Source organism: Zingiber officinale, chromosome 3A (genome assembly GCF_018446385.1).
Source record: "Zingiber officinale cultivar Zhangliang chromosome 3A, Zo_v1.1, whole genome shotgun sequence".
In the NCBI taxonomy this organism is placed as follows: domain Eukaryota; kingdom Viridiplantae; phylum Streptophyta; class Magnoliopsida; order Zingiberales; family Zingiberaceae; genus Zingiber; species Zingiber officinale.
The window spans coordinates 38,456,182-38,517,129 of NC_055990.1; the positions used below are offsets into that span (position 1 = coordinate 38,456,182).

Below are 60,948 nucleotides of genomic sequence, written 5' to 3' on the forward strand. Positions count from 1 at the left end.
CTGCACTGGACGTCATACAAGTAATGTAGCCAGAGTTTTAGTGCAAAGACCACAGCTGCCAGCTCAAGATCATGAGTGGGGTAGTTCTTTTCATAATCTTTGAGTTGTCTGGAAGCATAAGCTATCACTTTTCCTTCCTGCATGAGTACAGCTCCTAAGCCCACTTGGAAGCATCACTGTAGATGTCAAAACTCCTGTCACTTTCTGGAACTGTCAGGATAGGAGCACTGGTTAGTCTCTTCTTGAGCTCTTGGAAACTCTGCTCACATTTATCTGACCATTCAAACTTCTTGTTCTTCCTAGTGAGGGCTGTTAGTGGAGAGGCTATCCTGGAAAAGTCCTCCACGAATTTCCTGTAGTACCCAGCTAAACCAAAGAAGCTTCTGATCTCCCTGGCATTCTTGGGTCTACTCCAGTCGTTGACCGCTTCTATTTTGGCTGGATCTACTTGAATACCTTCTTTAGAAATTATGTGACCTAGAAACGGCACCTGATCTAACCCGAACTCGCACTTTGAGAATTTAGTATACAGCTACTTTTGCTGAAGGGTCTGCAATACTATCCTCAAGTGCGTGTCATACTCCTCTGGGTTCTAGAATAGACTAGAATGTCGTCGATGATTACGATGACAAATTTGTCAAGGTATTCTCTGAACACTCTGTTCATTAAGTCCATGAAGACTGCAGGTGCATTAGTCACTCCAAAAGACATGACTACAAATTTGTAGTGTCCAGATCTGGTCCTAGAAACTGTTCTGGGTGTATCACTTTCTTTCACTTCTAACTGATGATACCCAGAGCGCAGGTCTATTTTAGAGAACACTATTGCCCCTCCTTAGCTGATCATATAGATCATCTATTCTAGAATGATGGTACTTGTCCTTAACTGCTACTTTGCTCAGCGCTCTAAAATTTATGCACATTAGCATGGATCCGTCTTTCTTCTTAACAAACAACTCTGGAGCTCCCCGGGGTAAATGACTAGGGCGGATGAAACCCTTGTCAAGTAGCTCCTGAAATTATTTTTGTAACTCTTTTAGCTCTGTTAGAGAATTTTGGTACAGAGCTTTTGAAATTGGGCTGGCGTCAGGAACCACTTCAATTTCAAACTCCGCTTCTCTGTTGGGAGATAGTCCAGGTAGTTCTTCTGGAAATACCTTTGGATACTCACAGACTACCCGAATATCTTCCTGCTTGGGTCTTTCTTGTTATCTTTGTCCTTCCAGTTCTGATTACTTGACTGGGGTCTCTGTTTCCCCACTGTCTTGTATTCGATCTTGACTGACTTGTGTTGCGTTTGTTGTGCTTTGATGCTGTTCAGATAGTGCTCACTAATACCCTGCTGACCAGCTCTTCACCAATTTGTGGTCGATGAGTTTCATTACTCACATTAAGTGCTATTTCTGGTCTCAGCCTTCGGAGCATCTGTCTGACTCGTTCTTTCACTGTACTTACTAACTCTAGGCAAAGGTGAGCTAGCCTGTTGAATCTTTTGACCGCTTCTTCCACGGCAGGTCACCTTGCTTGAACTCAATAAACTCCTCATAGTGCTTGTTGGTGATCTGCAGGTGGAAGAACTCTTTATAAAACTCTGACTGAAAATCAGCCCAGCTTATCTGATCGGCTGCTCTCTTGGTCTTTATCCTCTCCCACCACATACGAGCATCTCCTGACAGGAAGAAAGAGGCGCACTTGACCTTCTCGACTTCTGGCCAGTCAAGAAGATCCATTGTGTTCTCCAGTGTCTTGAACCAAGCCTGGGCATCCCAGGGCTCAGTCGTGCCTGAGAAGCTCTCTGGTTTCAATTTCAGCCACTGTATGAGGTAAGCTTCTTGCCTCTGAGGCGCTGTGGCGACTCCCTGGGCAGTTGGTGGAACCTCAGTTACCGCTGGAGTCTCCGTAGTGACTGCTGGGGGAGGGGGAGGAACTGATTGCTGATTTGCCATCAGATTGGCAATTACTTGCTGCTGCTCCGCTACTTGTTTCTGGAGTTGAGCCACAACTTCAGAAAGATTGGGCTCAGTTGCTCTGGGAACTTCGTTCTCTTGAGCTTGGTCCTCAGCACGAACGGTACGGGGACGCTCTCTTCTTGCCATCTAGTTATGCAAGGAAAAAGACTTGATATTTTCTCTATCCCTTCTAACATACACATTTGTACAGGAATAAAGAAAACAGCAAACATTCTTATCTGACTTAAGCACTTATAAGCAATTACTTTATACTGCAAATAGTAATAAAGGAAAGCAATAAAGAAAGAAATTAAATACTTTCTTACTTGAAGACGGCAAGGATGATGCTGATGTGTGTGATGCTGGAGAATGAGACCTGCTCTGATACCAACTGTAGCGACCACCCTCCTTACTACTACTCTCTAAGGTTGACCGTTACCTAACTACTACTCTAATACTAGTGTCACTTATGCTATTATTAGCGACACTTAGATTTATCACGGCCCTAGAGGAATTTCTACTGAAAAATTTCGACAGAGTCTCCCCTGTACCGGTGACCAAATTAACAATACAAACACTATATACACAGCCACAGGCGGCTAGAACATATTTTTCCACACCCACGCAGTAATAATAACACAGTAAGTAAAAGAAAACTATTCTAGCAATAGTAAACAAACATCTAACTCCAACAATAGGACATATCAAGCTACAAGTACGGAATAAACTCAACTACAATCCCAACTTCATAATAGTATTTAAACTAAAAGAACTCTAAATAGAAAAGTCTTGATAATTCCTTAACAAACTCTTGATCTCCCCATAGTCCAGCCATCACACACCTTCATCACCACCACATTGTCGCCTTCCTTTCATACTTTAGCTTTTCCTTTATCTACAGTAGGAGGAAAAAGAAATCTATAAGCGAAACGCTTAGTAAGTACTAAATTATCTCACAAAAACTCGAAGTGCATAAAAATGCAAACGATACTGAAGCTGAAATGCTAAAAGAAAACCTACATATATTAATCTAATAGCAAAGTACTCGAATAAACTACATACTCATAATATACCAGAATAAAGCTGAATACTGGAAATAAAACTAAACATGCTCACTAAACTAATAAAAAAGTAATGAAACTCATGTTGTATGCTTAGAATTAAAGGAACTAAACTTCTGTTGATTCTAAACATAGGTGATACTTGTTTCATTTACTTATAGCTTTATACTTGAAATTAATCTTTTAATTTCTTTTTACTTTTACTTTTCTTTCTTCTTCTTTTTCTTTTTCTTTCTTCTTCTTTTTCTTTGGGCCTAGGCTTAGTACCATTTTATGCGCGCTCTCTAATAGTGACTGAGGTAGCGAGCCTCTAGTCCTATGAGGTAAAGACCTTGGTCTTACCAGGGCCAAGACCTTGGAATTGGTCACCTTGATTTGTTTAACGACAACCTTGGAAGTCGGGTACTAGCCTCTTACTTTAAATGATCTACTGGTTAGCTCTTCTTAATTAGACTTTGGTCTTTTTCTTACTTATAGCTGCTTATTACAGTAAAGAAGGTCTAAACTAAATGCTATGTGCATATATGTATATGCTAAAATCTGTTCATGCACATTTTAAAGCAAGAGAAATAAAAATTAACATACTACTACATGCTAAAATCTGTTCATGCATACCCTAAAGCAGAGGGAAGCAAAAATCAGCATACATGACTAATAAAAATCTGCACATATGACTAATAAAAATCTGCACATATAACTAATAAAAATCTACACTTAAGCTCAATAAAATGCTTAAACCATTCTAACTAAATGAAGGGTTATTCTTGCCCTTTGAGTAGCAAGGAAAGCTGACTGCATGCTTCAAATTAAAAATCTGCTGAACTAAAACCCCTTGCAAACATATTCACAGCATAAGGCAACAGAAATATTCAATTCCTTGTTTAAACCCTGACACACATCAACAATCATCTTAAAACAACAAGATGGGTATATGGCCACAACAAGATCTACACTGGATTACTAAGGTCACAGGCACACTGGAAATAAACCCTAGCATGTAACTCTACTTGGCACTGTGGAATCCGGAGCAAGGGAAGAAAACCTAAAGCTTGTCTCTGCCACCTGGGAAGTTAGCTACAAGATCCAACCGAAACTTAGAATACATGGCAAAATGTTTAAGCAGCAACTGAAGGCAAGAAGGAAAACAAAATCCGGTTCTGCATTTATTTTCTTTGCATAAGATCAGATTCAACTTACTGTAAAGCTAAAACAAGCATAAATATCATTTCACAGCTTAACTCTTCTTGTAAGGCAACCCTAAATCCCCTATTCTGTTTCATCCGATTGGCACAGAACAAGAAGTGTTATGCACCTATTCTAAGATCCCTAACATCATCCTCTCCTACAACCCAAAGTCTGCAGCCATCCAAAACAGATTCCTCTCGGAACTGAGGCACAGCAAAAAAAACCGAACAAGCAATTCACGGCAACAACCCTAATTCCACTATCTTCACAGAAAATTCGGAACCAAAAAGAATAGGAAATCCGAAACAATCCTACAGCAAGTGAGTAGTACTGACCTACTGTTCTTAGACTTACAACCAAAGGAAGGGCTGCTAGGGTTCGGAGGAATGAAGATCTCGGCCCCTTCTTGTGCCCGTGCGCTCACCTTGCCGAGAGGAGCTCGGATATGTGAAGAACCCTCGGAGGAGGGAGCTCGCCGGCCGCCGGAGTGAAGCCCTAAGCCCGCTTCTTTGTTTCCGCCGCGAGAGGAGAAGGATCGCGCGGCGTCGCGTGTGAGAAAGAGGAGAAAAGGGTTTTGGGATTTCCCGTTCGGGGAAAAAACACTTAAGCTTCTTTTAAATCTAGGGTTTTTCATTATACTATACCTTAAATCTATTTATTCTCATATTCGATTAACAATACCCGCGTAGCTCAGCTAGTTGGCTACGTCCGGTTAGGTCGGGTTCGTCCGGAGGTCATGGGTTCGAGTCTTACTTTCAACGTTTTTTGGTCAAAACTTCTTTCTTTTTGTAAACATACTAAATGACCTCCAAAAATTACATAAAAATACTCTAAAAATTCCTAAAAATCTCTAGAATATTTTAAAAGTATTTCCAAATATTTTTATGGACTTTTAGAACTTGAAATAGGGAAAAATTGGGTCGTTACATATCAGGAGAAGGCTCGGCCGATTAGAGCCTTCGGATCTAGGTCACGGGAACCAAGATGCAGATCCATCCGTTGAATTCAAATCGCCAAACATCACATCAACAGTTGTCACTTCAGCCGTGCAGCGACTACGACGATGACATGTGGCATACTCCTACAGGACAGCATTTAATGGGCGCCATTATTAAGCGTGGGTGTGTGCTCGGCCTTAATGAAGAGGATTTGCACAAAATTCGAGGAGATTCGGGGCGACGTCAGCATTTGACTGCGCGGTCCGTGCCCATCCAAAGACGTCGAAGGAGCAACCTCCGAAGTGTTGGAACCCCAAGGTTGTTTTGGTGTAATCAACAAGTTAAGTTAGGTCCTGCGTTGTTTTAACCTTGTGTCTAAGTGTGCAGGAGCTTAGGAGCACAGGTACTCGAGCAGAAGACGTAGCTAGCGAGAAGGACGGCACGCTGTGCGTCCGAGGGACGAGGCGCTGCGGAAGAGTACACCGGCGGACGAGAAGGAAGCGCGCGGTGGTTCCGAGGGACGAAAGCCGGAGCGGAAGATTGCTCGAGGAGCAAGAGACGCAGCTAGCGAGAAGGTTGACGACCGAGGGACGAAGACTACGGATGAGTACGCTGGCGGACGAGAAGGAAACATGCGGCAATTCCGAGGGACGAGAAGCCGGAGGGAAGCACGCTCGAGAAGACCGGAAGTTGGGTTCGGGTGAGCCCTATTCCGGATGGCAGAGATCACCCAAGCGAGCGGATCCGGAGGAGAAGAATCGGATCGAGGCGGGACTGAACCAGAGAAGAAGTCCCGGACGAAAAAGTCAACAACTGTTGACTTTGGGCTCCGGGGCGCCCGGAGCAGTCCGGGACGCCCGGAGCCCTCCAGGGCACCCGGAACCCTCCGGGGCGCCCTGAACAGTAAAATTGACCAGATCGAGTTTTGACTCGATCTGAACGTTGGGGGATAAGTTTTATCCCCCCCCCCTCCCCCAAGGTGCCCGGAACCCTTCCAAGCGCCCCGACCAAGGCTATAAATATAGCCTTGGTCCAGAAACTTAAAAATGAACTCACCGATTGTAAATCCAGTGCTTGCACGCTCTCTTTTAGTCTAAGCTTCTATTTTCTGCGCTTCAACATTGTAAGAGGCTTCTCCGCCTGAAGGAGTTTTATTAAGCTTAATCTTCCTTGGATTAACAACCACATCGGTTGTAACCAAGTAAATACTTTTGCCTCGCTTTTTCTTTATGCTTTTAATTTATCAGCTTACTTTATATATGCAAGTGTTAGTTTAAAGAGTTCGAGGAGGGTTTGTCTTTTTGTGTTTGCAGGATATCCAACAACCCTCTCCTAGCCGGCCGCAACGGTCCTACAAGTGGTATCAGAGCCGAGACGCCTTAGAAGGACTAACCGCCGTCTGAAGCAACAAAACGATGGCCGGAGCTAGCGAATATCCACCAGCATTCGAGGGAGAGTTTTCTTCATGGAAGAAACAAATGGAGGTATACCTTAACTCAGACCTTGGTATTTCTTTAATTTTAAAATCTGGTTATGAAGAACCGAAGAACACGAACGGAGAAAGACTCGATCTACGTCTCTGGAACAAAAAGCAACGTAACGAATCGATGGCAAACGGACGGGCAGAATTTCATCTCCTAACCGTGATACCAAATGAAGATCTCAAAAGAATCGGCGAATACAACAACTCAAAAGAACTTTGGGAAAAGTTCTTAAAACTCTACGAAAAATCGATTGAAGCCGTCCCCTCAATAGACATTGAGCCATCATCAGAATCCGAGATGGAAGAAATTACCGAGACAACCCCAACAGCCGAAGTACATCCCGAGATTGATGAAGGGGGAGAATCTTCGGAAGAAATTAATTCAACAGGGGGAGAACCAACGACCAACAAGGTAAGTAAGGTATGGTCTCTACCTTCTGAACAACCGGTTAATTCAATAGAAAAATTGCCTGAAGATTTTTGCAATTTAAAAATTGAATTACCGAAAAAGTTTTTTGAATTAGCAAATCAATTGTCGAATTTGTCTTGCAAATTAGAAATATTATCAAAAGAAATTTACAAATTTAAAAATATTTTGACAAAAGAATTATGCAAATTAGAAGAATTTTTCGAATTACAAATTACTCTCTCGAAAGAATTTTGCGATTTAGAAATTGAGTCACCGAAAAGGTATTTCGGATTAAGAAATCTATTGTTAATAGATTCCTGTAAATTAGAATTTTTGTTGTTAAAAAATTCTTGCAAATTACAAAATATTCTTTCGAACGAATTTTGCACATTGCCGAAAGAATTTTTTATATTGTCGAAAAATTTTATCAAGTTAGAATCTATGCTATTTGAATATTTTTGTGAAGTTGCAATTCAAAAAATAATAGAAATTAACATGATACAAATTATTGCATGTTTAATATTTGTGGCTTTAAATTTGAAAAAGTGTAAATTGAGAAGTTATGAAAAATTGAAATGGAAATTTAAAACTTGCTGATATAAGTATCAGTATAAAATAAATAAATAAATGCATAGAAAATTTTTTTTAATGCTATCAATTTTCTTAAATTTTCTTGCATAAATTTTTAGGCTTAGAAAGATTTATTTTTGGTGAAAACTTAGAAATTTTTCAAAAGTCATTCTTTGACTTAGAAATTTTTTTAACTTGGAAATATTTTTTCTCCGAAAAACATTGAAATAGATTTCTATAATTTTTTTTGTGTCAAACCCTTAGATTGTTTTTCTTGAAACCCCATTTTTATTGTGATCAAAGGGGAAGAACGGAAAGTATAAGTCTAGGGGGAGGTAGAAAATTGAAAATTAAAATTTGAAATTTTTGAAATTCAATTTTTTCTATCATGTTGCATGTTATTGCAATAAATTGTTTTTATTCTATGTCTATTTGTAACCCTAGCTTAACTTGGGTTGATCACACCAAAAAGGGAGAGATTGTTGGAACCCCAAGGTTGTTTTGGTGTGATCAACAAGTTAAGTTAGGTCATGCGTTGTTTTAACCTTGTGTCTAAGTGTGCAGGAGCTTAGGAGCACAGGTACTCGAGCGGAAGACGCAGCTAGCGAGAAGGACGGCACGCTGTGCGTCCGAGGGACGAGGCGCTGCGGAAGAGTACACCGGCGGACGAGAAGGAAGCGCGCGGTGGTTCCGAGGGACGAAAGCCGGAGCGGAAGATTGCTCGGGGAGCAAGAGATGCGACCGAGGGACGAAGACTGCAGATGAGTACGCTGGCGGACGAGAAGGAAACACGCGGCAATTCCGAGGGACGAGAAGCCGGAGGGAAGCACGCTCGAGAAGACCGGAAGTTGGGTTCGGGTGAGCCCTATTCCGGATGGCAGAGATCACCCAAGCGAGCGGATCCGGAGGAGAAGAACCGGACCGAGGCGGGACTGAACCAGAGAAGAAGTCCCGGACGAAAAAGTCAACAACTGTTGACTTTGGGCTCCGGGGCGCCCTGAGCAGTAAAATTGACCAGATCGAGTTTTGACTCGATCTGAACGTTGGGGGATAAGTTTTATCCTCCTTAGGGCGCCCGGAACCCTTCCAGGCGCCCCGACCAAGGCTATAAATATAGCCCTGGTCCAGAAGCTTAAAAATGAACTCACCGATTGTAAATCCAGTGCTTGCACGCTCTCTTTTAGTCTAAGCTTCTATTTTCTGCGCTTCAACATTGTAAGAGGCTTCTCCGCCTGAAGGAGTTTTATTGAGCTTAATCTTCCTTGGATTAACAACCACATCGGTTGTCACCAAGTAAATACTTTTGCCTCGCTTTTTCTTTATGCTTTTAATTTATCAGCTTACTTTATATATGCAAGTGTTAGTTTATAGAGTTCGAGGAGGGTTTATCTTTTTGTGTTTGCAGGATATCCAACAACCCTCTCCTAGCCGGCCGCAACGGTCCTACACGAAGTGCAAACCATCGGATCGTCGAGCGTCCCAGAAGATCAGTCCTGCACGAACTGGTCGGGGTCCAACTAGCATCATGGCCGATCGACCAACCAATCTCCAGACTGCTTGTCCAGTCAGTCGGACTTGCAGCCTCCTTCGACTAAACTTGAGGGGGAGACACGTGATCTGGTGGTAAGGTGGGGCCCCGCTCCGCAGGAGGTCAGTGCTACATGGAAGGTCAAAGTCAAGGCGGTCAACGCCCCCAGGCTAGCGTCCGACCGGGCGACTCCATCAGCCGATCAGACTAAGGAATGACCGGTCCGATGTTATCATAGCTCGGTCTCGCACTGAGCTTCTGACGCTCAAAGACCCAGTATCACCAAAGCAGGCGCCGACCGACAGGTCACATGTCGAGCGACTGTGCATGTGCCAGGCGGACATCCTGATCGGCCAAAGATCAGATCACAGCCAGCGAAGCGGAAACACGACCCAACAAGCCTAGACAGTGGAAGTAGCCGAGCGACCGCCCTACTCATCCCAGACAGCGGAAGTAGCCGAGCGGTCATCTGCTCGACCCACTAGTAGACAAAAGCTGGCCGAGCAGCCCACCCGCTCGGCCCATTAGCAGACAAAAGCAAGATCGACTGATATCCTCCTCGAGACCCGTGTCGTCGACAGACAACATGGTCGGCGACATGATCAAGTAGAGATCAGGCAGAGAATCATACGAAGGAAGCTTCCACTGTTTTGTCAGGATATACTCGGGTTATTGAGGTATGACGTCAGAGGTATTTTTTCTGATATGTCCTTTCAGGGAATGCTTTGAGAAGCGTGCACGCATCAAGAAGTGTACACACACGCTCCCGAGGTCCTATATAAGGAGCCCCAAGTTTCATCGGAGGTATGGAGAATCTCCACTATAGCTACAGTTACTCTGTCATTTCATTTCCTCGTTATTTTTACATCGTCAGTGTTTGACTTAAGCGTCGGAGGGCCATCGCCGAGGAACCCCTCCCTAGCTCAGCACTGACGTCTTGTGGTTGTAGGTCCACGTCCTTCGGAGATCCACGCGGAGTCAGCAGAAACACCACGTCCCCAGTGTCCATCGTCTCGACTCTCGATCAGGATCAGGTTCATTTCAGTCAATTTCACTTCACCCTTTTTAACTCTAAAATACCCTAACTATTAAATCTGACTGATTTTGTTAACCACACAGAGTTCTTTTAAAATCTTTACGTACGGGCATACGACAATCGCCGGCGAGCTCCCCCCATTGTCCTCCTCCCAAGCGTTGGCATGGGTTACCTCCTACTCCTCACCATCCAGCTCTCTGGCAGACACTGTTCCGTCTTCCTCTTCACCACCCATCCCACCTTCCTCTTCACCACCCATCCCACGGTCTCCACCGTCGAGTGTCTATGCCACCTTCGCTGTCTTCCCTAGCGTTCGGGCCCTCCGCCTCCCCCTACTCGGCCCCTCCGAATCCAGCTCCACTGAGCCCATCAGCCGCTCAGCCTGGTTTCTCCCTCGCATTCTCACCGGCGTCTTGCCGGCTGTTTCCGCCATGACCATCTCCCAAACGTGGATGACATTTTGGAGACAGTTTTATTTAATTGATCCTTTAGATCAAACACGACTTTATGCATTAATGAAATGGAATGGGAATGATCATGCAGTATTAATTAATTGTTGAGCACAATTAAAAAATTAATCCTATCAGACTGACAGAAGAAGAGCAGCTCTAAAGATCCATTTTCATTAAAAAAACACATAGGATGATAAAAATAGATTAATGACAGAGGATTCGAACCACTTAGCAGATGCTTCTTTATAGGGAATTTTGATTTTGGATTTGAGTGGTATAAGAATTTAGCTTTACTAATGAATGGAAGGGATAAATTAAAGAACTTCATCATGAAGACCACTTGGAAGAACCACTTCTCAGATCTTAACATAGAAATAAGAACAGAACAATCTTGAAATCTATTGGATCCATTTCTTACTTTCTTTCCTGATCGAGCTCTGACTCAACCCCCACTAAGTTGGCCAGAAGGTTCTCTACCTGCTTGATCTGCCCCTGCTCCACCGGACCAAGCTTTGACTCAATTTGAGGAGCTCGAGTTGGGAAGCTTGTGGCGAGTATTAGTTACTTGTTTTAACGTCGCCAGCGATACGAGTAACTTCAGGATCTTCAATCAGAAAAACTTGCACCAGTAACTAGCGCCCAAACTGTACATTACATGGCTTAGAAAACTCTGTAGGCTAAGCATCGCGCAGCTGCTGCTCTAGAGACTCGTTTTCCTTTTTGATGGAATCAAGATCTGCTTGGAGTTTGTCAAAGTCGAGAGTCCTAGAGGAAATAGCTGCAAGTTTCTTCTCATGCTCAGCAGCTTCCCTTCTAGCTCTGTCAGTTGCAAGAATTTTCTCTCTGATTTGTTCGAAAACATCATGTATGCTAGTCAGAAGCCGGTATAACTGGCGCCCTGCTGGATCATCTTTAGTGTTCCTATGGGCAAAAGAAAGTGCTTAAGCAAAGATGCCTGCAACTACCAGATGCTTATGCTTTGCATATCAGTTTCACTTACAAGCAAGCGCAAGCTTAAATCTAAAGTAGAAACATATAGAACCAAATCTAGAAGAATGCCTAGAAAGAAATGAGACCTCAAATGGCATAGTGGTAAAGTGTAGAAGTGAGCCACATTCAACAGAACGATTGCAGAAGAAATTAAAGAGAAATATAAGTAGTCTAATAGAAAATGATCACTATGTCCTAGGTCTCCTGCCTCTGGAAGTTTGTGTATTGACTATAGAGTGATAAGACAGGAGAATCTATGAAACATACAAGAATGCCAGATAAGAATTCTCTGTTATGATCAAGGAGGATCAAAGAACCAAGCAACATATATGAGGAGAGTTGTACCACTCTTTTGCTATAAAAAAAAGAGTTTGTCGACTTGATTGTACAAACTAAACCATATACCATTGAAACTGGAAAGTACTTTAAGGACAAGGACAAAGTCAATACCAGATTCAGAAATCAATAATACCTGAAAACAGTCTCTTCGACCACAGCATATGTCCTGTGCAGTCGTTCCTGTGCAGAATTACTATCTAGTTGAACTTCTCGAATGTCTTTCGATATCTGGAGAATGTCAGTGTTCTGTTTGCGGTTAGTCTTTGTCAATTCAGTCACTCGATCAATGTAATACTTCCTAGGAAAATTGCTGGGTAATTTATCCAACTCTGCCAGAAGCTCAGCATGTTCAATCTCTCTGAGGAAGCCAGAAATAAAAAGAACGTGATGACGTACATACACAGCAATGAACTTACAACTGCCAGTCATTTTATGTTTAACAAAAAACTGATCAGTCCATTGGAGTATACTTTGGACCAAACTAAGGTACGAAGAACAAAGGTATCAAACACTTTCTAAGTGAAAGACAATGTTCTTACTAACAAATCTAACCTTCTATGAATTTCTAACAAAGTATCTTCTGTTTCCTGCTCAATTTCCTTTAATTTCAGAAGCCTATATTGTGCTGCAGGTTGTTCTGCAAGCTCCTGCTCAATGCTGTGTGTCTTTTCTGTTGTTGCTTCTAGTGTGTTCCTGGAACAAGTAATAGTCTGAACGTGAACACACCATTGTATGTTGACAACATAATTTATATGTAAATGTGCAGTTTTAAGCCTCCAAAGAAGAAACACCATCAGGTATTTAGTAGAGCTTCTTTAGTCAATCAGGGTATACTTGCCATATTAAGCTAAATTATTCCAAGACACTCAAGAATGACTGAATGTGTTTAGATTAAACAAGTGTAACGACAATATAGAATAACGAGCAATCAAATGGCTGATTTACAAGGTGTGTGAGACAGTGAAATAGTTATTTAGAAAACAATCAAAAGGTAAGCAAGCCAACTATGATTTTTGAAAGAAATTGTGTAAAAATTATCTTCTTCAGAACTGTGTTTATAGTTACCTCATTGTCAAATTTCGCCACAATCCACATTTGCATCTCAACTAATATTAAGATAAGATCAACCTCTTTCTTACCTGATTATGTTTCCCAATGATTGTTTGTCTTATAGGATTGTATACGTGAGGTACATGGCATTTGACAATTTTTCGTCTTATAGTCTTATACTAATGAGGCACATGGTAATCAACAAAATGCAAAATTTATGTAGATCCATGTTCCAATCATGTAGTATGTTTTAACATAAAAATATACCATGAGTTCCTACCGTCGCATTTTCAAATCCTCAAGGGTGCCACTTCTTGTTTCAGCTTGCTCATTATGCTCTTTTGAACAGGATCGAACAGAATGTTGATCATCAAATGATATCTTCGTAGCTTCCTTAAGGAGTTCATGTTGAGCTCCTAAATTATGAACTTCAAAGGATTTTGACTGTGTTCCCACCTGCAATCATCTCTCTTGATATTTCAAACTCTCAATTTCATGCCTTCGTTGTAAAAGATGGTCAAGGCAACTAACATTACTGAGATGATGTTTTTTGAATGTTATCAACTAAGAAAGTATCTATCTAGTAACACAAATGAGTTGGAACATATCTATAAAACAGAGAGAAAATACCAAAGCAAGAAGACTAATGTATTGAATTCTCCAAAATATACAATGGACCATGCCTAAAACTTCATTTACAAGTCAAGCATTTCACATGCATAATAATTCAAGTTCCCATGGAAAATTTGTTAAACCATTCACGTTTGACAAAATTAAAATCTGAAATCATTTTAATGCATGGTTCAGTCTACAACATGTATGACACATAAAAGTTTAGAAGCCATTAAATTTTTGTGTCAACTTAAACTATTAATCTGCTGTTCTTGTGAACAAATTACAAAGCAAGTTATATATCATTGGAAAGCTACGGATGTCTACTTTCTAACAAAAAAAAAAAAATAGTTCCCGAAAATAATACTTCTACAGGATGTTATGACCATTTTGGTTGAAGTGTGTTAGTGATGCAGGAGCATCCATCAACACATCAATTTATATCCTCCGATACGACTATGTTCCCCTTCGAACTATGACGATAAAAAAATAAGGCTACCAACTTCCCTTTTGGGTTTTGAAGAAGGACGATCGAGGCTACTTACAAGGAAGATGATTAGCTCGTGGTCTCCTAACATGGTTGCACTCTATTCAGAGTCCAGACGAGATGGAATCGGTTAACTAAGTCATTAAAACTCTAGATTTGGTCTTTGAACGTTTTCTTTTATTTGTTTGAAATTTTTAGAATTAATTTTCTTTTCTAAAAGTTAGTTTAGATTTTACCGCTATTTTTTTAGGATGAGTTTTCTTGTACTTTTTCTTGTTTCTATTGCAACTTTTTCTTATTTCTTAGGCTATTTAAATAAGGGTTAGGGCTCTTGTAAAAACATGTTGATATTGAGTTTGGTTTTGATTTGAATAAAAAAATTATCTTCCTAAGTCTTTCTCTGTAAACCTCTGATTCGAACGTCGCGCTCGGAGTTTCTTCTCCTGCGTCAGTTAGTATCAAAGTCTTAGATCCATGGATGATCATCGTGGACGTGGTCGTGGTCGTGAAAGACAGGTTCCGGCTAAAGAAGTCTCACACTAGGATCGAAGCGTACCCTACAAGTTTATCGAAGATCTAGAGACAAGTCACGAAGTTATCCCAGTACAAAGTTCTAAAATTCGCTAAACGCTAGTCGGACACTAGACCAGCGCCTAGGCCGCCTAGACGAAGACTAGGCGTCACTAGGCGGATTCCACAGTATCAATATAAATTATATAATAAATCACATTCTATAACTATAATACAATAACATCAAATTTAAAATGAGTTCAAAATTACACAACTAATAAAATATCACAAATTTATTCTACTTCTTGTTCTCCATAATTTTCAACAACTTATTCTTTATCGGACACACTCAATATTATCATCGGACACAAACTCAAGGTTACATTTCAATTTTTTTTAATTGGGTTTTAAATTTAAAAGCCCAAATTAAAACAGATCATGAAAACCGTGCACTATTTCCGCGGCCCCTAAACGATTTGATTGATGAGTTGATGCCTAAGGTTGCCTAATCTCGCCTAGGTTAGTCGACTAGCATATTTTCGGTGCGGCTAGCTAGCGCCTAGCACCTAAGTGGCTGACTGCCTAGGCCGATTTTTAGAACACTGTCAGCGTCTAGTGGTGCAAGATCTTGAAGATCGTGAGGTATGTGGTTGAGATCATGACAAACAGGTTCCCGCTTTGGAAGTCTCACACTGTGATCATAATACCCGAGATCTTAAAGGTCGTAAGTTATTTTATTTTAATTTAAATAAAAATTTTCTTGAGAAAGATATGGACGACAAGATCAAAATTGTCGGTGATCCAATTTACGACGAAGATGAGACCGAGTCAACTAGCGAGCTAGTATATGTCGAGCACTCGAGGACTTTTGATCTTGAACACAATACCATGAACTCGAGGATGAGTTCTTTTGAACCTGGGGCGTCTGATGTAGGAGGCAGCACGACCAGTTTATGTCCTCCGATACGACTATGTTTCCCATCGAGCTATGGCGATAAAAAAACAAGGCTGCCAACTTCCCTTTTGGGTCTTGAAGAAGGACGATCGAGGCTATTTACAAGGAAGATTATTAGCTCGTGGTCTCCTGACATGGTTGCACTCTATTCAAAGTCAACAAGACGAGATCGGTTAATTGGGTCATCAAAATTCTAGATTTGGTCTTTTAACTTTTTCTTTTATTTGTTTGAAATTTTTAGGATTAATTTTCTTTTCTAAAAGTTAGTTTAGATTTTATCTCTATTTTTTTAGGATGAGTTTTCTTTTACTTTTTCTTTTTTTTTTCTGCTGTAACTTTTTCTTATTTCTTAGGCTATTTAAAGAAGGGTTAGGGCTTTTGTAAAAACATGTTGAGTTTGGTTTTGATTTGAATAAACAAATTATTTTCGTTTAAACCTAGAGACGACTCCTCTTTGTTTACGAATTATCTTCCTATGTCTTTCTCTACAAACCTCTAATTCGAACGTTGCACTCGGAGTTTCTTCCCCTACGCTAGTGTTGGAAATATTGCTTGGGAAAGATGCTACTTGGTAAAGACATTGCTCAGGAAAAGCTAGAAATCTACTCGGGAATTCAAAGATTAACATGCTACTCAGGAATTGGAAAGGATCAACTAGTTTTTGGTATTCTTGAATGTTTTCTTGGTACTTACAAGATAAAATGTTTTTAATGTCTTGCATGTTTAGTTTCATTATTAAATGCACTTTTCATCTTTGAGGCTCTAGGAAATATAAATCGCATTTAATACATTTTGACTCATCTTGGAGGGTTGTTCCAAGTCTCGCCTATAAAAGCTCTACTTTGTATTTTTTTTGAGATTAAGATATATTTGAGCTTTTAAGCTTGTTAGAAGATTTATCTTCTTGGTTATTTCTCTCAACTCTTTGGTCGATTCCCTAGAGTGGTGAGGATTGAGTGTGCCTTATGTTACCTCGTATTTCTCCTACACTTTCCGGTGTCAATGTACTATGGCAAAAAGAAACAAATTGAATTTGAAATCATTTCATGCAAAGCAACCACTATCAACATCTGTACTATGAAGTTATGTACCTCATATTTAAGTAAATTTAGCATGGCTAGGTAGTACTTGAAGAAAACCTTTCTGACGAAGGCATGATTGTAGAAGTTCCACAAATAAAATATGACCATGCAAATGTATGCTTTGACAAAAGGAAGAACCATAAAATGATTAAAAAAAATCATTAAAGCATACAATGACTAAGAATACCTATATCTTACCTTTGTCTTTTCCAACTGCAACGAACTCAGTGCCTGTTCAAGTTCCAAATTGAATTTTACATCTTTCCATCTAGACTCTGCATCACTGTCACATACTTCTTCAGGTTTCCTTGATTCTTTTGAATCATCTTTAACCTCTTCATCCTTGCAATAATTCTCTACTTTATCACATTTCAAATGCCCATTTATTAATTCATTATCAGCCAATTCATGTGATTTTACTTCGTTATCCGAAATTCCAATTGTTTCCGTTAATCCTTGGTTTGATCTTCTGAAAGTTCATAAAACAAAAAATTATCATCTACAGAGAACTACGCCCCAGTAATAATGTCGATAGAAGAATACCTTGTTGCTATATCATCTAATGCATCTCTATTCTGAGATGATTCAGGTAGCCTTTCCACCAGAAATCTGAGCAACTTATGGGACTCATCCTTGGACGGATACAGAAACTGGAAATAGAAACAAACTATTTCCATTTTTTTACCATAGATATTCATCGACTCTTAATCATGAAAAAAAAACTCCAAGTAAAGCTAACAAATTCTTATTCTAGGTTGATAAATTTTCACAGATTCTCGTCTGTAATAATAGTTCAACGTCAACTTGTACTTATTATCTTGAATTCCTCGAATTAAGACAAAATGACTTCGTTTTCAACAAATGAACAATAGCATCGCCGACTGGCTACGAAGAATACAAAGCCATAAAAGAGTATTACCTGACGGAAGCTGATTTCATCTATGTATCCGGCCGACTTGATGGCTGCGGAGATGTCTTCGCATACCTTGAATCGCTCGGCGGCGGAGTCCGGGAGCGAGGTCGGGAGAGACGAAGCCGTGGCGCCGATGATGAGTTGGAGAGACTGAACACATATCGAGACGAGAGCGTCAGGTGAGAGATCCTGCAAGGCGGAGGAAGTAGAGAAGTCCGGCGGGAGCAAGACGGCGGAGCTGCGCAGCGAACTCAGCAGGATCGCCTCCGCCTCGTCCATGGCGGCGTCTCTTCCGCTATCCAACTGGGCTGTGTTATTTGGGCCTCTCTGTTTTGTGGATATCGATTTGAATGAACCACCGGTTCGAACCAAGCATTTCGAAACCGAACCGTTTGGTCGACGGTCCACCCTTCCCGAAGCATTTGTGCCTCGGCAACGCGATCACGACAAGGTGGATCTGTTTCTTCGACTCTCCCCCTTGTCAAGCACAGATATCTCAATCGAGAAACCTTTGGATCCGGTTACATGATGCAGACGGCGCAGTCTTGGTTCCAGGGGGGACCAAGCGGGAGCGGCGGAGAGCTGCAGAAAACCTCATCCTCCCTCCTCTCCGATTGGAACTCTTACGCTGCGTCCAGGTCGGCTGAGGATGGTGGCACCTCTGTATTAGGGTTTGATATCGAGTCCGCCGTCCGGACCGCCAACGACAAGTTCACCGGAACTTTCAACGTGTAAGGATCACTCTATAGATTGTAGTCTTTAATTGCTCTCTCCCCCTATTGTTTTTATCCCTATTAATTGTACAATTTTCGATCTTTAATTGCGGATCTAATTAGTTCTGGATGGGAAATTGTGATGGAGATATAGTTTCGTCTAGTTTTATAGGTTCCTCATGTTTGAAATCTAGAGTTTTTCTCCAATTGATGCTGGCGGCCGAATATGGTTATTTTAGATGCATGAGGATTGGTCTTTATTTTGCAAGATCTAGCTTTATTTTGCTAAGTCTGAAAATAAAAACTAATGTTTGGTTGGACAACGTTGAGGGCTTATAAGGGCTTTGGTTTTCTAAAAACTTGATTATTTTGGTGTGAATCTAAGATTGTTCAAAGGCCAGATGCATGATATGTCCATTTTTTAGTCTAGATTGTGGCTTTAATGTAGCTCAAGATTTGTGTTTTCGACTCCTTTAATTTGTTTTTTCCTGTAGTATGTGCGCCTTCCTCAGAAAGGTCAAAACGTATGAAAGTTTTTACTTGTGGTTCCATTCTATGAGAATGTTTTTGAACAATGCAAATCTTATTTAAATTATATTTAACAAATGTGGTTCCACATGCTATAATGATTATTAGTGGCCTTCGCTTGAAACTCGTTCACATTGTCTTACTTCCCCATATTCTAAACCCTTCCTGTCTCTAATATAATTTTAAAGATTGTCTTCCTAGTTTTTGTAAGTCTCACATCAAGTGTTTAGGTTACTTGTGAGTCCTTTTAGCGGGTTTTTGATGCTAGGCTGATAGAGGTTAGGAAAATATCCAGTTATTATCTGAAGTCTTAAATTAAGTGATGGGAAAATACTTTCTTGAATTTATTATTTATTATATCGGTTAAGTTGGGCCTCAATGAATGGTTTAATATCTAATATATACTGTAAAGGAAATCATGGATAATTATCACATGTTCGACATGGTTCTTTGTATAAAAGAACTTTTTGGTTTTGTATCTCAACTTTGCTAGTTCAATTTCATTGTATTGGATACATATATTTTCAAAAGTATACTCACTTGTATGGAATTGACTTATGTAGCTTCTCTATTTTTGCACAACAGGGTTACTAAAGGTGTCAAGGAGTTGCCTGGAAGTTTCCAGAATGCTACTAGTAATGTACCTTCTGGAAAATCTCTTGTGTACTTCGGTGTGCTCCTTGCTAGCGGCGTGTTCTTTGTATTCATTGCTTTTACCATGTTCCTTCCAGTGATGGTTCTGGTCCCTCAAAAATTTGCTCTTTGTTTCACTTTCGGCTGTGCATTGATCATTGGGTCATTCTTTGCACTGAGGGGTCCTAAGAATCAGCTTTCTCACATGTTTTCCAAGGAGGTAATTTCATAGGACCTTATTGCTCTTTAATATGTGTCTATTTACCAGAAGCCCATGATTTACGTGTGGAAACTAACTCAAAATGCAGAGCAGAATTCACTTTTTAAGTCGTTGCAATAAAATCACTGTAGGGAGCCATTATGATGGTATAGATGAACTTGTTTATGATCGAGTTTATGTATTTGGAGTTCAGTCTGTATAAGCCAAAACAACAAAGCACACTGAAACAGTTGATTCCTATAGCTATTGATATTCCTTGTCACCTAGACTAATCTGGATTGTTAACAATTATAACTGTCTTATTTTATTCTTTTTGATGAGCAAGCCATCTCGCAAATTGCTATGAGACCATTAATGGTTGTGATTGTCTTGATTGCTTATATGATATCAAGAAACTAGTCTTACAAGTGACTCTCAGCAGCTGTTGAGTGCAGATGGATTTCTGAAAGCTTAACTATCAATGAAAACTACAGTAAATTGGTGTCAGCCAACCCCATTAAAAAATTTATTTCCTTTATGCTTCAGTGATTTTCATGTTTGATACATTGAATATTTGATGACAACTTTTTTGTACATGTGCTTATCTTAATTCTTTTTGCTCATGCTGCAGAGGTTGCCCTTTACAGTGCTGTTCATTGCTAGTATGGTTGGCACAATTTACGTTTCCATGGTGCTTCATAGCTACATTCTTTCTGTTCTCTTCTCTGTGATTCAGGTACGTGATTAATTGTAGTAAATCACCAATGCCGTGGTTGCCTACTAATTTGTTGTTTCTTTTTTTTCCCCTAGGTTCTTTCACTCACGTATTATTCGATATCCTACTTTCCTGGAGGATCTACTGGTTTAAAATTCCTGTCTTCAGCTTTAACTTCCTCCGTTCTAAAATGCTTTGGCAGATGATGTTGATATGTAAACTAAGTCATGTTTTTGTGTTCTAGAAACTAAACGGATATGTGTAGAATATTGTGGGTGATTCTGTGATTGAATTCTCCGAACAAAACAATGGAACCTATTGTAAAAAGTACTCCGAGGGTATGTTTGCAAACTAAAGGCCCTTTAAGGGCTTTCTGAGAATGAAAATATGTTCTTGATTAATCTTGAATTGGTTAACACGTGGGAAATATAATTGTAATATAGAAATTCGGTGGACAACAAAAAAATCAATAATCTAACTTGCCTTATAAAATTATAGTCGTCAATTCTATATTTGTAGTTATTTACCCTTTTTGGAAAAAAAGAACGATAACGACTATAAAGAAAATTATAGTCCGAATTATATCTCTGGTCGGTGCCGATGGCGGGTGCAGATGAAGGGTTCTCACGTTGCCAACTGACAAACGTATGCTGCTTATGCCAATTGCAAGCGAGGTAGATAAAAGGTACAACTTGTACGTAATCCGACATACTCATTCTCGCGTCAACGATTCCTTTTCTTCTCTAGTTCTCTTCGAGTTCTGAACAAGGGCATCCTTTCTTCCCCTCTCTCCTTCCATTATCGATCTTCTCTACTACTCTGCTCGTTGATTCCGAAGTATCGATTGAGTTTATCTTTTAGGGTTTGATCAAGGAGAAGCTCGGATTGTCCGTCGGCGGATTCGTGGAGGATGTCATACGCTTACCTGTTCAAGTACATCGTCATCGGCGATACGGGTATGTTTCTTCTTCTTGCTTTCAGTGTTTTGGAGTTTCATTCTCTACCAGTTCCTTTTTGTACGATTTTGTTGTTCATTCTCTGTTTGCAGGAGTGGGGAAATCATGTCTTCTTTTACAGTTTACTGACAAGCGTTTCCAACCTGTTCATGACTTGACAATTGGTGTTGAATTTGGGGCTAGAATGATTACTATTGACAACAAGCCTATAAGATTGCAGATATGGGATACGGTTAGTGAAATTTTGAATTTTATTTTCTATACTGAACCGGTACTAACAATGAAGTTTGAGATTAATGTTTTTGAGTCTGAGAATGCTACCTTAAAGGATACAATGATATTCGAGAGTTTTTTATTTATGAAGTAGAGTTTGGTGGGATAGCCAAATTTCCCTTCTTGGTCATTTGTATATGCCTTGATTTTGTCTCATTAGGGCGTTGTGTCTTTAGGTGGACCATGAAGAGAAGGATGATGGTTAATATGATTATTGCATGTATGGGCTACAGAATTATGGATTGGGTCCTATCTATTTAAAGAAACTTAAAATTTGGGTCTAATATGATACCTCTTTGAATGAAATGAATCTCTACAAGTGGTGAAATGCATGTTTGGAGAGGAATACTAAGCTTGGATTTGCATCTTAGACTTCGGGCTATCATTTAGTATCACATCGACAAGTATATGCCTACCCTATCTATTTGGTGTAGTTATAACATGATACAAGTGTCAATAATGTAAAAAATAATATAAAATTATCAAACACAGCCAAATGTTAATAGAAAAATGTTTTTTTTTTGTTTCTTGATCATGGTGTTTGCTAGTTCAATGCTAATAAATTTACATTTTTGCAATAACTTCAATTTGCAGATTTCTGCATGAACTAGAACTCTTGTTTTGGTGGTTATTCAGATGAGTAATACATCTGTTTTGACCAGATTTAAAATGATTTTAGTACTTAATTGTATAGTTTGACATATCTATATCTATTTAGATGGAAGCAGGCACTTTTATCAGATAACTTTTGCTTGCAAGGAGAGTAAGACATTGAGTAGGAGATAACTGAATTTTTCATCTAATAAGTTTATATGGAATTTGTCTCATTGACTAGCTGATTCATCTGAATTACACTCTGAAAATTATGCAGGCGGGTCAGGAATCTTTTCGATCAATTACAAGATCTTATTACAGAGGTGCTGCTGGCGCACTGCTGGTATATGACATAACTAGGTATATGTTCATAGAGATCTTTAATTTGAGGGCTACAAATGCCTTACTATGTTTGTTCTTTAACTTGTCATCAGGAGGGAAACGTTCAATCATCTTGCTAGCTGGCTGGAAGATGCCAGGCAACATGCCAATGCTAATATGACAATTATGCTGATTGGTAACAAATGTGACTTGGCTCACAGAAGAGCTGTGAGCACTGAAGAAGGAGAACAGTTTGCAAAAGAGCATGGATTAATCTTTATTGAGGCTTCAGCTAAAACAGCACAAAATGTTGAGGAGGTGAACTGAATCCAAAGAATTTTCTTTTTGTATTATGTTTTCCTTGTTAGCGTTGAGGTTTCAAGTTTGGTCTGTTTTACATGATTATGTATCCAGGTCTTCATTAAGACTGCGGCAAGTATATATAAGAAAATTCAGGATGGTGTCTTCGATGTGTCAAATGAGGTAAGATCATAGCATTATCTTGTCAGATACAAATCAAAATATTTATATGAAGGGGCTATTCTGAAGTTACCGAGCCCTGCTGTTTTGTTTCTTCTTTTGATTTCTCTTTTATACCCATCCTCGTACTTGCCTATAGAAAAAGAAAATTCTTATTTGCTTTTTTGACCTTTCTAGACTCAAGATTTTTATGTATGTCTTATTTGTTTGAACAAAGTCAATTTCTAGAACAGCTGTTTGTTCTCATCGTTTTCTTTTATTTCTACTTGTCAGGATCTGTTATAAATATTGTTAAACAAGTTGTTCTAAATTTAGCAGATAAACTAAAAAACGATGCAAGATTTACCTCAATTGGCAACTTCTTTCTTCTGCAAGATAACCTTATCTAGTAAACATGTTGTGGTTCAATCACGATGTTGAATCAAGGTATCGCAAAGGAACTATACCAGGCAAGAGCAAGTCTATACATCTCAAGTGTAAACTAGAGTTTGTATGGCAGGTTCAATTGTTAGTTGATATAAAATGGGTACAACAATTGCTTCTTTCAACTGACAATAGGAACTTGGAGAACTACTTGTCATCGTGAAGTAGGGGCTTTGAGCTACTCTTATTGAGGTTTACAATATTAATCTGCCAATATTGGCAAAGGAACTGGAATTGTTTGGCATAGTGTTGCCATTATCCTAGAAACATCAGATATACCAACAACGCAATGGATGCATGTATTTCTATATTAACATGTTCTTTACTTTCCACTCATCATCTTGGTTTGTATGATATCAGTTAGAGTAGGCATAGGGGGAGATAGAATAATTTGATTGATTTTAGCATTACTAATCAATCAACTTCGTGTAGAGCTTAATGTAATAGAGTTTAATGGAGATACAAAATTGATGTAGTTCACCTAGGAAAAACACAGGGTGATAATATTACAACAGTTATTTTTTTATTGACTCGACTACTGGTTTAACCCTATGAGTTTATATTGTTAACCAGTTACATCGGCAATAACATATATTTTATGGATTTGGGGTTGCAAGTTGTCTTTCTGTTTCAAATTCTATTCAAATGAACTTTCCTAGATTGTGTCTTGAATTCTTGTTCGTGATGTTTGTCTTAATTCCATCTTTACAGTCGTTTGGGATTAAAGTTGGATACGGAGGAATTCCTGGGCAATCAGGTGGAAGGGATGGCTCATCTTCTCAAGCTAGTGGTTGTTGCAGTTGATCTTTTTGCCTTGTGTTCCTTTCTATTATTCTGTTTAGTCCAAGTGAAAGGTGCGTGGTGCATTAATTTGCTGATCCAGAGTTAAAAATCTGGTTCTTCCTCCCTGCTGCATGCATTCTGGTACATATTGTATAATTCTTCTGTACATGAATTAATTTTGCCTCAGGTATGTTTACATGTTTGATACTTCCATATTTCCTAGTAATAAGTGCTTTGTTCTTTTAATTGTATAGTTGCATATTTGTTATTTAATTTTAGAAATTAAATATATATCAGTTAACTGTTGCCTCTTGAATTTCAACTTTTAATATCTAACCTATAAATTACTCAAATTAATTTAGATTTTCTATTTTAGTGATTAGAGGACAAATGTTGACTGTTTAGCATTAATAAATTACAACATTTACTGAACCGTGGGAGAAAATTTCTATTCAACTTTCGGAATTCGAAGAACATGTCTGTTCCGTTATGCCCTGTTTTTTCTTATTTGTTTTCATATTTAAATTTTTTCCTTTACCCATTAAAAATTTTACGATTCTCAATTTACTTCGAATTCAGATTTGACATAATATATTAAAGATACTTTTAAAAGTTGATATATTAAGGAGATTTTAAGAGTGTATTAGTTTTAATTTGAAATGATTTTAATTTTCTAGATGTATCAATTAATTTTCAAATTGATTGATGGATGCATACTATTTAAAAATTTATTGTTTTTTAAACTAAGGGAATCCTAGAATTTTATTGGTCAGTAAATATCATTATCCTAGTCATTTTATCCTAAATGGACTGATAAACTTATAAAATTCTGAATTATTTAAAATTAAAATTAATGTACATGATCCTGTCCGAACCAGAAGTCAACAGACGCTGGGCACGTGACGCTCCAAGGCTCGCTGATGTAGGTCTCCAACTAGTGTCGAGATGCTCCGGCTATCCTGCACAGAAGTCGAGCCGGGAAGGGGATTCCCAGCGACGACCCTCCGACGCTCAAGTCAGGTAAATCACGATGAACAAGGTGGCTCCAGAAGTCTCAGAGTACATACCAGAATCCTTTGTCGATGAAACCTGAGGTTCTTTATATAGAGCTGTGAAAGGTTTGGGCACGCGTACCAAGGTGCATAAGTGTCCCCTGTCCTATCCTAGGTATGCGGCTGTCAGAAAGCTTACCTGTCCTTTCCTAGGTACGCGGCTGTCAGAAAGTTTACCTGACCCATATCGCTACAGTCAGAGCATGCCCTCGATGGGACAGCAGAATCCCCTGTCACAAGATTTGGAGCATGACACACACGTGAAACCTACAGGTTGTCAGAGAAAGAAATCCTCTGGCCCTTTCCTTTGCTCCAAACTTGTAGTCCGAGCGGAAAGATACCTAAACATCCGACCGGACATCCGCAGTGGTTTACTTGTGCTTTGTGGAGACTAACAAACAGGGGTGCTTTATGACTGTGATCGGTCAAAAGGTCAGCTCGGTCTATGACCTTTTTAACTGAGCGTCGGAACCCCGATTTGACAGGGTGCCTACCAAATCGGCCGGCCGGCAGTCCAATCGGACCGACCATCTATGGCCGTCCGTCCGGTCGGACCACACTCTCCTCTGGGTGGGCGGCTGTTCCGGTGACTTCCACTTGGCGTTGACTTTGCAAGAAAAGGGGGGGCTCACTCTTACTACCGGATCACTTGCCTTCCCTTCAAGTCTAGTCGAAGGAGGCGCATAGTCCGACTGACTGGACTGTGAGTCTAGCCGAACGGCTCTTCCATGCTAATCTCCTCCGCCCGGTCAGCGGCAGAGGTATCCTTGAATGAATCAATGATGGCTTTCGCCGGATCTCCTTGCGTTCTGCGCCAATCTTCGACATCAATGTCGATCATACCTTCATTAAATGCTCCGAATGATTGACTGCCACGTGGAGCAATGCCATCAGAGTACGGAGGCGGTTGCATGATATTTTGATGTGACCGAAGCAATTCGAAATAAACGGCTAGATGTATGCATTGATTCCCGTGACCTGGATCCGACGGTGGAGGCCGACCGGCCCTCACCCTATAAATTCTTCGTTTCCTTCTCGCCTTCACACGCCTCCGTTACCTCTACTGTTGCTCTCTGCGCTGTGGAGCTCCGGCGATCTTGTTGCTGCCTTCTGACGCTCTCCGGCGCCTTTCCTCGATTCATCTCCCCTCAGTAAGGTTTTAGATCTATCCTCCTTCCTTTCCGGTATCTAATCCGTATTTCTTCCCCTAGCTCGAGTCTTTGAAATTCCATTCCTTCGTCTTTGGAACTTCCTTTTTGATTTCTTCTGCCCTGATCATGGCCAGTTCTTCTCATCCCGAAGAACAATCCTTAGGCCCATGGTATACTACCATGCGATCTCGCTTCGAACAACGGGATTTTGATATTTTGGCTGACAATTTCGAAATCCCCGAGGATATCGAAGTTCGCCTAGCTGGTCCTGCCGCTCGGCCACACAGACCGCCGCGCGGTGGTTTCTGTGTCTTTCGCGACCAATTTACCGCCGGTCTGCGGTTCCCCGTCCATCCTTTTATAGCAGACGTCTGCAATTATTTTGGCGTGCCGCTCGGAAGTTTAGTACCAAACACCTTCCGTCTCCTCTGCGGCGTTGTCGTTTTGTTCAAGATTCACAACATTCCCCTCCGACCGGAGGTCTTCTTTTATTTCTATTATCCTAAGCAAGCCGAGCCGGGCACCTTTATGTTCCAAGCTCGGCCCGGTTTGGTCTTCTTCAATAAACTACCCACTTCCAATAAACATTGGAAGGACTATTATTTCTACCTCCGCATGCCCAGTCAGCCAAACTTTCCGACCCAGTGGCAAGTCAGTCTACCTCCCCCTCCCGAACTGAAGAAATTCAAGACCCGACCGGACTATCTTCACGCCGCAAATGTACTAGCCGGTCTACGACTTGACATCAACAAGCTTCTTCACGAGGGAGTGATGTACATTTTTGGGCTGAGTCCTATACGGACCCCACTTCCGACCGGCTTCGGTAAGAACTTTGCTTTGGCACTTGCTTTAATTGCTAACTGATTTCTTTTTCTCTTCATGCAGCTGACATCGTCATGGACTCGGTGATGGCCGGCGTTCTAAAGAGAAAGGCAGCAGCGCTGGAGGCTGTGGCAGCCAAAGAAATGAAGGCGCTGGGTATTCAGCCGGTCGGTTCTCGACAGCGGCGCTACCCCCTCCAGGGAACCAACGGCCCCCGAGGAAGGGTCCGTTCGGGAGGAGGATCAGCCGCTGCAAAAGAGACGCCGAGTGGAGACCCCGCTACGCTCGGCTACCTCCGCGGTCCAACCCTCTGACCGGGCCGCCTCGACTGCGAAAGGGAAGGCACCGGTGCCTGAGACCATTTCATCTGACCGGACGCCTTCTGACTGGGACGAGCTGACTGCTCCGGTCGAGGCCACTCCGGTCGACACTCTCCCCCCAGCTCGCCGTTCAGTCCAACGTTCGACCATCCATTCGCGGTCTTCTGCGCCAGCTTCTGATCCCGGTCGGGCGATCCCTGGTCACGACCGCACCTGACCGGACGACCGTGCCCGAGCACACGGTTACTTTGAAAGGGCCCCTCGCCGAGATGTGGGCCGACGCTCGGGCGCGCGTAGCACTGATCCCTCTCCAGAACTTAGCCAACAGCCACATGCAAGCTGCTACGGGGGTAAGTTCTTCGTTGTTTTTTGTTTTTTGTTTTACCTAAAATATTTCCGCTCGGCTTCTAACAACTGCGCCTTCTCGTTTCAGAGGTGGGTGGAAGAGATAGCAGTTTCCAACCGTCTGGCTATGGCGGACGAGGAGATAAGGCAACTGCGGGCGGCAGGTGGTCCGAGCGGCTCCCAAGGACCTTCCTACTCCGAATGCAAAAGAGTCAAGAAAACTCAAACTCGCTAGCTGGCGAAAGAAGAAAACAGTGATCGGGCCCACGCCTAGCCGAGTCCGAGCGACAGGTCAAGTCGCTGCAAAGATAACTCGCCACCACTCGGAAGAACACAGCCATCTCCGATCCGGAGAAGAAACGTGGAGGCCCGGGGCCGGAGTTGAAGATAAAGGAGCCGACGAGCTCGATCGGGAGAAGGCAGGCCGCTCGGCCGATGCGGAGGAGATTGAGCGTCTGAATGAGGCCCTGACAAGCTCCCAGGCAACCTTCAAGGAATACCGGGATGCCGAGCCGAGCCGAGTCGCCGCTCTCCGACAAAGTTACATCCGATCGCCCGAGTTCTCGGAGAAAATTTGCGAGCGGATGTACTCGGCTTTCGACCTGGCAATTACGGCCACTATGACCTATCTGAAGTCGAAGGGCCTTCTTCCGGAGTCCACCAATATTCCAGCCGGCGATCAAGTGGAGCTCTGAGCAACATTCCGAGGGACCTCTACGATTACATCGAGTAATTTTGTAATTTCGCGCTCGGCTGAACATGAACCTTTTGTACTTAGGCCACTCGACCTAAGGTCCTAATTTTAATGAAATGCTTTCCTTTCGTGTACTCTATCTTTTTGCACTGTTCCCTGGCTAACACTTGTACGGTCCGCTCGTCTTCTATCACATCATACCTTGGGCATTCGAGGTGCATTCTTCCAGAATGAAGTGTTTTCCCCAGCTCTTCCGTCCGGCCGAATATCAATCTGGGCTGCTAGCCAGAATCGCTCGCTATAAGCCGATCCGAACCTTTTATACCTCGAGTCCGATCGGAAAATAGCTTCGGTCTGACAATCGGCGGGGAATACGGATAATCGCAATGTCGACGATATTCCGCTCGGATTATTTATAGACGCCGGCTCGTCTCTTGATTTGTAACGACGGAGCTCGTCGGCGCGGATATTTATAGCCGGTCGGCGCGGCTCTCGATCTTTAACGACGGAGCTCGTCGGCGCGGATACTTATAGCCGGTCGGCGCGGCTCTCGATCTTTGACGGAGCTCGTCGGTATTCCGCTCGGAGGGTTTATAGACGCCGGCTCGTCTCTTGATCTTTAACGACGGTGCTCGTCGGTCTTCCGCTCGGAGGGTTTATAGACGCCGGCTCGTCTCTTGATCTTTAACGACGGTGCTCGTCGGCGCGGATATTTATAGCCGGTCGGCGCGGCTCTCGATCTTTAACGACGGAGCTCGTCGGTCTTCCGCTCGGAGGGTTTATAGACGCCGGCTCGTCTCTTGATCTTTAACGACGGTGCTCGTCGGTCTTCCGCTCGGAGGGTTTATAGACGCCGGCTCGTCTCTTGATCTTTAACGACGGTGCTCGTCGGCGCGGATATTTATAGCCGGTCGGCGCGGCTCTGCGGTTTAACGTCTGGGCTAGACGGCCGTCAAGGCTAATTTTGACACTTCCGTTCGGAGTTGCTTTTCGCCTTTCCCCCAGCTTGGATAATGCCCTCCTGGCCGCACGGCTCAGGATCTACTTCATCGAGTATTTTGGCTCGGATAATATACCTCCGTTCGAAGGGTACGGGGCCTTCGATCTTCGAGCGTTCGGCTTGACCAATTTAATTCCGGCCGAACGGCACGGGTTATTTGCTTACGAGTCTAACCACATAAACCTCCCGGCCGATCGGCCTGGAGGCCTTCGCGCTACGATGATAATGCCTTATATTCGCTCCTTTGACTTTTCATCTCTGCATTTCAAGTATTTAGTTGAAAAATGAAATACACAGGGTGATTTATGCTACACCTTTCACCCCGCCTTGAAGTGGAGGTGGTTCGCTCCACGGTCTATCTAGTCATCGTCCTCATCCTCCGGATAATACGCGCCGGCGGAGCTTCTCGATGATTTTGAAAGGGCTGCCCATGGCGCTTCAAGCTTGCCGACGTCGCCGGCTTGACTTTCTTCCGCAGAGATCGCCGACTTGGAACGACACAGGAATTACGCTACGGTTGTAGTTTTGCTTCATCCGTGACGGTACGCCATCAACCGAACGGACGCCTTTGCCCTCTCCTCTTCTACCAAGTCCACTCTATGTTTCTTCGTTCGGTGTTGTCATCATCATAGTTCTGGATCTGGCCGACTCAACGCCTACTTCGACCGGTATGACGACCTCACCGCCATATACCAAATGGAACGGTGTGACTCCGTCCCTTCTTTTGGCGTCGTTCGGATAGCCCACAAGACGCTCGACACTTCATGCCAACTCCTCCCAAATGGTCGAGCCGAGCGCGAAGAATACGAATTTCGGTTGGCGACCTCGGCTTGACCGTTGCTCGAGGATAGGCCACGGACGTGAAATGTTGCTCGATCCGTAGCTTTGGCACCAATCCTCCAACATCTTCCCTGTGAATTGCCGCCTATACCAACCGGCGAGGGATGCCGAACCGACAAATGATGTGTTGCGATGAATTTTTAACCATTTGCTCGATGATCTTTGCGCGACTCGGCCTCCACCCACTTGGAGAAATAATCTACCGCCACTAGTAAAAATTTCCTGCCGCCATCGGAAATGGACCCACAATATCCATTCCCCACTGATCGAACGGACATGAGATGGTTGATGCCTTCATCTCCTCTGCCGGTCGGTGGGAGAAGTTGTGATACTTCTGGCATGAAAGGCATGTAGATACTGTCCGAGCGGCATCTGCTTGTAAAGTTGGCCAAAAGTATCCGGCCAAGAGGATCTTCTTGGCTAACGAGCGTCCGCCCGGATGACCTCCACATGATCCTTGATGTACTTCCTGGAGGATGTAAGCTGAGTCCTCCGAGCTCACACATTTTAGCAGAGGACGCGAGAAAGCTTTCTTGTAAAGCTGATCTCCGATGAGTGTAAACCGACCGGCTCTTCTTCTGAGGAGCCGGGCTGCATATTCATCGGATGGTGTGGTGCCCGAACGGAGGAATTCTATAATAGGTGTCCTCCAGTCACTTGGAAACGCGAGGCCTTGCATCCGGTCGACATGCGCCACCATCAGCGTTTTTTCAATTGGCTGCTGAATGGCGACCGGCGTTATTGAGCTCGCGAGTTTGGCCAACTCATCGGCCGCCTGGTTCTCCGTTCGGGGAATCTTCTGGATAAGCACTTCTCGGAAAGTAGCTTTGAGTTTTTCAAAGGCCTCAGCGTAGAGTTTAAGCCGAACACAGTTGATTTCAAAGGTGCCGGAAAGTTGCTGAGCGGCCAACTGTGAATCCGAATGGAGAGTTACCCGACCGGCCCCCACATGTCGTGCCGCCTGTAATCCGGCTATAAGGGCCTCATACTCTGCCTCATTGTTGGTGGCCTTGTAGTCCAGCCGGACGGATAGGTGCATCTTTTCTTCTTGCGGTGAGATAAGTAATATCCCAATTCCGCCTCCGAGTCGAGTGGAAGACCCATCCACATATATCTTCCACAGAGCTTCCGGCTCGGGCCTCTGCACTTCGGTCACAAAATCAGCCAAGGATTGGGCTTTAATCGCCGAGCGGGGCTGGTACTGGATGTCGAACTCGCTTAATTCTGTCGTCCACTTGATAAGCCGTCCGGACGCTTCTGGATTCAACAGGACTCTTCCGAGTGGACTGTTCGTCCGGACAATGATTGTGTGGGCCAAGAAATACGGTCGAAGTCGCCGAGCGGCTAGAACCAATGCCAAGGCCAACTTCTCGAGCCCGGTGTAGCGAGATTCAGCATCTTTCAAAATATGGCTCAGAAAATACACCGGCTGCTCTCACAAGTGCTGAGCCTACAGCATGCTCAGTTGACGACAAATACATATACAGTGACTCACCTCCGATCGGCTTGGCCAGTACAGGCAGGGAATTCAGATATGTTTTCAACTCTTCAAATGCTCGGTCACACTCTTCGTTCCACTGGAACTTAGTAGCTCTGCGTAGGATCTTGAAGAATGGCAGGCTCCGGTCGGCAGTTTTGGAGATGAATCTGGACAAAGCAGTTATCCGACCGGTCAACCGTTGCACTTCCCTTGTGTTTCTGGGAGGAAGCATGTCTTGCAGAGCTTTCACCTTGTTGGGATTTGCTTCGATCCCCCGCTCGGTCACTATATACCCCAAGAAACGCCCTCCTTTAGCTCCGAACAGGCATTTCTGGGGATTTAGCTTGACTCCATATTTGCGCAGTGTTCGGAAGGTTTCTTCCATATCCTTGAAAAGATCGGCCGCTCGGACGGATTTGATAAGAATGTCGTCCACGTAAACTTCCAGGTTCCGCCCGATCTGCTCCTTGAATACCTTGTTCATCAAGCGCTGATAGGTGGCCCCGGCATTCTTCAATCCGAACGGCATCACATTGTAGCAATATGTGCCGTCGGCCGTTACGAAGCTCACCTTTTCTTGATCTTCGCGGGCGAGCGGTACCTGGTGATAGCCCTGGTAGGCGTCGAGCATGCAAATTAACTCACAGCCGGCCGTAGAGTCCACCAGCTGATCTATCCGGGGCAGAGGATAAAAATCTTTGGGACATGCTTTGTTTAAGTCCCGAAAGTCAATGCAAACTCGCCACTTGCCGCCCGGCTTGGAGACCAATACCACGTTGGCTAGCCAGCTCGGGAACTGCACCTCGCGTATGTGGCCGGCCTCCAGAAGTTTCTCTACTTCCGCCCGGATTATGGCATTCTGCTCGGCGCTAAAATCTCTTTTTTTCTGCTTTACTGGCCGAGCGTCAGGTCGGACATGCAACTCATGTTGCGCTAGGCTTGGCGAAATTCCGGGCAACTCGTGTGTCGACCAAACAAAGACATCATGATTTTGCTGGAGGCATTGGATCAGCTTCTTCTTCTGTTTTTCCTCTAGATCGGAGGCGATGAAAGTGGTGGCCTCCGATCGGGTCGGATGGATCTGAACTTCCTCCTTTTCATCATAAATTAAAGCGGGAGGTTTCTCGGTTATGGCGTGTACCTCGATTCGGGGGACCTTCCGAGCGGAAGAAGCTTCTGCTCGGATCATCTCTATATAGCAACGCCGAGCTGCTAGTTGATCTCCCCGCACTTCTCCAACTTTGTCCTCCACGGGAAATTTTATCTTCTGGTGGAAGGTTGAGACAACCGCTCGGAATTCGCCGAGCGCCGGTCGTCCCAAAATGACGTTGTAGGATGAGGGAGAGTCAACCACCACGAAGTTTGTTGTCCTGGTCCTCCTGAGCGGCTCTTCTCCCAGCGAGGTGGCCAACCGGATTTGTCCGACCGGCTGAACTTCATTGCCCGTAAACCCGTAGAGCGGGGTCGTCATTGGAAGCAGCTCGGCTCGATCAATTTGCAGCTGATCGAACGCCTTCTTGAATAGTATGTTGACCGAGCTCCCTGTGTCAACAAATATGCGGTGAATGGTGTAATTTGCTATTACCGCTTTAATGAGCAGCGCGTCGTCGTGGGGTACTTCTACTCCTTCCAAGTCTCCGGGCCCGAAAGTGATTTCCGGTCCACTTGCCCGCTCTTGGCTACAGCCGACCGTATGGATCTGCAGCTGCCGAACGCCTGCCTTTCTTGCTCGGTTGGAGTCTCCTCCGGTCGGCCCACCAGCAATAACGTTGATTTCGCCCCGGGAAGTATTGCTCCTGTTTTCTTCCTCCCGAGTGGATGGTCGGGACCGTTCCCTAGACGTCCGGCGACTTTCCTGTCTTGGGGATCTATGCCGATCGGACGTATGGTGATGTCGCCTCTCTATGCGGGCCCGGTCGGCTTCCTGGGTCCTTTGCCTCGTGTTGAGGGGAGGAGACCGTCGTTCGGTTCTCCGGGGAACAGGATTGGACACAAAGGGAAGGCTTCGGCAATCCCTCGTGTTGTGCGTATCCGTTTGGTGGAATTTGCAGAACATTGGGGTCCACCTCTTCTTTGGCTTGGGCCGAGCGGCAGCCACTTCTTGCACGTGCGATCTGGTGTGGGGAGATCGAATTGCTTCAGCCCTTGGTCCTCTAGGTGGTTGCTGAGCGGAGTGCTGCTTCCGCTCGGCATGAACAAGTGCACGCTCGGTTGGAGCTTCTTTTTTCCGAGCGGCTTGCGCTTCTTCCACGTTTATGTATTCGTTGGCCCGATGTAGCATGTGATCATAGTCTCGGGGCGGCTTTCGGATGAGCGACCTGAAGAAGTCCCCATCAACAAGGCCTTGTGTGAAGGCGTTCATCATCGTTTCCGATGTGGCTGTTGGGATGTCCATCGCCACTTGGTTGAATCGCTGGATGTAAGCTCGAAGCGATTCTTTTGGTTCTTGCTTGATGGCGAACAAGCTAACGCTTGTTTTCTGATAACGCCGACTGCTGGCGAAGTGGTGGAGGAAGGCCGTTCGGAAGTCCTTGAAGCTTGTGATGGATCCGTCCGGCAGCCACCGGGCCGATCCCGAGAGCGTGGTAAGGAAGACTCGGCACTTCACTCCATCAGTGTATTGGTGGAGCGTGGCGGTATTATCAAACTTACCCAAATGATCATCCGGGTCCGTTGTTCCATTATACTCGCCGATCGTAGGGGGCACGTAGTGCTTGGGCAGAGGATCTCGCAGAATGGCTTCCGAAAATTGGCGGTTGGTCCGCTCGGGAGATGAGTCCGTCCGGGGAGCTTTCCCCTTCCTGTCACCCCGCCTTGGCATTTCATCTGAGGAAGATCCTATATCTCTTCGGGCTGGCGTGGCTCCAGGGGTGCGAAATAAGGCCCGGTGGAATGCGACGGTGGCTGGAGGTGCTTCCGCTCGGCCCCCCGACGCGGATGTTGCTTGTTGCTCCGCCCGCTCGGCGGATGCTTTTTGCTTTTGCTCCACGAGTTTGGCGGCCCTTATCTCGACCAGAGCGTCGAGTTCCTCCCTTGAAAGCGTCACCGTGTGCTGTCGTCCAGCCTCGTCCATTGTCTCTGCTCGGATGCAGGAGCGTTCCCACAGACGGCGCCAATTTGATCCTGTCCGAACCAGAGTCAGCGGACACTGGGCACCGCTGATGTAGGTCTCCAACTAGTGTCGAGATGCTCCGGCTATCCTGCACAGAAGTCGAGCCGGGAAGGGGATTCCCAGCGACGACCCTCCGACGCTCAAGTCAGGTAAATCACGATGAACAAGGTGGCTCCAGAAGTCTCAGAGTACATACCAGAATCCTTTGTCGATGAAACCTGAGGTTCTTTATATAGAGCTGTGAAAGGTTTGGGCACGCGTACCAAGGTGCATAAGTGTCCCCTGTCCTATCCTAGGTATGCGGCTGTCAGAAAGCTTACCTGTCCTTTCCTAGGTACGCGGCTGTCAGAAAGTTTACCTGACCCATATCGCTACAGTCAGAGCATGCCCTCGATGGGACAGCAGAATCCCCTGTCACAAGATTTGGAGCATGACACACACGTGAAACCTACAGGTTGTCAGAGAAAGAAATCCTCTGGCCCTTTCCTTTGCTCCAAACTTGTAGTCCGAGCGGAAAGATACCTAAACATCCGACCGGACATCCGCAGTGGTTTACTTGTGCTTTGTGGAGACTAACAAACAGGGGTGCTTTATGACTGTGATCGGTCAAAAGGTCAGCTCGGTCTATGACCTTTTTAACTGAGCGTCGGAACCCCGATTTGACAGGGTGCCTACCAACTATAAGTGCAAACCGGCCGGACCCTTCCGGGTACTCGATTCCATCGGCCGGCCGGCAGTCCAGTCGGACCGACCATCTATGGCCGTCCGTCCGGTCGGACCACACTCTCCTCTGGGTGGGCGGCTGTTCCGGTGACTTCCACTTGGCGTTGACTTTGCCAGAGAAGGGGGGGGCCCGCTCTTACTACCGGATCAGTACATATGATTGGAAGTCTTATTTATGTTGTCAGATTTAAATTTGACCGTGTAAGTGAAAAGTAATAAATTTTTGAAGGGGTAAAATAAAACTTTCAAGAAAAGTGACTTTTGAGTTTGGTATTTTGAAAGTTATGTACGAAATCAGAAATTCTATTTAGTAGAATGCCGAATAAGTTATTTATGCATGGACTTTCACATTTCCGGCCTAATTCATATCTACCAGCACTGATCCGTCTCCCATCTCCTGAACCGGAATCGGACCGGTTGGGCGATCCCGCCAGTCCGTGGCTCTCGCCGCCGCTCGGCAGCGGAAATGTCGTACTGCGCCCGGGCCGCTGGGTTGGACAGTGTCTCGTACGCGCGGCGGATCTCGATGAAGTCCGCCGCCCCACCGCCTACCTGCGGCGACGCATCTGGGTGTGACCGCTTGGCCATGGACCGGTACGCCGCCTTGATTTCCCGCGCCGTCGCAGTCTCCGTCACCCGCAGCACCTGGTACAAGTTCGTCGGCACCTCTCTGCCGCGTTGGACGGAAGAAGCCGCCGCCACCGTCGCCCGTCTCCGTAGGGAAACGACGGGCTTGGCCGGCAGGGAAGACATTCCGGCGAAAGTGACCTGTACAGTCGACATGGAGGAAGAATTACAGAGGGATGAATTGAAACAGAAAAGAATTTGACGAGCGACGACCTGTCAATGGGATCGTTTATTTATAGGCGAATAGATTCTCCGTTATTTATTTATTTTTAAACTCCGATTGGAAAGATGACCTGACGGTAGCAGCGTTAAGTGGAGGGCGGGTCTTCTAGAAGGGATAGGACAGGCAGTTGGGACCGGACCAGACCCACGCACTAATAAAATGGCAACTCCATTAAGGAAATTAAAGAAAAAGATAAAAACTAATCTAGAAGCTGTCTCTGTCTCGAAGAAATAGTGGATGTATTTCATTAAATATAAAACTCACGCAATGATATAATATTAATAATGTGAAAAATAGGTACATTTTATCATGATTATCAAATTATAAACATAATAATTCATATCTTATCTTTTTTTTCTCTCTTATATAATTAACAAAAATATCTCATTATTTTTGAAATGATACTATCTGAAAACTATAAAGATGGTACATTAAATATGATGAATTGATAGTTAATATGATGAATTGATAGTTGATCGGTCAAAAATCTTTACTTTTATCCTGTGCATAAGAAGATGAACCAACAAAATGTCAGCGTCTTAAAATCAGGGGATCCTTGGCGAAGGCTCTCCGACGCTCAAGTTAGTAGTAGTCTGGACGGATGAATGAAGAACAATAAGAACGTGCACGTGAGAGTAAGTTGCAGATATTTAGAGAGCATACCTTTGCTACGGAGAGTACTCCTCCTTTATATAACACTTCATATAACCTCTGCAACCATAAGGTAACGTAGTGGATCAGAGTTTGCTAAGTAAAGGGAAAGGTACAACTTGGGTAATATGTCATAATTATCCGAGAAATATTTCTTTTACCTACATATATACCTCTTTTGTCGTTTGTTACCTCGGGTCGTTGTTAAGGCCATTTGTAGGAATACACTATTATAAGTGGTCGGTTGATAGGAGACGAGATAGTTCCTGATGAAAGTTCCGGAAGAATATTTTCTAACACGTTTTTGTTATTCTGACAAGTTATTAGGATGTTGTCTGCTAAGTATCTCTTGGCCGGTCAATAAGATTGGCCGCCTTTATATTTGCTTCTGCCTTAAGCTACCCAGTTACATTCTGTATAGTCCGCTCCATTATGTCTTATGTTGTGTATCTCTCGGTCGGCTAGAAAGGTCGGTCGCTTGTATATTTGTCTCAGTATTGGTCATTCGTCCAGGTAGCAATATGAGGTTAAGTGTCTAAAGCCCAGCCGACCTTTTACCTCGTCAAGCACACATATAGAGCTTTGTGAGCCTTGAGCCCGACCTACCTTTTAACTGGTCGGGCATACATAGAGAGATTTGTGAGTCTCGAAGAGGCTGACCTATACAACTATACCTTGACCATACTTACGGCTGGTTAATCGTGGGATGTGTCTGACATTCCGTCCGACCTATAAGGTTGGTCTCCTCAAGACATAGTCAGCTATTGAATAACCAAACGTGTTACATTTTCAGTAAAGTACTAGGCTCCTTATGCTTGATCAGCTTAAGGGCTGGTTGGCCTTTGATAGCCCAGCTTATAATCCGTCCGAGCTAAACCCTAGAGACCTAATGCTGGTTGAGCACCAAAGTCAAGTAGGGCATGCCCTCTTCCTTTGCCTTTGACTGTCATATTATTTTAACTTTTGACCACTATATCGTCTGTATCACTATACGTTGATAGTTTTTAACTTAGTCATTAAAACTTTAAATTCGTACCAAACAAGCATGCACTCTAATAATTTTTTCCTCGGATTTTAAAGTATGAATGATAATCGAATACTTTTAGTCAAAATAAAAAATAATTAAAATTTCAATTTTGATAAAATAGGAAATTATGATCAATTAATTTTTATTAATAAAAATACAAATATACTTTTAAAACTATTATTTTTTGAAAAAAAAATATAAGCATTAGAAAATTTAAAAATATTGTCTTGAAAAATACTTTTATTAAAATAACCGAACCTAAAATTAGGGCTGTAAATGAATCAAGCGATCGTGAACAAGCTTAGTGTTCGGCTTGGTAAGAGATTGTTTATGTTCGTTCAATATACTTTAGATTAATTAAATAAACAAGCTTAAACAGCTCGTTAAGCTAAACAAACAACCTTGAATACATATGTGTTCAGCTCGTTAACGTTCGTGAACAACGTTCGTGAACAATGTTCACGAACAATATTTATTAATAAAATTCTTTTCAATATGCTAAATAAACAATAAAATAAATAAATAAATTTAAATTATCAATTTTAATAACCAATCAAATAATTAAAAGTTTCAAACAATCAAACAAACTTGAATTAAGATCTTGATAACATCTAAACGAACCAAGCTCAAACCAAGCTCAAGTCAAGCTCGAACCAAGCTCAAGCCAAGTTTGAATTGAGAGCTTGATAACATCTAAACGAACCAAGCTCAAGCCAAGCTCGAACCAAGCTCAAGCCAAGCTCGAACTAAGCTCAAGCCAAGCTCAAGCTCATAAAAAATAAACCAAGCCAAACTTGAACACTTATTTCAAAAACTTGATTCATTTTAAGCTCGGCTTGGTTATCTTATCAAACAAGCTTGAACACCCTAAAACTCGACTCGGCTCGACTTATTTACAGCCCTACCTAAAATAAGTTCAACTAATTGTCTTTTCAAACTAAAATAACGCACCAATAGCGGTTATTGCTCTTTTTCTTCTTCTGCGAGAACTTACTTTTTTTCACACGGTTGCTTCTCTTTCTTCTTCCTCGAGCTTCCTTTGGACCAAGGATGCAACTGGAAGTCACTTGAGGAAAAGAGAAGAGAAGCAAAGAAGAAGAAGAAACGTCCAAAAGAGCTCTGCTTTAACAATGCTCTGTTCCAAAAGAGGTAGCATTTTCCTTCCTCCTCTTGCACAACCAAAATCATCTCTTGCACACCCTAAATCATAAACACTAAACCCTAAATGATGAACCAATCAAACATTCCATCCTATAGTCTTGCATTGGAAAGAAAGAAAAAAAAAACAGAGAGAGAGAGAGAGAGAGAACATTTTAATGTATATTCACATCTGACGTTGTAGAAGGAACCTGGCCATCAACAATTCATGGGTTGCAGAGGCAGCTGTGTCGCTGTGTCTTTCGACGGAGGGGGTTGAATTGTGGTCTCTAATTTAGGCATCACCATCGTCATCATACCTGGCTGAAGAGGCCCACGGAATCCCGAGTAGGAGCTAAGCTGAGGAAGAATCGGCACCGACATCCGCATCCTCGTGGGTAATGGTGCCAGAGAAGGAGGTAGGTTGGGGAGGGACCTTGGTGGGGAAATGAGATTGGGGCACCCGAATCTCGGCACAAGGCTGCCATTCGCTTGAGGAAGCGCAGACGACCTCACAGATGAACCACCGATGCTGCTGTTTTTAGGCCCTGGAACTCCATGGTTATGGGTGCCTTCATACGTCGTCATCAGCTTCTTTAAATCATCCGGCGACCTCTCTACGAGCTTCCTCGCTTTGCATCCTGAATTGGTGCACCTGTAGTAACTCCTGCACCCATACATCAACTTCTCATACTTCTTTCATCTGGTCTCTAAATTAACAAAGAACCAGTTGGAGTTTCCCAACTAATAGAACCCATACTGTACCTTGGATTTGAGTTTCCTTTCACAACCTTTGAGCCATACTTGCGCCAACGATACCCGTCGTTGATAACATCAATGTCGGCGAGTGCTACGACCAAATATTTAACTTGCCGACCGGATCTTGAAGATGAGCGCGTTACTTCAGTAGAATTGAATTCCATATTTCTGCGACCAATTAGACATGAACATGAAATAAGATAGAAGAAGAAGGAGAATGGAGAAGACAAACATTCTCTTGCTCAATGATTGGACGAAAAAAAACGAGTGCCATACTGGTTCTGTTGCCGGGCATTGAGAGGAGCATCACGCTTGAGGTACGAAGAAGCACTAGAAGAGGGATTTGGTCGGGGGTGATTGTGTCTCCCCCCTTTGTAGACTATTTCAGTGACGTTTCCTTGAGGAGAGCGTTCTTCCTTTTTCGTCACTTTGCAGTGAGGATAGGTGCATTTGTAATAGCTTCTCGGGGAATTGCTGTCTTTCACATTTTTTTGCCCATACTTTCTCCAATTGTATCCGTCCTTAATTGAAGCACCGAGAACGGCACGAGGTCCTCTCGTAGGTTGAACGATACCAGCAGCGCCCTGCTGCTGATCACTGATGATGGTCGACGGATTGGCCAGGTCCGGCGCAGCCGCAGGCTCTACCGGATGAATGGCCTCCTCCATCATCATCAATGACTCTGTTTGCTGAACATTCAAAAACTAAAAACACGCATGCTCAAAATAACTAGATAGAACTTTACTGATCAAGAAATCTGTAGTGAGTATATGGCTTATAACCTTTTGGGCAGGAACTGGAAGATCCTGGGGAGGCTCAGAGGAAAACATTCGAAGAATATTATTTTCATACATCTCATCATTTAATAAGCCATTTAGAAATGGTGCAGTCGTTGCCGGAAGCTGATGCATGCTTCCAGGAGAAATTGGAACCTGAAGAAGAAGAAGAAGAAGAAACACTTTTGAGTTTCTTCAACCTTAATTTGTTTACATATGGCAATTGAAGGACTTTGATGTTAATTTACGATATCACATATACCGTATAGTTTGGAATCCAAAATGGAGATCCTTTGAAAAGCTGGGGATCGATGAAGCTTTGGTCGAGTTCAAGAGAGGAAGTGAACATATCTGATAATGGAGCTATGTCTTTGGTTTCTGATGCCACCCCATCTTGACTTGCTTGTAATGAGGGATCATCACATCCTGCAGATAAACTTTGCGTTCCTGTCGCAACCTGATGATCTCCTATAATCTGCGAGCTATCCGGAACAAACTTTTGATCATCAAATTGCCAATCGAGCATCATGCTTTCCAGTTCGCCGTCGGCCCAGTTGGACATGAGTATCGAATCGAGCTCATCGTTGGAATTGTCGAAAAAGATTGAGGATGATTGTTGATCATCATACGATCCAGGCATGGCTTCTCGAGATTGACTCATTGCCAATGCCTGTAACGTATGATATTATGAGACAAAAAGGAAGACAAAGAAAAGTAAAAATAAATGCATTCAATCATATACCTGAGTTATTAGATGATCAAACAGACGATAATAAAAGAAAAAAAAAAACAACCAAAAAATTATGTAACGAACACGCTGTCTTCAATTTCATCAACAATCATGAGAAAAAAATGACAGGAAGATTCAAGCCAAAAACATAAATCAGAATAAGAGATATATTTTTAACGTGTTCGGAAGAGGAAAAAGAATATATAGAAACTTTGTTTCTTGACAAAATAAACAGAAGATTAACAAGGAAAAAAAAGGGAAATAGGAACCCAATCAAAAGAATACAGATTCTAACTCTGGCGATGACCAAAGACAGCGCGCCGCCGTCTACTTCATCTCCGGCAGTCGCTCAATCGCTCACGCCGTGAGATGAGCGAGAAAGCGGCTAAGCTTCGCTAGCAACGAGAAAAGGGGAAGGGCTTTAAACTTTTATATGGCGTTGGAATTTGGATTCGGTTTTTTAAGATGAATGATGCAAGAACTTATAATTACAATTTTACTCATCTTAAAGATAAATTTCACCCTCAAAATTTATTATATTTCTATGTTCTTTAAAATTATTATTATTTTTATCTTTAAAATGTCTCTATATTTTAGAAAAATTTATATTTATCTAATCACTAATTCGGCTAAACTATAAAAGAGTAGATGAGATGATAATCATGAGGATTATCATTTTATGCTGTTAATAATTAATGATAAAATTATATCTTAATAACTAAAACTTGTTTTTTTTTAAAAAAAAAACATAAAGATGCTTATCCATTAGCTTAAAGATATATAGTTGTTATAAATAATTATCTAAATTGATAAATGTAAAAAGATGACTACCTATTTATAATGGCATAGTTAAAATTGGTTGCACTAGAGCACTAAATTTAAAATTTTAAAATAGTCTAGAATAGTTGAAAATAACTCAGTCAAGCTCAATCTTATTCGCTAAACGACGTTATGCTCTAAAATCTCGTATATTATTATTTTTGTAACTTAGCCCAATGCAGTTGAAGTTGAAGATCCACGCCATTACCTATTTACATATATATCATATGGTAATAATTTTATATATTTAAAAACATCCTATTACTAATCAATTTGGATAATCTGCATTTCAAATCATATATTTATTATGGATTTAAAATTAATAACATTTACTACTAACAATGATAATCTAATTTAATGGAATAACTTTGAAAAATGATAATATCCCTTTTTTTTTTTTTTGTATTTTCATCACTTTCTCAACAACTGGCTCTTTATTGTTTCCCCGTAGAACTTTTCTCCTTGTAAACTACTTCCATAAAAGGATGAAAGTATATGTATCGGTAATATTTTTTACTTTAATGAGATATGAATAAGGAAATAGTAAACTTTGAAGGTTTTTTAAGTTTATTATTGATTGATTGAGTTAAATTATTAATTTAATAAATAAGACTTGTACATACAATGTCTCATTTTTAGCTCATTATAAATAATTTAAACAAATATAATATTTTTTATACATTTAAATTAAATTAGCAAGATAATAATCACATTAATATGTTAAATGTGTGTTACTCACATGTTATAAAAATATTAGATAATAAATTTATGAAATCAAAATAAAGATAAAATTCCCAAATCTCTATTCAAAAGTACAATTAAAGTTAGAAGGCTTATTACACTTTATAATTTAGTAACATACATAATGTTTTATTTACAAAAAACCAAAAAGGAAAACATGTGCACATTGTTTTTGTAATGGTAGAAAACAAAAACGCCTCCTTTTTATATACTAAATTGAAGATAAGATTTGACTTAGTAAAATATTTACCAAACACATCCCATAGGCTTGATCTAACTTTAATCTATTATTTATGAATTAAATAAATAATAAAATAATCTAAGATAATATTAAAAATAATTAATATTTTTTATTAAAATTTTAAAACATCCCAGGAATCAAATTAAAGAACTATAAATTATATCCAGGAATTTGTTTCACGGATAAATATTAAAAAATTGATTTGATTAGTCGTAGAAATTCATAAAAAGTATCTCAGGTCTTAATAAGTTACAACAAATTTACAAGTCATAACTTAATAACTTGTATCTGATTAATGATACAGAACAAATAGAAAGTTTCACAACAAACGCACATTAATTTCACATAATTAAAATGGACTAAATCAACTAAATTAAAGCATGCCTGAGAGAAGATATACGATTTCCATAAGTGGATCAACGCGAATTAGTAAGTAAATTTAATATATTTGATATTCTATAATATATTTATTTTTTCATATACTAAGTTCTTAATTTATAATTGTAGAAGGGTAAGAATAACAATTTAAAATTATACGGATAATTACTATGCCAAATTTTATAGAGACCTTATATGTTATATAAGTGCTTTCACGGGAAGTATTTGCATGTCATGCTTTTTCATTGCATTAAAAAATAACTGATTCAAACAAAATTTTTAATTAAGCGTGCACTCAAAAGAATAATTAATCAGCAGTAATATAAATTATTTTTCAAAAATTTAAAAATATATTATTTCTAAAGTATTTTATCACAGCAATAAGATTTGTGAAACTGGCCTTTATAACTAATAATTATTAAAATACGTCTTTGCTTTTTTCCTTAAAAATGTCCCAATAAATTCAGCAGGACTAGCTGAATTATCTTTTTTTTTTCTTAAAAAAAATAAAAAAAAATATTATTTTTATAGGATTTTACCAAAATAAATACCCGTAATATATAAGATATGTTCAAAGGAGATTGATTATTACGAAATACACCATTTACTGTCTTTTTTTCTTTTTATCAAAAATGTTCGTAATTATCTTCAAATTTAAATAAGGCAATTTGATAAATGGTTGTCTGTTTTAAAAATCAAGAAGAGGCAATTTCATATTTTATTTGACTAGTATTTTTTTATGTTTGAGATAAATAATTAGGAGAAAATAGTGGGCTCCGTTAGTTTTTAAATAATTTGATAAATTGTAACCTTTTCTAAGAATAGAAAGCAATTACCCATTTAATTTAATAAATAATGGAAGATTGGAAATTTAATTTAATTCTATCTATTTCAATCATCAAGTTATTTGATGAAAGATTATCATGATTTAAAATAATTCAATAAATAAAAACAAAAAAGAAATATTGTCCATTTTCTAATAGCTTAATTTTTATACTTTTTAAAATAAAAGATTAATTGATTTCATTAGTTTTAATATAAATTATTTCACTAAACCACAAATCAATAAAATTATGCATCTCTTCAAAAAATTAGCAAGAGTTATTTAGTGTCGAAGACTGAGATATTTATTTAATTTGGTCGTCAGATACAAGAATTACTTTATACAAGAATTTTATTATAAAAATAAAATTAAACAAGTCTCGAATGATGTTATCATATTTTCAGATGCTAAAACGTATTCACAAGATAATTTCTCATTGAAGAATAAGAATTTTGATGGAGATTCTTTTAAATGATTAATTTATTTATAGAACCTTTAATTTGCCACCCTCTGACACATCTATCCTTGAAGTATGTTTTGTCAGAGTTAACGGGGCGTTGGGATGAGAATAGTTATATTTTGCCACCATATTTTATCAAAGTTAGACAAGAAAATAAATAATGAAACCCTAAACCCTAAATGTTGGACGGATGTTATCGTGACAATAAAATAAAATTAAGTAGCAAAACGTACTTTATGGTTCTACATTTATGCCATCCAGAATTAAATTCACCTGAATTCAACTCTAATCTTTTCCTTGGAAAGTCTTTCGTTCTGATTTCTCGTCTCTTGGAAATGTCACACGCATCTTTCTCATCCGCCGGTGTACTCCACAGCACCTCGTCCCTCAGATGCACCGAGACCGTCGACTCGCTTCCCATGTCATTCGTCTCACTAGCTGTGTCTTCTGTTCGACTTCTTGTGTTTTAAATTCTTACACATTTAGACACAAGGATCAAACACAACAGGACCTAACTTAATTTAGTTGATCACATCAAAATTCACCCGGGGTACTTGTAATCTCTCTCTTTTTTATGTGCATCAACCCAAGTTAAATAGAGTAAGAAAAATAAACAATAAAATAAGTAAACTATTGATTTTGCAATTAACTACATAAAGTTTGCAATTAAAGTTAGTAAAGAATCTTAAAATCTATAGCTCTCCCTAAACTTAATATCTAATTCTCTCGTTTTGATCACATAAAAAAAAAATTAGGAAAAATAGTTAGAAAAATGACTATCCGTTATACACAAATTTTATGAAAATTAAATTCAAAAAGGAATATTTTTTAATCAATTAATAAGAACTTTTAAAAAAAATAATTTTAAAATTATTTTAATGTGTCTAAAATTCTTGAAATATTTTTTCAATGATAATCATAATAATTTAAAACTATGATAAAAATTTCAAGTATAAAATTATTTTAAACAAATAGAATTGTTTTCAAAAATGAAATTTTAAAAATAGTTTTCCATGTCTAAAAAACTGACTAATTTTTCTCAATATTCAAAATAGAACATTAATCTCCAAAAAAAATCAAAATTTTTTAAACTAATCTCCAAAAGAATTTTAAAATTTTAAATTACATTTTTTTGATTAAAAATTCATAAAAAATCGAATAACTTTTAAAAAATTCTGAAAATTTTTACTCTTACAAAAAACATAACTCATGATTATAAAAAAAATATTTTTTTGAAAAATCAATTTTCTACACATTTTAAATTGTCAAAACTCATTTTTGAAAGAAGAATTTTAAAAATAAATATAACAAGAAGAAAATTTTGAAAATATTTCTATGAGTAGATAATGTTTTTTATTTTACACAGAAAAAATTTCAACCTAAATTATCAAGAGTAAGTGTACGAAATTATTTAATTTTGCCAGCAATATTAAAAGCAAGCTAAATTTATATTTGAAGCATGGATAAAAATTAATTTAGACTAAGCATGATTTAAGAACTTAAAATAAGTTTTTTTTCTACTAGATCTATCAAATACTTTCTCAGAATAAATTCTTTATTTACTTTTATAATTTGGCCCCTATGGTTTTGTAAATACCAATTAAGCCTACTATAATTTCTAAAATTTGAATTTTAGAAAAAATTTGAATTTAAGCATGTATCATTCTTTTTTCAGTAATTTTATTTGTTCTTTTAATTTTACATTTTCATTTTTAACTTTATCAAATTCTTCTAGTAGACATCTTTAGCTAAGATTATTTTCAAATTCACATTTTCCTTTTTCAATTTGATATTCTTAGCTTTAAACTTACATAACGATTTAGACATTGATTTTATACCTTCATAAAATTAGTTAGGAGTAAGAATGCATATCTGACTTACCATGTCAGTCACGAAGTTTGACTCTCCCTCTTCATCGTTGTTTTCCTCTAAAGTAGCTCCTCCTTCATCGATGCTCTCCTCTTGATGACTCGTCATTAGTGCTAGTTTGACATACTTCTCCTTTGTTTCGGCTTACTTGATCCTTTTTCTTTGACTTTTAATTTCAGACAGTTCTCTTTTATGTGTCCTTCCACATCGCAGTTGTAGTATCGTACTTTTCTTTTGTTCTGTGGAAGCTTCTTTGCCTGAAACTTGTTGAATTTGTTAGTTTTAAAGAATTTTGAAAATTTTCTTACCACGTAAGCTTTTTCATCTTCATCGAGGAATGTGTCAAAGTCCGGTTCAATCTTCTCAGCTTTGAATGTTAAGTTCTGGGTCGACTATTTTTCTTTTCTTGAGTCTGCACATCTAGATTCATATAATTTAAAGGTAGAAAATAATTCTTCTAAAGTACTTACCTCTAAATCCTTGGAGATGTAGTGTACGTCGACTATCGATGTCCATTCTGGTGTTCTCAAGAGTGCATTTAGAGTATACCTTATTGAATCTCAGTTTCTTACCATTTCTCCGAGGTTGTTGAGTTCGATGATCAGCTCCTTGATCTTTGCGTGTAGATGAGCTACTGTTTCCCCTTTTTCCAGCCAGAGGTTGCTTAGCTGGTTTCAGAGTAGGTCCCGTCTTGCCAGTTTAGCCTCTGAGGTACCTTAGTGCAGTTCCAGGAATTTCTCCCAAAGTTCTTTTGCTGTGTCATAGGTTATGACCTGATTAACTTCTTGGGACGATAGTACAATGGTAAGTAGATGGAATTTTGCTTTACCGTTTGTTACATCGATCTGCTCCTTGTTCCAAAGATACTCTTCCTTCTCTACTCCATAGTGATTTTTGAGTGCTACAAATCCATATATGATTGTTAATAAAATTTCAAAATCAGACTTAAAAAATACGTCCATTCTTTTCTTCCATGTGGCTAAATCTCCCTCGAACTTTGGCGGGTGAATACTCGCTCTGGCCATCTTCGTGTTGCTTCAGTTGACGATTAGTTCTTTTGAGGCGTCCGAATGCCTAATACTGTTTGTTGGTCTTGATGCAGCCAACAAGAGATGGTGAATTGCTTGAAATAGAAGTTAACCTTTGTCGTCTTTGGGCTTTAGTAGATACACACTTAATTAAAGTAAAATGAAATACATAAAGGAAATACGAGACAACCAGATTTACTTGGTTTGCAATCAGATGATTGCTAATCCAAGACAATGAAAGCTCACTAAGATCTCCTTCTACGAGTGAATCATCGGAGGCGGAGAAACTTCGTACAAGCTTTGAAAGCATAAATTAAAAGCTCATAATTGGAAATGAGATTATAGAAAGTGTGTTGTTCTGAACTCTTAGGACCAGGATTCTATTTATATCCCACTGGTCCAAAATAATTGTTTTGATGACGTGGCACTTTTAGGCGCTTAGACCCGATCCGAGCGCCTCCCGCGGTGCAAGTTTATCAGCTTCACAACGACTTGAAGATAAAATTTTATCCTTGTCCGGGCGCGTAGACTAGTCTGAGCACTTGGAGTGTTGTTGACGTGGACCCAAGACCTAACCACGCTGCAATGACTCGAAGAGGCGCCCTGCGCTGACCCAGGGCAGTCCGAGCACCTAAAGTCCAGGCGCCTAGACTTAGTCCAAGCGCTTGGGCAAGTCAATTTCGTGTTGACTTGTTCAGCTGATGCTCCAGTCGCTTGGGTGATTTTTCGATCATTCAAAATTAAGCTCACCTGAACCCAACTCCGACCTTCTCCTTGAACAGTCTTTCGCTCCAGTTTCTCATCCATCGGAAACACCTCGCGCATTCTTCTCGTCCCCCGATGTACTTTTCTGCAGCACCTTGTCCCTTGTATGCACCGAGTTTGTCGATTCACTTCTCGTTCCATCCTTCTCGCTAACTACATCTTCTTCTAGACTTCTTATGTTCCTAAGTTCTTACACACTTAGACACAAGGATTAAAAACAACATAACCTAACTTAACCTGATTAATCACATCAAAACTCACCCGGGGTACTTACAAAAGCTGTAATAAGATATTATGATTTACTCTACTTCTTTGATTTCTTAAACAAGATTAAATTCATGCACATTTTTCTAATTACTCACTTAGCCATTTGGCTTACTGTCTGCATTCCTTGGCCTCTAGTTCTACAACTACATGGATCTTTTTAATATTATAGTTGGTCTCGGATTTACATAAAATTGCTCAGAGATCTCAACAGGCTGATTCCTAGTATGCTTTATTTTCATTTCGTTGTATTTATATTTTATTTCATATGTCATGTTACTTATATAGTTTTGTTGTCTAGAAAAAAGATGATATATATAAAATTGATAAATTTCCTGCTTATTATGTTTAAATGATTCTTAGGGTTTCTTATATTATATTATCATCAAATGGGGTATTGGGAACTATACCCCGAGGGTGACAAGAATAATTACTGAAATTTTCAGAAAATTTGATTTCCATTTCTCCATGAAGCTTCAAATTCTCAAGTTCTCTAATTGAACATGAGCCAATTCTATTATCACTAATAAAAGCATGATAAACTTCAAAGACTAATCAGTCCTGACAACCCAGGCGGCATGCGAGTCAAAATAGTCACAATCGAAATGAAGATACCAAAGGTTTGGCATATTCCTTAATTTTTTTGATAACTCTTGAAGGGGATTTTGAGTGAGATTGAGATATCGCAAATTCTGGAGAAGAGTAATGGCATCAGGTAGAACTTTAATCTTATTCCTAGACAAGTTGAGGTAATGTATCAAATTTTCCAACTGATGCTATCACTTAAATCTAACACCCTCAAGAATTTCAATTCTGGGAGGACAAACAGACTTAGATGGACCATCTCAGGTAAAAAACACTTTCTCATTGTTAAGCTTGCTTTCAATGCCCTCCACTGAATGCATCTTCATACCATACATCATCCAACACAAGCAGAAATCTCATTCTCTGATAAGGCTTTTTCTAGTTCCCTCATCACTGACTTTGGTTCTTAGATGTTGACTGGTGCACCGGTAACCAGTTCTAAAACAGACTTCGTTATCTTTGTAGGATAAAATTCACTGCTCCAACAACTTTCCACATACGAAAATTTCCAAAATAAGCTTTCACTCTCTCGTCATTGAAAACTTGCTGAGCAAGTGTAGTCTTTCCCAGGCCACCCATCCCAACGATCAACAATGGCGATGACAAGCTTGCTCTGCTTTCAACTCATGCTTTGGTCTCATTTTTATTGACTTTGGTCGTTCCTGGTTTGTTTTCTTGTGTACTAAGTCAAGAGATTGAAGAATTGAATTTTGTAATAGGTGAAATCTGTCATCCTATCGATCTCTCACAATTGCCCTACACTATTAGAAGGGAGTAAATTACGTACCGAGCATACCCTCATATAGAGAGGTATTTCCACAGTTTTTGTAGGAATTCAACTCATGCTCAATCTGCAAATCTACCAAATGGTTATCAGTTTAGCAATGTTTGTGAGCAAGAGATTGAAGGACTGAATTAACGTGACAGGTTTGCAGAATTCAGTCCTAAAAGTGGAGGAAGAGAGAATGGTAACAAAGAAAAGAGTGGTGATGGAAGCTTGTGGGGTTCTTCACGGAGGAATGAGTGTTAATGGAAGCTTGTCTATTGATGAGGTGGAGAAGAAGAGAGTGGCGGTGGTGGCTACTGGTCCTAATCCTCTGCAACAATTGAAACTGAGAACAACTGAGAAGGCGCTGATGCTGCATCATTTCTTGGAGCCAAACAACTTTTTTTTCGAACCTGGGGAGAACAACTTTTGATGCAACGGAGGGAGGACAAGAAGGATGATAAATTCTATGGTTTCCCCCCCCCCCCCCCCTTCTTTCTCTATGATTTACTTGCAGTTGTGCATAATATCAGTGACAATTTTACCGTATTGTTCGGCATTGACGACCATCAAATGATTATCTGAGCCTACCAAGTTGAGCTTTCTCTTGCTTTTGAATTATTTTACGAACAACTTATTATCATTATTGATACGGCTGGTAATGGAGGGGCCCAAAAGGAAAGGGTGAGAAGGGTCAAGGCCATATAGCGGTCAAAAGTCAAGATGATGTGGCAGTCAATAGTCAAGCTGACTGGGCAGTCAAAGTCAAGCATATGTGGTAGTCAGAGGTCAGGCAGACTTGTCGATCAAGGGGTCAAAGTAGTTGAAAGACAAAAGGAGACGACAGGCAAAACGCAGGATATAGGTCGGGATCGGCAGAGCTGTTTAAATGTAGCTCGATCTACAGGCCTACGGTCGAGGGCCAGGAAATACAAAACGCAGGGTACAGGTCGGGATCGGCAGAGCTGTTTAGAGACAGCTCGATCTACAGGCCTACGGTCGAGGGCCAGGAAATACAAAGCGCAAGGTATAGGTCGAGATCGACAGAGCTGTTCAGAGACAACTCGATCTACAGGCCTGCGTTCGAAGGCCCGGAGCATAAGTCACACGGTACAGGTCGGGATCGACAGAGCTGTTCAGAGACAACTAGATCTATAGGCCTGCGTTCGAAGGCCCGGAGCATAAGTCACACAGTACAGGTCGGAATCAGCAGAGCTATTCAGAGATAGCTCGATCTACAGGCCTGCGTTCGAAGGCCTGGAGCATAAGTCACACGGTACAGGTCAGGATCGGCAGAGCTGTTCAGAGACAGCTCGATCTACAGGCCTGCGTTCGAAGGCCCGGAGCATAAGTCACACGGTACAGGTCGAGATCGACAGAGCTGTTCAGAGATAGCTCGATCTACAGGCCTGCGTTCGAAGGCCCAGAGCATAAGTCACACAGTACAGGTCGGAATCAGCAGAGCTATTCAGAGACAGCTCGATCTACAGGCCTGCGTTCGAAGGCCTGGAGCATAAGTCACACGGTACAGGTCGGGATCGGCAGAGCTGTTCAGAGACAGCTCGATCTACAGGTCTGCGTTTGAAGGCCCGGAGCATAAGTCACACGGTACAGGTCGGGATCGACAGAGCTGTTCAGAGATAGCTCGATCTACAGGCCTGCGTTCGAAGGCCCGGAGCATAAGTCACACAGTACAGGTTGGAATCAGCAGAGCTATTCAGGGACAACCCGACTACAGGCTGCGCTTAAAAGCTGGGGAGCAGGTCTGACAGGAGGAGGTGAGGAGGTAATCATCACATACCAGGGGGCATACGCACAGGCGGAGGTTCCTAAACGAGAAGATGCCTTCATAACCAGTAATAACCAGACAAGTGTCTTTCACTACATGACAAGGTCCCTGCGCAAAGGCGGAGGTTCCTAAACGAGAAGATGCCTCCCTAACCAATAGTAGCCAGACAGGTGTCCTTCACTACATGACAAAGCCCAGCATCTAACTTTTTCTAGGATGCTTGCAGGTTCCAGAAGCCCTAGCTGGTGCATAAAAAGGGGAGGATTCCTCGTACGCGGGTACGCTCTCTCATCACTTTTTTCCACAACTTTTCACTTGCAGTCGTTTTTTCTCTCTGCGTTTTTCTGGGGAAAAGTACCTGACTTGAGCGTCGGAGGGCCTGACCCGGGGACTTTTTCCCTGGGTTCTGATTTCTAACGTGAGGAGGGGGAATCGTCTGAGTGTGTATAGGAGCCTGTAGCATCGTCAGCCGCCCGTGGGAGCCGAATCATCCACGACTTTTCGTCAACATCTAGGCCGCCGTGACCAGCCTTCGTCCGACTCAGCTTCCGGACAGGATCAAATTTGGCGCCGTCTATGGGAAACACAACAGCCTGATCCGAAGCGTGAAGATGGAGGACTCTGGTCGAAGTTCCGGTAGGAGGATTAATGTTACCATGACCGCGGGGGAGTACGAGCTCTTTAAGGAGGTCAAAAAGCGAGCCGCCTCTGAGAAACAAGGAACAGTTTCACGACCTCGCCTAGCGCCTGAAGCGTCCAAAGAACCAGCTCCTGTCTCCGATAGGGGCTCAAAGAGGAAGCAACCAGAAGAACTCCCTCGTACTTCATTCCAAGAGCCTCGCTACAACTATCATCAACCTGGACCTCGCGAGCATAATCCGAAGAAAGAAGAGCCGCAGGCGTCGGTGGCGGAAAGTTCTCTACATCCACCTCGGGATTCAGGAAAGGGAAAAGCTATAATCTCTGCCAAAGATCTGCCCGAAGACCCGGATGACAAGGTACCCATCTCGGCTCAAATCTTGAGGGAAAACCTACCAAGGGGTTATCGGGCCCCGAACATCGGAGAATACGATGGAAGCAAAGATCCGGAAGAGCATCTGTGAAAGTTCAAGAACGCGGCTATGTTGTATCAATACAGCGATGCTGTCAAATGCCGAGTATTCCTACATACCCTGTCGGGTTCGGCGCAGAAGTGGTTCGATGGATTGCCCCCAGAGTCCATCAATCGCTTCTTGGATTTCAAAACGGCCTTCTTACGTCGCTTCGCCAACAGTCGTAAGTATCAAAAAACCAACCACTGTCTTTTCGCTCTTAAACAGGGTCCGACCGAGCCTCTGCGAAGCTATATCAATCGGTTCAGTCAGGTGGCCAATGACGTCTCTCCGCCACCTCATAAATACTGATGAGCGCCTTCTCCCACGGATTGCTAGAAGGGGAATTCTTCAGGGACCTCATCAAAAACCCCGCCCGAAGTTTTGAAGATGTGGTGGAGAAAGCTTCTTGCTACATCAAAGTGGAGGAAGCTCAGGCAGCTAGGAGGAAGGCCGAAAAGACAGTGGCTCCTGGCAACCGACCTGAAAGGAGAGCACCACAGCCAGCTCAGCCTCTTCAGCGCGTTCAACCCAGGCTTGCCCCTCAGCCCGCTCAGGGAGTCAAACCAGCTCCGCGAGTTGCTGCCATACACGCGCCCAGGCCTGGACCAAGGGGAGTACCATATTGCACATATCATCGGTCCAGGACGCATGATCTCAGTAACTGCTTCCAATTTGCCCGTGACTCCAGGCGAGCTGCAGAGCAGGGCTTGCCTCCCCAGGAGTTAGCGCCCCAAATACAGAGAATGGAGGAAGAACGGGCCACAGCCGGACGTGCTCGTCAGACCCGGCCCAACCTAGCCGGTCCTTCTGACCAAGCTGGTCCCGTGGAAGAACGAAGAGATGTCGGGGATTTGGAAAACCGGGGTAACGCTTCTGTACGACAGATCGACATGATTTCAGGAGGGCCCACTGACGGGGACTCAGGCCGAGCTCGTAAGTCACACGGTCGGCGGTTATATGTGGGAGTTGTGGGGTGCAGCCACGAGCAGGCGTCTGGCCCTGTTATTAGCTTTGGGCCATAAGATTTGGAGGGTCTGGAACTACCCCACGATGATGCTCTCATAATTAAGGCCGTTATTGCTAACAGCCGAGTGGCTCGGGTCTTTGTGGATACCAGGAGCTCGGTCAATATTTTGTTTAGAGCTGCGTTCGAGGAGATGCAGATTGATGCCGCTGAGCTCCAACCCATAACCACTTCTTTATACGGGTTCACAGGTAACGAAGTCAAGCCCATGGGTCAGATTAAGCTGGCCATATCCATGGGCACTGAGCCACTGGTGCGCACCAGGAGGAGCACCTTCATAGTGGTAGATTTTCCTTCCTCCTACAATGTCATCCTAGGAAGGCCAGCTCTGCATGAGTTCAGGACTGCTGTCTCCACTTTTCACCAGAAGATTATGTTCCCAGTCGGCGAGCAGGTCGGAGAAGTCAAGGGAGATCAGAAGGTGTCTCGTAGTTATTATATCGATATGGTCCGGGTGGAGGCACGCAAGAGCAGGAGGACTCAGGATGGTGGTGTGCACGCTATCCAAGAGGAGCCTCTGCCTATTGCCGAGGAGCCTATCCCTTGGGAAGAGATTCAGTTGCATACTGACAGAGCAGAGAGCATCACTCGCATTGCTAGTGACTTACCACCGGAGCTTAAGTCGGAGCTGATACAGTGTCTGACCCGTAATAGGGACGTTTTTGCTTGGTCCCCGGAAGAACTGCCCGGAGTCAAACCAGAGATAGCTGAGCACAAGCTGCATTTAATACCTGAAGCCAAGCCAGTCAAGCAGAAGAAGAGAAATTTCTCTGCCGACCAGAATAAAATTATCCGAGCTGAAGTGGATCAGCTCAAGAAGGGGGGACATGTTCGGGAGGTGCAATTCCCGTCCTGACTTTCTAACGTTGTATTAGTAAAGAAGCCTAACAACAAGTGGAGGGTGTGCATAGACTTCCGCGACCTCAATAAAGTCACTCCCAAAGACTGTTATCCTCTCCCGCGGATCGATCAGATGGTGGATTCAACTGCTGGCTGTGAGAGGATATGCATGATGGACGCTTATCAAGGATATCATCAGATACCCTTAGCTAGGGAGGATCAGGAGAAGGTTAGCTTCGTAACGGCTGATGGTACTTTCTGCTATACGGTCATGCCATTTGGACTTAGGAATGATGGGGCCACCTACCAAAGGATGATGGACAAAATCTTTCGGAGTCAGATCGGGCGGAACGTTGAAGTCTATGTTGATGACATCTTAATCAAGTCCCCCCTGACGTCCAATCTAATAAAAGATGTAGAAGAAATCTGTGGGACTCTGAGACAATATAGTGTAAAGTTGAATCCTCTGAAATGTCTGTTCGGGGCTAAAGGAGGGAAGTTTCTGGGATATCTGGTGACTGAACGGGGGATAGAAGCCAATCCTGAGAAGGTTCAAGTACTCTGAAACATGCAGATCCCTCAGAATCTGAAGGAAACGCAGAAGTTAGTAGGCAGGATAACGACGCTGTCCAGATTCATCTCCAGATCTGCAGATCGAGCCGCGCCCTTCTTCAAAGTGCTCAGGAAAGCAGCTAAGTTTCAGTGGACGGAAGAGTGCACACAGGCCTTTGAGGAGCTAAAGCAATACCTGGAATCTTTACCATCGCTGTTCAAACCTGTTGTTGGAGAACCCCTTTGGGTCTATTTATCAGCCACCCCCGAGGCCGTGGGGGCCGTGCTAGTTAAAGAGCAGGACAATGTACAATGGCCAGTGTATTTTTTCAGCCATCTATTGAAGGGGGCTGAGTCTCGGTACACAACCCGGGAGAAGTTGGTTTACGGACTTGTTCTCATGGCTCGGCGCCTCCGACCGTATTTTTTGGCGCATCCTATTACCGTCCTGACAGACAGTACAATGGGTCGAGCTCTCACCAAGGTGGAGGTAGCAGGTCGGCTTATCAAATAGACAACCGAGCTAGGGGAATATGATATACAGTATCATCCCCGAACCGCGATCAAGGCACAGGCCCTGGCGGATTTCTTGACAGAGGTTTATCAAGCGGATTCGGAGGAAGTTTGGAAAGTTTATGTAGACGGGTCGGCTACCCATCATGGAAGTGGTGTAGGTGCACTTCTAATATCTCCGCAAGAAGACATTATGCAGCTGGCTGTACGGCTAAATTTCAGAGCTACCAACAATGAGGCAGAATATGAAGCCCTATTAGCAGGTCTGCAAGCAGCTCGGCATGTGGGGGCAAGCCGAGTCATAATATATTCAGATTCGTAGCTAGTAACTCAACAGGTGACCGGACATTTTGAGGTAAACAACGAAAAGATGCAAGTTTACAAGGAAGCCTATGAGAAGATGAGGAAAGATTTTAAAGAAGTCACAGTCACTAAGATTCCCAGGGCTGAAAATGAAAGAGCGGATGAATTAGCTAAAATAGCCAGCTCCCTGACCACTTGGGTACTTGACAGATCTATAGCACAGACCTTCCTTATAGCTCAGATAGATTTACAAAATAACCTGAGAGGAGTAATTGATTGGAGGGCGCCCATAATAAATTTCCTCCAGCAAGGAATTGTACCAATCAACTTAGAAGAGGCGCGTATGCTCAGGAGACAGGCCCATTCTTATGTTATTATCGGAGATCAACTGTACAAAAGGTCTTTCTCCAGACCTCTGCTCAAGTGCTTGAGTATGGAAGAAGCAGATCAGGCCTTGCGAGAGATACATTTGGGGTGTTGTGGCAATCATGCAGGCGAAAGAACGCTAGCTCAGAAAGTACTACTGGCCGGGTATTTCTGGCCTACCCTGCGAAAGGATGCACAGAAGCTGGTGAATACTTGTTTGTCATGCCAGAAGTATCAGAACTTGACGCACCGACCCACAGTGCTGCTGAGAACTTCTATAGTGTCTTGTCCATTTGACCAATGGGGTATGGATATTGTAGGACCTTTCCCGATGGCTACAGGGCAAAGACGCTTTTTGTTGGTAGCAGTAGATTACTTCTCCAAGTGGGTAGAGGTGGAAGCTCTGGCCAGAATTACTGAAGATGCGGTGATTCAGTTCTTGTGGAAGAATATCTTTTGCAGATTCGGCTTACCTCATAAGTTAGTGTCGGACAATGGCAGACAATTTCAGGGACGCAAGATACAAAATTGGTGCAAGGGGTTCGGCATAACTCAGGCCTTTACTTCGGTTGCTCATCCTCAGAGCAATGGTCAGACAGAGGTAGTCAATCGAGAAATAGTACGAGGGCTCAAAGTCAAGCTGGATCACACGGGAGGCAATTGGGTGGACGAGCTGCCGAGCATTTTGTGGGCTTATCGTACGACACCCCGAGAAAGTACAGGTCTGACACCTTTCCATTTAGTATATGGCAATGAAGCAGTGGTACCTCTGGAGGTCGGGATACCATCCGTCAGAAGAATGATGTATGACGAAGGGAACACAGAGCGACGGCTGGCCGAACTAGATTTCATCAGCGAAATTCGCGAACAAACAGCTGCCAGGCTGGAAGTCTATAGACAGAGGATGAGACAGAACTATAATAGAAGGGTGATTGATAAGCATATTATTTACTGCGTGTCACGATTGGGCTTATCAAATTGTACAAATGTATTTCTACTGAACCCCTTAATTAAACAATAATGTTGTAGTAACGAACCCAGGATCGATCCGAGGAACCAACGGTAGAATGTAATTTAGGATTGTCTTTTATTCCTATTTTTGGGGTTTTCGATATAAAAATGGAGTTGGGGGTTTAATACTTTGAATCTAAATCTAACAAATGAAAACAAGCACAGCGAATAAAGAGATTAACCTAAAGCAATAGTGAAATCTACTTGTGTGCCAACAATCAAACCATAATGCATTGTCACCCTACATTATAATTTAATCATCACCACACTTAAACTACATATGAAATTACAAGACAGAAATAAATCTAATCTAAAGCATGATTTAAACCCTAATTTGAAACCTACAACTTATCAATTAAACAAGCTTCAAAGAAGACTTAAACTAAGCTTCAATTAAGTAAAGAAATGCTAAACTACTTGCTAAAACATAACAACCATTAAAATAAATCTGTTCTAAGCTGTTGAACAGTAAGAAAAAGAAATAAAATAAAATAAAAACCAATCCTTTCACAATCAACTCACAAACTTCATACTCTTGCCGTCACACAAGAGTACCAAAATCAAAACCACCCAATTTCGGACCTCAATGGAGCATCTCTACTGTAACAACCCAATTTTCCTCATTAGGAGTTCTAAAAGTACTTTAAGATATTTAGAAATACTTTAGAAAAATTCTAAAGATTTTTAGGAATTTATAGAGTATTTTTATATAATTTTTGGAGTTCGTTTGGTATTTTTACCAAGAGGAAGAAGTTTAAAAAAAAAAGAAGAAAGAAAAATGTTGAAACTGGGTTTTGAACCCAAGACTCTTGCCGTCACACAAGAGTACCAAAATCAAAACCACCCAATTTCGGACCTCAATGGAGCATCTCTACTGTAACAACCCAATTTTCCTCATTAGGAGTTCTAAAAGTACTTTAAGATATTTAGAAATACTTTAGAAAAATTCTAAAGATTTTTAGGAATTTATAGAGTATTTTTATATAATTTTTGGAGTTCGTTTGGTATTTTTACCAAGAGGAAGAAGTTTAAAAAAAAAAAGAAGAAAGAAAAATGTTGAAACTGGGTTTTGAACCCAAGACCTCGGGCTTGACCCGAGTCTTAACCGAACTCAGACAACCAGCTGGTCCACGGCTGTTTTGTTATAATTTAAGGGAATTAAATATGATTAAGCAGTCTTAAGAAACGAAATAAAAATTCCGTTTAAAAAGGAGCCGAGGGCGGCTCAAACCCGAGACCTTCGGGAATTCATCTTTCCAGCGGACCAAGCGCGCCAGCTGGTATTTCGTAAACAAATTTATAAGGAATTGGTCTTAAGTCATAACTGAATTAGAAAATGCCTAAGTTATAAGAAGAGATTATTTTCCTACCCCGTGACCTAACTTTCCCTTCTCCTCTCCTCGCGTCTCTCTTCTGCGCGCGACGGCTGTGCTCGGGCGGAAGGCAAGGAAGGCTAGGGCTTCACTCCGACGGCCGATTGAGGGAGTTTTCCGAGAGCTCTCCACCTCCTCACGATCCTTTCGTCGAGGAGAGCTTGTGGGCACAAAGAGGAGCCGGATTGTCGAGTTTTCCGTGAGCCCTATAAGCATTAGAAGCCTTCTTCTCGGCTGTAAGTCCAAGAACGCTAGGTAAGTTGCTACTCACCTGCGGTAAGAGTTGCTCCGATTTTGCTTTGGTGTTTCCTTGTTTCCTTGAGTTTTGCCGTGAAGAAACTTGTTTTTGTTTGCTGCCGTGAACCCTAAAGAAAGAAGAGAAGAATTAGTTCAGTTTAGGCATGAAGGACAGATTTGATTTAGGTTTTAGCTTCCTTCTTTGATTGGGATTGATTGCTGCCGTGAGTTGCTTGCTTTAGATTTTGTTGGATTCTGTTCTGTTTGTGATCTTAATGTGCAAGTCAAGTTGTGCTGTGAAAAGGGGCACAAGTAGCTTCTGTTCAGAAATTTTCCTAAGCAATCTGGTCAAATTTGGCTATTAGACAATTAACATGAGAAAGTGTACAGATTTAATGTATAGTTTTGGTTTCAGTAGCATGCTGTGGGTTCTTGTTTTTGGAAGACAGTTGGCTTATATCAAGTTCGGTTAGTTTTGAAGTTATTGCCATGGAGTTTTTAACCAGAATTGGCTAGATTTGGAAATTCAGATTTGGTTTCATAGGTTGATATGGGAGTATAGATTTTATTACTGGATTTATTACTGGATTTATTATTGGGTTTAATTCAACTCACTACTAGTTGAATTGCCTTAAGTTTTTGGATTCATTAACTATCTACCATATATCTGGTTTCATAGGTTGATTCGGATTCCTTGACAGATTTGGTTAAGTGTATAATGCAGATTTGGTTAAGATCACAAGTGCAGATTTTATAAGTTTAATATGCTGATTTTTGTTAAGTTTAGTATAGTGCAGATTTTTGATATTAGATGAGTGGGGAAACTGAGATAATTGAAATCAATTTGGAAGTTTTAATGTAGTTTAGATCTCCTCATGGTGCAGTTTTAAAAGATTATAGTGAAGTTTGATTAAGCCCTTAGAGTGCAGATTTTTATTAAGAAGAGCAGTACAGATTTTTATTAAGTAGATCAGTGCAGATTTTAATAAGCAGATTTTTATAAGTATAGCATGCAGATTTTTATAAGTTTAGTATGCAGATATTAGATAAGCTTAATATACAGATTTTAGTTAAGCTTAATATGCAGATTTCTGTTTAAACTTGTATGCAGATTTTGTTTAAGCATTGCAGTGTTAGAATTTGTTTAAACATTTCAGTTTTGTAAGAAGCATTCTTTTATAAGAAAAGTATAAGAAAGATAAAGAAAAGTATAAGAAAGATAAAGAAAAGAAAGAAAAGGCCAAGGCCTTAAGTAAATCCCAAAGTCAAGACTTTAGGAATTTTGGCACACAAGGTGCTTATTAAAATGCCAAGGCATTATATATTAGAAGTATTAAAAGATAACAAGTATTTTACTTTTATCAGTGGCACTGTACTGGACTCTCAGTTGTCCTTGGGCTGGGCTCCCATTGTTAGGATCCTTCGTACTCGGCTAGAGAGGGGGGGTGTGAATAGCCGCCCCAAATCGATCG

At 41.7% G+C, this 60,948-nt stretch overlaps 5 protein-coding genes across 6 annotated transcripts; 2 read left to right on the forward strand and 3 right to left on the reverse strand.

Annotated features, from left to right (window-relative positions):
- Nucleotides 1-10,814: 10,814 nt before the first annotated feature.
- LOC122051749 (coiled-coil domain-containing protein 22 homolog) lies at nt 10,815-17,854 on the reverse strand. The gene is made up of 7 exons (XM_042613007.1): nt 17,555-17,854; nt 17,179-17,285; nt 16,834-17,104; nt 13,270-13,445; nt 12,492-12,632; nt 12,073-12,297; nt 10,815-11,531 (listed from the first exon to the last, which is right to left on the reverse strand). The coding sequence occupies exons 1-7, from the start codon at nt 17,825-17,827 to the stop codon at nt 11,288-11,290; spliced, it is 1,437 nt and encodes a 478-aa protein (XP_042468941.1). The 5' UTR covers nt 17,828-17,854; the 3' UTR covers nt 10,815-11,287.
- Nucleotides 17,855-17,970: 116 nt separating this feature from the next.
- On the forward strand, nt 17,971-20,737 carry LOC122051750 (protein transport protein SFT2-like). The gene is made up of 4 exons (XM_042613008.1): nt 17,971-18,279; nt 19,375-19,642; nt 20,253-20,357; nt 20,432-20,737. The coding sequence occupies exons 1-4, from the start codon at nt 18,074-18,076 to the stop codon at nt 20,540-20,542; spliced, it is 690 nt and encodes a 229-aa protein (XP_042468942.1). The 5' UTR covers nt 17,971-18,073; the 3' UTR covers nt 20,543-20,737.
- A 171-nt stretch (nt 20,738-20,908) lies between these two features.
- On the forward strand, nt 20,909-24,412 carry LOC122051751 (ras-related protein RABB1c-like). Of its 2 annotated transcripts, XM_042613011.1 has the most exons (7): nt 20,909-21,021; nt 21,198-21,292; nt 21,385-21,524; nt 22,437-22,519; nt 22,594-22,798; nt 22,895-22,963; nt 24,095-24,412. In XM_042613011.1, exons 2-7 carry the CDS (start codon nt 21,247-21,249, stop codon nt 24,185-24,187), a joined length of 636 nt encoding a protein of 211 aa, XP_042468945.1. In that variant the 5' UTR covers nt 20,909-21,021; nt 21,198-21,246; the 3' UTR covers nt 24,188-24,412. The 2 variants fall into 2 exon arrangements, with proteins under 2 accessions (XP_042468945.1, XP_042468943.1); XM_042613009.1 differs by lacking the exon at nt 20,909-21,021 and having other exon boundaries at nt 21,043-21,292.
- An 11,662-nt stretch (nt 24,413-36,074) lies between these two features.
- LOC122050359 (chaperone protein dnaJ 11, chloroplastic-like) lies at nt 36,075-36,458 on the reverse strand. Its single transcript, XM_042611266.1, has one exon. It carries the CDS (start codon nt 36,456-36,458, stop codon nt 36,075-36,077), a length of 384 nt encoding a protein of 127 aa, XP_042467200.1.
- Nucleotides 36,459-39,052: 2,594 nt separating this feature from the next.
- Nucleotides 39,053-42,066, reverse strand: LOC122053687 (probable WRKY transcription factor 3). Its single transcript, XM_042615674.1, has 6 exons — nt 41,931-42,066; nt 41,168-41,575; nt 40,912-41,061; nt 40,406-40,833; nt 40,136-40,297; nt 39,053-40,037 (listed from the first exon to the last, which is right to left on the reverse strand). Exons 2-6 carry the CDS (start codon nt 41,564-41,566, stop codon nt 39,590-39,592), a joined length of 1,587 nt encoding a protein of 528 aa, XP_042471608.1. The 5' UTR covers nt 41,567-41,575; nt 41,931-42,066; the 3' UTR covers nt 39,053-39,589.
- Nucleotides 42,067-60,948: the final 18,882 nt, after the last annotated feature.

Coding starts and splice junctions, on each gene's coding strand:
- LOC122051749 (XM_042613007.1), bottom strand. CDS start 17,827: ATGGACGAGGCGGAGGCGATCCTGCTGAGTTCGCTGCGCAGCTCCGCC. Junction 17,105..17,178: donor TTAGATGATATAGCAACAAG/GTATTCTTCTAT, acceptor ATGAACTTTCAG/AAGATCAAACCAAGGATTAA. Junction 12,633..13,269: donor GAGGATTTGAAAATGCGACG/GTAGGAACTCAT, acceptor TACTTGTTCCAG/GAACACACTAGAAGCAACAA.
- LOC122051750 (XM_042613008.1), top strand. CDS start 18,074: ATGATGCAGACGGCGCAGTCTTGGTTCCAGGGGGGACCAAGCGGGAGC. Junction 18,280..19,374: donor TTCACCGGAACTTTCAACGT/GTAAGGATCACT, acceptor TTTGCACAACAG/GGTTACTAAAGGTGTCAAGG. Junction 20,358..20,431: donor TTCTCTTCTCTGTGATTCAG/GTACGTGATTAA, acceptor TTTTTCCCCTAG/GTTCTTTCACTCACGTATTA.
- LOC122051751 (XM_042613011.1), top strand. CDS start 21,247: ATGTCATACGCTTACCTGTTCAAGTACATCGTCATCGGCGATACGG. Junction 22,799..22,894: donor CAGCACAAAATGTTGAGGAG/GTGAACTGAATC, acceptor TTATGTATCCAG/GTCTTCATTAAGACTGCGGC. Junction 22,964..24,094: donor TCTTCGATGTGTCAAATGAG/GTAAGATCATAG, acceptor CCATCTTTACAG/TCGTTTGGGATTAAAGTTGG.
- LOC122050359 (XM_042611266.1), bottom strand. CDS start 36,458: ATGTCTTCCCTGCCGGCCAAGCCCGTCGTTTCCCTACGGAGACGGGCG.
- LOC122053687 (XM_042615674.1), bottom strand. CDS start 41,566: ATGAGTCAATCTCGAGAAGCCATGCCTGGATCGTATGATGATCAACAA. Junction 41,062..41,167: donor TTTGGATTCCAAACTATACG/GTATATGTGATA, acceptor CTTCTTCTTCAG/GTTCCAATTTCTCCTGGAAG. Junction 40,298..40,405: donor AATGCCCGGCAACAGAACCA/GTATGGCACTCG, acceptor AATTGGTCGCAG/AAATATGGAATTCAATTCTA.